General features: G+C 43.9%; 4 protein-coding genes across 4 annotated transcripts; 2 read left to right on the forward strand and 2 right to left on the reverse strand.

Annotated features, from left to right (window-relative positions):
- The first annotated feature begins 14427 nt into the window (after nucleotides 1-14427).
- LOC6599330 (poly(ADP-ribose) glycohydrolase) lies at nucleotides 14428-17957 on the forward strand. The gene is made up of 3 exons (XM_002024537.2): nucleotides 14428-14770; nucleotides 14831-15539; nucleotides 15613-17957. Exons 1-3 carry the CDS (start codon nucleotides 14638-14640, stop codon nucleotides 16961-16963), a joined length of 2193 nt encoding a protein of 730 aa, XP_002024573.1. The 5' UTR covers nucleotides 14428-14637; the 3' UTR covers nucleotides 16964-17957.
- LOC6599329 (probable insulin-like peptide 7) lies at nucleotides 17935-19453 on the reverse strand. The gene is made up of 2 exons (XM_026991332.1): nucleotides 19311-19453; nucleotides 17935-18491 (listed from the first exon to the last, which is right to left on the reverse strand). The coding sequence occupies exons 1-2, from the start codon at nucleotides 19451-19453 to the stop codon at nucleotides 17954-17956; spliced, it is 681 nt and encodes a 226-aa protein (XP_026847133.1). The 3' UTR covers nucleotides 17935-17953.
- A 3061-nt stretch (nucleotides 19454-22514) lies between these two features.
- On the forward strand, nucleotides 22515-23096 carry LOC6599328. Its single transcript, XM_002024535.2, has 2 exons — nucleotides 22515-22712; nucleotides 22768-23096. The coding sequence occupies exons 1-2, from the start codon at nucleotides 22536-22538 to the stop codon at nucleotides 23056-23058; spliced, it is 468 nt and encodes a 155-aa protein (XP_002024571.1). The 5' UTR covers nucleotides 22515-22535; the 3' UTR covers nucleotides 23059-23096.
- Nucleotides 23097-25419: 2323 nt separating this feature from the next.
- LOC6599327 (allatostatin-A receptor) lies at nucleotides 25420-48993 on the reverse strand. Its single transcript, XM_026991355.1, has 9 exons — nucleotides 48684-48993; nucleotides 36534-36723; nucleotides 36360-36455; nucleotides 35585-35735; nucleotides 29067-29185; nucleotides 27154-27229; nucleotides 26054-26209; nucleotides 25868-25976; nucleotides 25420-25523 (listed from the first exon to the last, which is right to left on the reverse strand). Exons 1-8 carry the CDS (start codon nucleotides 48991-48993, stop codon nucleotides 25872-25874), a joined length of 1203 nt encoding a protein of 400 aa, XP_026847156.1. The 3' UTR covers nucleotides 25420-25523; nucleotides 25868-25871.
- Nucleotides 48994-71564: the final 22571 nt, after the last annotated feature.

Below are 71564 nucleotides of genomic sequence, written 5' to 3' on the forward strand. Positions count from 1 at the left end.
ATTTTCCAAGGAACGAATTTGAGGAACGATTTTAGTCGTCAAGCTTAATGAAATCCATTCACACAAAGCGTTTGTCAATTTGGATGACATTGTGGCAATATTTCTCTGATATTTTGTTGTATTTTTGACCCACTGTGAGTGGAAAGGAATCTTTACTTTACAAATTCTTTAGTTTAAATGATTCTTAGTCCATTTTGTGTGAACATTGAACACGTATAAGATCTCTGAAGCATTTAGCTGCAGCATCGTGCACACGCCATGTATGTTGTTCTAGCCATTCTCGTGCATCCCGAGTCGAGCATCATTCTCCAATCTGCAGTGCTCTCCATTGTTATATTCCGCACGGAATAATCCCGATGGCAGCCCACTGTGCTGCCCAGGCGTTCAGTCGGCCTTTCCGCCATTTGCATTGTGTTTTGTCGTTGCGGCTGCGTTTTCCATATACATTGCGCACACAGACGCGCACACAGAATGCAATCAGCCTATGTCTATGCGTGTGTGTGTGTGTGTGTGTGCGTGTGTGTGTGTGTGTGTGTTTGGGGCATGTTTGTTGCATATAGAGAGAAACCAGCCAGCAATAACCAAAACGTAGACGTCAACTTTCATGCCACTTTTCATGCATAATATTCGTTTCGTTTCGTTTCGGTTTTTGCAACGCACACCAACCAGCCATCCCCTTAGCCCCTCTTTTCAGGCCCCTCCCCCCCCCCCCCAACACCCAACCCCCAACCCCCACCGCACTGAAAAAGTCTGGGCACCGAGTTTTAACATTGAAAACGAACGTTGACATAAATGCAATCAGCACGCGCTCAAAGCAGACAGACAGATGTAAAGACGGATAGGCAGTCAAAAGAGAGAGATAGCAAGAGAGTGCGAGTGAGAGAGAAAGAGAAAGAGAAATATAGGAAAAGAGAGATACATTGAGAGAGAGAGAGAACTGCAACTGCAACGTCTCCTCGATGACGTGTTTGCTGCGGATTTGGCAAGAAAAATGTTGTGATATGATTTGCATAATCATCGATAATTAAATCGATTTCAATGGTTAGAAGTTTTCAAAATATCATTAAGCAATGGCTCCATATGTCTATCCGTATTAAACAGATTAATATAGCTTTATTTCGTTTACTGTTTGACATTTCAATTACTGCTGCTTTCTGGTATCGATAGCTGGAACAGGCTATCGATTACGCATGGCTTAACAAGGAGTATGTCAGACGCTGCCACAAACGAACCCTTTGATACCCTTCAATATCCAACTATTTATAGATTGTAGCCCAAAAGGTTTATTCGTTTAAGAATAGACCTTAAACTCTACTCATTCTCATTCTTATCATTCTTGTGACGATATTTATATGGTAAACGATTTTTTCAGGGTGACATAAATGATTCGATCTTGACTGTTCTGTTGTTCTCCTTGGCGTTAGACCCTCTCCAAAGGGGTATAGCAACCAGAGGTCATATCTGCTGCACCGGCCCCTCTCTCCCCCTCTCTGCTGCTGCTGTGGGCATCCTGCTGACAATGGCTCCCTCCTGCTGATTCAACGCATTGGCCCCCCTGCTGGGTGTTGCTCTTTGCTTCTCCAACGTCAGCTGATGGTTCCCCCCCTCGCTCTGTCTCTCCCTCTTATTGCTATGTGCCCGTTAGCATGCATAAATCAATCAGGTTGAGTGTTTGCTCATAAAATTGCAACAACAAAAAATTGAAACCAACACGCTACGCTTCTCTCTCTCTCTTTTGGGTCTCTACCTCTCTCATTCTCTTTGCACTCTAACCCCGAATGACTAAGGCGCTCAAGTGTCAAATGCACCAGCGCTGACATCGACATCGACGCTGACTTCGACGTAGCTTGCTGACGCAGGATTGATGATGATGCTGTTTACAGTTGGAACAAACATGAGTGGGCGGTGGGCGGTGGGTGGTGAAGACTCTCCCTCTGTCTTGAAGGTAACTTCTCAACTTTCTTGGAATCTTGGAATGAAGTACTGCAGAAAATGCTAAATTTTCCCCCCTTTGACAAAGTGACTGCATGGACAGTGTCTAGAAGATGCCCCAGAAGGCGGGGTATATGCTTATCGTATATGGATCTAGGCTACCCAAATGTTTCCATTAGAGTCCTGCACAAACAGGCAACCGAATCGATTCGATGGGACTCGTTATTCAGCGTCTCAGCTTTTCCATTCCACCAAACGCTAGCCCCGATATGTTCCGAAATTTCGAATTTTTTTCGCGCTCACTATTTCTATTTTCTCATGTTTCCATGTCATTCTTATCAGAATTTGTAGATACTCTATGTGGAAGATTGAAAATGTCTCAAAAAGAGTTTTAAATGTTGTAAAAAGTCATCGTCATCAGAAAACTGATTTTACTTCCATCATGGATACAAAATTAATGAATATTGTGGGTCCAAACTTAGGGATCTCCAATAAGTCGAATAAAAGGTCTTTGCAAGAACTTTATTTTGTTATTTTTTGCTTTTGTTCTAGGTTTTTTCAAAGTGGCTTCAAGTGTGATTGAAATCAAAAGGCTTTTATCATATTTATCGCATATAAAGTAAGATAGCCTTTCTTTCTGGTTATAGATAACAGAATCAAGCCTATAATGTATGTACATAATAAATATGATATTCAACTGCCGTAGAAACAATTGATTGATAATCGAGCTCTGAATAAATACACAGAAATACAAAGAAGTCACATTTGGAAGCCACTGTAGGGTATTTCAAGCTTCGTTTCGACTCTTTTTGCACTGCTTTTGCTATGTGATTTTTCTGCCATCTTTTGCTCTCCCGCTCTCTCCCGCTCTCTCTCTCTCTCCCACTCTCTATGCTGGTTATCAGCAGCACTGCCGCCTGCATGGCTGTCGTCTCAATCGCATTCGAGCATTCGGCAAGGTGTGCCCCTACCGCTTTAAATGTGTGTCTGTCTGTCTCTGTAATCAGTGTGGCAGCACTCTAATTAGCAGCAAACAAATTTCCAAAGTGCCAAAGAGAGACTCACAGAGAGAGAGAGGGAGGGAGAGATGGCTTGCACTTTGTGCTGTTTGAACTTTTCACTTTCAACATTCTGCTGCCACTGTGTGCTGCTCTCCACAGCAATCATCGCACGTCCATCAGCTACATGGCTCGTCAATCATTTGTGAAGAGAGACAGGGCCTCTTAGGGTATTTGCCAAGTCGACACACACGCCCATAACGAAACAAAAGCGAATGCAAAACACTTATCAAGTACAGAAGGCGAGTATGGTGGGAGGGGAGGGGAGGGGAGAAGAGATAAAGAGAGCAGGGCTAAATGAGGGCGGCCGCCTCTTGTGGGCGTACGTTTCGTTTTTACTTGATTTTTCTTTGTACACCCCACCCCTCGTCCTCTTCTACTGCAACGGAAGCATAATCAGCAAAAAAAAAAACAAAAACAAATGAGAAATGTGCATGCTGGTTCTTGTTCTTGTTGTTGTTGTTTTTGCACTGATAAGAGTGCGAGCAGCCCGCCTGCGGAGCGAACGAGCAGCAGCCGCAGCAGCAGAACACAAAGCAGACACTTGTCGGCAAGGTATATTCCACACAGAGGGTGAGGTCAGGCAGTCCCAGGATGCTGGCATGGATGCTGCAAGAGCCGGGAGAGAGTGGGTATAAAAAAATATGTATGTATATACAGTCGAACTTCCATATAGCGAATCTCAAGGGGATTTCATTTTTGCAGAATTTATTTATTTAAATAAATACATTTTTGCAAAATTTATTAAAAATATGTATTACAAAGAATTTATTAAATAAAATTAAAAAAAAAAAAAAATTAAAGAAAATATATAGTAAATACTAAGAGGATTATCGCACGATTCCTTGAGGCAATGATTCTCTGGCAATGTGCGATAATTTCGAGTGATATCGAATATACTATATACATATTTAGGAGGGTCTGCCCATTCACCTTCCATGGTACATATGTATATGCCTTGGATTTGGTCGGTAAGGCCATTGAGTAAAATGGTCTCAAGCTGATTGCTGACTGCTCTCTGGGCTCTGGGCTCTGGCTCTGGCTTTTGTTTTCTGTTTCCTTCTTCCTTCTGTTTCTGCCGTCGCCTGGTGGACGTTTCACGGCCATGGCAGAGAAGCAGAGAAGCAGAAGCAGAGAACCAAATAGAAGCTGTGCCAGCAAAAGCAGAAGCAAAGCTTAGCAAAAGTTGGCAAACAAAAACAAAAGGGCAAAAAAAAACACCATACGACTGAAGAGGAACAACAACAAAATAAGTGCGAAAATAAGAACAAGAAGGAGAAAAGAAGAAGAAAGAGGAGGACAGGGATAGACAAGGAGTATTAAGCTTTTGGGATACGATACCCTTGAAAATATCCTTCATTCAATCGAACTTTGGACAACCAGTCGAAACGTTTTTGTCGAGGCACATGTCTATGAAGGCTTTTTGGAAATTTGTTGATCCTACCCTCCATACAAATCCACCCTGAGCAAGGGGCTATGGCAGTGGAGGCAGGAAGGGGGCCATGGCGAGTGGTAAGGACAGTTGGGAGCCCCTCAAGTGCCCCAACTAATTGGAATTTGGCACGTTCAACCAGTTTGCCACTTTCCTGAGTTCATTTTGTTTTTGTTTCTCTTCTCTGCATCGCATCTTTTGGCTGTTTTTCTTGTTTGCTTTGACTGCAGTTGGTCCACTAAGATGGAATAAGAACAAGAAACAACAAGAACCAACAAGATTGAATGGGAATCGAGGGTTCTTTCAAGATTGTATGTTCTACGATCTATAACAAAGATCCCTAGAAAATCCCCCTATTAACAAATATCAATAGTTCTTAAAAGAAACAAAGAAAACGTTCTTATGGAAACACAAGCAATGGTCGTTAAGGCCACTATCAGTTGAATGCCTTTTGGCTAAGTGGACAGGAAATGCAGTTCTTTGTTTGGGTTTTCTAGGGGCAGCGACTCGCGGGACTCGGGATAAGCTACTGATAAGATATTGAAAAATCTAGGTAAATGGAAACCCCAGAAAATCGCAAAATTAAACAAAACAATAGGAAGGGGGAGGGGTGGGGGTGGGGGTGGGGTTGGGGAAGACAAGAGGCAACGAAAGATAGGCATTGACAATGATCAAGCGGAAAAAGAAAATGAATTAACTCGTAAAAGAAAGAAAGAAACAATTAAGAGTGTAGACTCTCTTTTGCCAAGTCTCTCTCTCTCTCTCTCCCTCCCTCTCTCTGTCTCTCTGTATCATTGCGCATACGTCACGTTTTCCGATTGTCTCCCTCTGTGATGCTCTTCTCTTACTTACTTCTGGCTGGTTTCAAACTCAAATCATCGTCGAAAAAAAGAGTCAGAAACTGCATCAGAGAGAGATAGAGAGAGAGAGGCAGAGTGTTTTAATATAGGGTAGGGCTTTCGATCCGCCTGTTTGTTTTTGTGACAAAGAGAGCCAGCTTTGTCCTCACCTTGGAGAGCCAAGGGTATAACAAATGTTTTTCCAAACAAAACAAAAGTCCGACTCTCACACAAAGAGAAAGAGAGAGAGAGTGGGAGGGAGAGAGCCATACATAGCTGTGATTATGACAGCAACAGCAGTTTTAGCAAACGGAAAACCGAGGGCAGAGCAAAAGCCGTTTCGTTGGACTTCCTCGACCCACAGCAAATACCCTACTGCTGCGGTGGGGAGGCTGCTGCGTAGTAGGGGTGGAGGCTTGATCCAGACTAAATGTTGCATAAGATACGAGCAAGTGTGGACAAATAATGGTGGCACAATTGTTATTAGTGTATTGAAAAACTGTTTAAGATAAGCCCACGCCCTAAAAACACGGCAGGCCACCACCCCACCCAGCAGTTTCCTTTTTTGTGGCCCAATTTTGTATTACTTGAATGTTTTAAATACCTTTTAGCTAGCCGCCACCCGCCCCGCCATTGATGTCTCATCATTCACTTTGTGAGTGATTCATCAATCTCCTTTCCGTTCTGGCGCTGCTGTTCAGAAGTCGCCTAAGGCCGAGAGGTAGCGCATTCAATGCAGCCACGTAGCCACACACATTCTCTCTCGCTCTCCGCCGCTGGACTGAGAGCGTTAGAGTGCAGTCATGTGAATGCATTTATGACCTACAATAATAAGGTGACACACACACACACACACACACGCAGACAGTCATCGAGCGAGAGAGCTAAAGAGAACGAAAGAGGGAGCGAACCTGTGTGTGCGTTATCTTTTGTCTCGAGTTCGTTCGGGCTCCCCTTTACCGCTATTTGGGTTGCAATCACGCGACACGACGCGACGCGACGGACGGGCACAATAACATTTCATCAACAAAGGCTGAGAGTGAGAGCGAGAGCGTGTCTTTTGGGGTGTTGTCATTGCAAATGCAAACAGCTCTGTCTCCCTCGCACACGGCTTTTGGCTCACTGAGCGCAACTTGTTTGCTCCCTCTCTCTCTGTCTCTGTTTTTCAGAGCAACTTGTTTGCTTGTGCTCTCCCTCTCCCTCTCGGAGTCTTTGGAAAAGCTCACGTGTCAGCATTCAGTTTGCTGCCACGCAAACTACTCACACACTCTCTCTATCTCTCTCACTCTCCCCCTCCTCGACCGCTCCGTCACTGTCTTTGCAAGCCATCAATCATCATGTGAGGCTCTATTCCATTCTTCTTCCTCTCTTCTCTTCACCCCCACACAACGCTTAAAGCCGTCTCTTCCAACCAAACGTCATTCATTGCACTCTCTTCGTCGAATTCCGGTCCGCTCTCTTCATCTGATGACGCTCTGGTCAGCCGGTTTTCCTGCGGTCTGCCGCTCTTCGACTTGTCTCTCTTTGGGCTCCCTTTCCCCTGCTGTGGATCCAACCCTCTTGGGCTCTAGTTCTCTTTTTGCGGCTGACGTGTTTACTGGTTTGCTGATGCTTGCTTTTGTTGCCGTTTCTTTCTTATTATTTTTTTTTCTTTCGCTTTTGGGGCGCACGTTGCTTTGTTATTGTTGTCGCTGATGTCAGACACGGACACAAACACACACACACATACACATTCATAGACATACCAACCATGTGCGCTGTTGCCGCAAAACACCTCTGCCGCTGCCGATGCCGCTGCCGCTGCCTCTGCTGACGCCGACAATGTGCAATGTTCCCTCCCACCCACCGTTTCTCTCCGCGAAACAGCACACAATGGATACGACACGCACACAAATGCATGAAAATAATTGTATAATAAATTGAAAAACTTAAGCAACAAACAGAAAGAAAAACACCTACCAAAAAAAATTTCCTACCAAAATATTTTTGGTTTTGCTTTTTTTTTGTGACGCAAATTGAACAAAAAACCCGAAAAACAAATTAAAAGTGCAGCAAAAACAAATAGGAAAGATATTAACACACATAACGACTATGAGATACCCTCTAATACATGGCAGTAGATCTTCTCCTACAAAGGAGGTGCAAAAGAGATAGTTTTTGGCCGTATTTCTGGGCGATAAAAAAATACGCTTACAACATAGAATTATGTTGGAAAATACCCAAAAATATATACATAATATTTTACTAAAATACCAGTTTCCGTTACATACCTTCACAAGAATAAAGTATACCCCTTTGTTGAGTACACCACGAGTAACGGGGTACGAAAATCGAAGCAAAAAAAATGTTCACTGGCGGGGGACAAAATGAAAATTTATGAAAACGTTGACATTGAAAATGTGACAAGAATAATTATATATATATTTTTTTTTGTATTTAATTTTTTTGTATACAAAAGTGGGGAAAATTTTCAGAATTGTTTTTGATTTATTTTTTTTGGTAATATTTCCAAGGGAAATCCCAAAGTTCAATTCCACGAAAATTAATTATTTTAGGCTTTGCAGAATCTTGAGACTTGAGAGTAAAGCCCTCTCCCTGCTTCTAGCATATTGTCCTGTCTTTGATTTCCTTTCTTTACCGTTACAATTGCTGCATACGTTCTTTTTTTTCAGGCTGACGTCACATGAACGACCGCCTCTTACAGCAGACTTTCGCGTGGCCCTCTCTTTATGTCGTGGACGGTGGCGGGGCAGGCTGGGGGTGGGCGGAATTAGTCACTTAGTGCCAGCCACAGACTGAATGGCACTTGTTGTTCCCGCCCGCCAGCCACCACCCACCAGGGTTAGAGGGGTGTCTGTTGACTGACTAAAAGTAAGACTAACTGATAAGCCCCAAAGTGAGTAATAATCAGAGACAGAGAGACAGAGAGACACACACTCATGTGTCGTGTCGTCGGACGATGAAGGTGGTTGGGGGTGGGGGGGTGTGATCAAAAAACAAGTTGGCAGCACCTTCATGGGCAATTGTATTTGCAAAAAAAAAATACTGGGTCTCATCCAAAGGTCGTACAATGACTTTGACACTGAGACTCTGACGGGCACAAGATCAATAGAAAGAGGGGGAGACACGAGACACTTGTTCTGAGAGAAAGAGATAGAAATACAAGGGTTTAGCTAGAAAAAAAGATCGCTTTGGAGATCTCCTCAGACATATGTGGACTAAAGGAAGGAACTTCTCAGAGACTATAGAAAATTATCGTAGAAAGAATCCACCATTCAGGGTCAAAAGATACGCCAAATAAATAAAGTATCCCTAAGATCTCTACAGATCTCTAACAGATGCGACTATCTTTGGGGAAGCTACAAAGGTGGATGGATCTAAAGCGACACCAAGTCGGCAGTGGAGCGCTGCCGCATGACGCGCGGCCCATACCGTAAATGATAGATCTTCGAGCTTTCTGTACCGTTACTCTCTCCCGAGGTTACCCAATCGTATGGGTTCAAGAGAACAGCATACCAAGAGGCTGTTCCCTGTCACTAGCCGTTAGTTGGCAATGCAAAATGGCTGACACCATCCGCTTGCAACAACATTCACGAAAAAGTTCAAAAGAAATTTGTTATTAATTTTTAATTGTTTTGTTTTTTTTTTTGCTCACGCCCCCATTTTGACAACAAACAAAAACGAAGCAAAAGAGAAATCGCTTTTTGCATTTTGCACGTTTTCAAAAATAAATAAATATATAGACACAGATACAGATACAGATACATATATCACAAGATGAATAAAATGTGTGTGCAAAAATAAATATGCAAGAAAGTAAAAACAACAACAGGAGGTAAAATAGCAAAATAGCAAAAAAACAAAAAAAAAAGAGGTGATGGCAAGTCAAGAAGGCCTTAACCTCAATATATGTGTAAAGACAATTAAAAAGCAGCAAAACAAAAACAAAAACCATTGCAAAAATAAGACCAATAAAAACAAAAAAAAACACGCACACAAAATAAAAGAAAACAAATAACCGAAACATTAGATACCCTAACCATAAAAATTATGAGAGAAATTTGAAGATCTCCCATAGATACAGCAGATACAGATACATATAGCACCATACTCTCTAAAGGTTTCAATGGTTTATCGGCTATAAGATAAATCCATAATCCATCTATAATTTTGGTGGAGAGATTAGCTTTTCATTAAATAATTTATTTTTAAGATTTCTCCAAGTCATTTTTTTTTCCTATCCTGCTTCACTAAAAATACATTTAGATCCTGTATCTTTAGGCTAAAAATTATTATTATCTTCCCCTGAAAAAACATCACCACTGGCAGGGTATCCCCCTGTGCCGTTATGCGGGAGTGGCGGCGTTTTGGGGCATGGGGCAGTGCACACATGTGGGTGGACTTCGAGAGTGAAATTCAAAAGACAAGATCACGCCAACAGATGGCGCCAATCAGTGATAAAAAAATAATTGTAACAGATTATATAATCAAAAAAAAAAAAGAAGCAACCTTGATACGAAACAAATACACACTCAAAAAACGCAAAAAGCAAAAAACCACTACAATTATTTGCACATTAAAAGTAATTTTGTTGTTGCAAAAATTAATTCGTTTTTAATGTGTGGTGTCTCTCTCTCTCTCTCTGTCTCTATCGCTCTCTTTCCCTTGAATGTTTGTCTCTACTCGATTTTCGCGGATTCTCGTACGGCCCCCAGGAAGTTGATAATAAAGTGAGCAAGACTCGATAAATGGCCATGCATACATATATGGTATTTACCATTCCGTATAGTACATATATCTATGGCCAAAGCACAATAAAACAAGTGATAATGCCTATTAAGTGTCGCCGGGTGTCTGTTCTTTAATCGATTGAGAGGCTTGAGGCTAACACCAGTCTGTCTTTGGGATGGTTTACAAAATATCTATCTTCATTCAGGGCTGCCTCCAAGGTCGTCAAGAGAGCTTTCAATGTGTCTATCCATCCCCCCCTAGCCCAATACATTATACAGTTTTATCTACATTCTACATTCTTCCTCTTTGTCGTTAAACAGGGGTATGATGATCCTCAACGACCTCATAAAGTCTAGAGTCTGATCTGCTCGTTTCCCCTTTTTGGTCCTATCTGAATAATCATGGGAAAGATCGTCTAATAAATTTCATTTGTTTTTCTTTTTCAAATTTCATAATTCAAATCTCATCAATGGGTATCAACAGCTGCGGTACCAAAAATCGTTTTTGTTTTTTTCATTTTATTCCGCACTGCAATCGATGCCGCTGCCTGCGTCAGCGTCAGCGTCTGCGCCAGCGTCAGCTTCAGCGTAGCAGTCAGATGTTTTTGCTTCTTATAGAAAATTTCAAGGTCATGCGCGCAGGCAAAAAAGTTTGTTGTTTTTCCTGTGGCTATACTTTTTTGTAGTTTTTGTTTTTTGCAAAATAAAAATGGATAGGCAGCAGAAGCAGGGTGGCACAGAGAGAGAGAGAGAGCGAGAAAGAGAGATGCAGTGGGATATGAGGCGACGGGTTAGCGACCCGCCCTATCAACACGTGGTCAAAGCTCACGCACACGCACACACACACACACTTTCGGAGAAGTTTGCTAAACGGGATACCCTATGACAAAATGGAAAGATATGTATGTACAGAGATCAAGCTTTATCCTCTCTGATGACTCTGTCAAATGTCAAACACTTGATCGGACCCAGCATACCCTAAGCTCTGCCCCGAGGGTATAATAATTAATTGCACACTCTTGTTCTCCTTTTGCGGGTGTGCTTTGCCTTCATCTTCTTTGTTTCGCGCATTGCCAACGTGAGCCAAGTCGCGTTGACAAAAGCAAAACCAAAAGCAAAAAGCCAAAAACAATTTCCATTTATCGTTTTGTTGTTGCCCTGCCCGTATTTATTGCACACAATTGAACACAAAAGCACAAAAGTCAGAAGAGCAAGAGGAAGAGGAAGATAACTGTGCACAGCAGAGTGCGGACAATGAGGAGAGCAGAGCAGAGCGGGAGCAGAGAGCGTTTAATAGTGCAGAGTGCATAACAGAGGAACAGTGGAACATCGGAACAGTGGAACAGAGCGGGGGCTGATCCATCAAGCGGCTATAAATAGTTGTTCATCTTTTTTTAAGAGGCATCCATGGATCCCTATCGGGACTACGGCTTTTGAACACCCCCTAAGCGCACTACTCGTCCAGCAACATATGGAGATCACATAATCTCCGCCAACAACAAACACTCCCATCAACAATTCAAAACAAGTGAGAAGTCGTACGACTATCATAATGTACATACAACTAAAGGCAATCTTTCTTAATCATACCCTATTGGATACCCTAGAAAACGAGAAATTCTAAAATTGATTCATGGGAAGGCAGCAACGCAAAAGTGCAGTCGCAGTCACTGCTGACGTTGGCGCTGCTGCTGATGCTGCTTTTGCTCTCTGCCGTTGCCGTTGCCGTTGCCACTGCCACTGATTGCCGTTGATTAAGTATTAGTTCATACTTGAGGGGTGACCTTGAATAAGTTTACTAACATTTCGCATTTTCGGGGCGGGTCGGTTTTCTTTCGCTGCTTTCTATATCTATGGCATGCACAGCCCCTCACCATTGCCCTCGCCCTCACACTACCCCTCCTCTACCTGTTTTTGGCAGCTGTCGCAAAAGGCTTTCAGAAAGAGAGAGAGAGAGAGAGAGACAGAGAGAGAACGAACGCTTTAGTGTATTTCTAGGTTATGGTCAAGGCAACGAATACGCAGATTTGAAGGCTAAAAAGTCAAAGAGAGTGTGTGTGAGTGTGAGAGAGAGGGGCACACTCACCCTGGCACACATACTAATTTGCAGAATTCTTTGAGTGATAACTGTTTCTGCTGCCCCTTTTGCTGCTTTCATTTGTTTACGCGTCATGCCACAGGTAAGCAAAACGCGAGAGTGAGAAACAGGGGAGCGCAGCAGCAGAGGCGGACGTAAGGTATATTAAATATAAGGTGCGAAGAGAAGCACTGGCAGGGTCCAGTAGGGACTAGTTTTGGTTTGCCCGAACACACACTTTTTTTCTCTCTCTCACTGCAATGCAGCTGAGGCAGGTTTTACTTTCCTGTTGCCACTCTACCAGACAGCCTCCCCTGCTATTGAATGTACCTTGGGTAGAACTAGAGGGAGAAGCAGCAGAAATGGTAGAATATTAGTAAGAGGGAGAGGAGGAGAACTGCGCAACTGCTGATTAGAACATTAGCTTGTGACAGATAAAAGTCTGTTGAACTTTTGGAAAAGTACATTCAATAAATTATTTTTTATTTTGATTTTGTTGTTTTGCAGTATTTTGTTTTTGAGCAGCAGCAGCGACGCGCCGCTAATTTTAGAGCTGCTTTCAAAACAAACAAACAAGTCTCTCTCCCACGCTCGCTCTCTCAAACTCGCTCTCTATCTCGCGGCAGCTCCAGTGCAAGGTGTATGTGATCAGGTGAGGTAATGATACTACTATGACAGGAGTGACATATGTATATTTAAAAATATTATTAAATATATCCGGTAGCTTGCAAATATTCAAGGACTTTCACTTCAATTTTGATGGATGCAACTCGACTCCCGCTCGGCGCTCTTTGAACGCCCCACCTTATGGAAAAACACTTTGTCTGGCCGCGGTCGCTCTTCCAGATTGCACATGTATGCGATAATAAGAGAGCGGCCACCACCGCTTACACGTAAGCTCCAGCGCTTAAGAATGGTCTACTAGAAGCTAGCCGAGGGGCGGGAGGGAGAGGTGAATGACAGACAGACGAAGAGCATAAGAGGGCGGTTGTGGTGGTGGCGGTGGTGGGAGAGGGAAGTAAATAAAGCGGCGTTTCTGCCGCCACTGACGTCAACAAATGGGGAGATGTGGCAAGCTTTTTGGAAAACTCTTCAGTTCACATAAATCCATGCAATTATCCATAATACCCAAAAACTTACCTGCTTTTGGAGCTCAAATTGTATATTGAGTACGCACACACATATGCACCTAGGGATACACCAACACACACATCTAATTATGCACTTTTCAGTAATTTACTCCTTTTAACTTAAACACCGCAAAAATAAAAACATTATTTTGTAAGGCTGATTAATTAACACATACTTATCGACTTGGGAATTTATTCTGATTTTTTGATTTTCGTCGAGATTTTTGGTTTTGGGAAAAGTAAAAAAAAAACAAGAAAATAATTGTTTTTGTTACTTCTGACGGGCTACTAAGCTTACTGTTAATTTGCCATTCAGCCTGGGATAAGCAGTGTGTACACAGCCCCAGTGGTGACTATAGTGATGCGCAATCGTTACGCGCCAAAGCTATTTTTAAAATTTAAAATCATTTGATTTCACTAAAATTTATATTAATCGTAGTAGCGCAATCGTTTAATTGATTAAATTTTAAATTTAAATAATTCCCAAGGATCTTTCTGAATATAATAGCACAAATAACGAATGGGCAAATGGACTACACTACGCGTCAATTGCTCCACATAACCAAGTGCAGTGCTACAATGTACAAACAGTATTATTTTTCGCGGTTTAACTCAAAATGTTCAAATAGGGGGGTTAAGTGGGCAAAATAGGTTTTTATCGGTATGTTTACTGTTTAATTCAAAAGTGAGACGGTATATTTTTGTAAATTTCTGAGGGTCGGACGGTATAGCCACACACTTTGCATATTTTAATACTTGTCATTGTAATTGAGTATTTTCTAGTATTTTTCAGTATTGTTTTTAGACGCTTTATTGAGTCACCTCTTGACCAAAGCACTAATGTAAAAATCGTGTAGAAATGCCATTAAGAGTCAGTATTTTTTTGACGGTCGGAAGGTATATGGTATCGATAAGTCCGATAAGACACCACGTCAATCTCATATAGCTGTGCAGCTAAAAGAATTTTGAGTATTTTCTAGTACTTTCAAAATCTTTTCCAGTATTTTTCCAACAATCGTCAGGTGTGTCTGGATAATTACGTAAATATGTAGTTAATATGTAGAAAATGTGTACTTATCGTGGAGTTACCATGTATTTACCGTATTTGTTAAAACCATGTTTTATAAGCAATCAAATAAAACAGAGAGTACTTAAAATTATCCTGTCTTGTAGAAAATTGATTTATCTATCGGAAAAAATAAGTTGTTCAGGGCTGAGAGCCCCATGTATCTAGTGATATTGAACCGAATGTCAAAATCGTGGGATACGATGATTCCATGATGATTCATGACAGCAAATAATTCTCATCGCTACTTAAACAAAACACAAAACAACCGCAGCCCGGCAAAATTTTACGAACATTTAATAAATTATTTCTGCAGTCTGCACTCAACTGCAGGGGCATAGCGGCGTTGACGGTGCGTTTGGGCGACGTCGAAATGGACTCGGACATGGAGGAGGTTGTCGGCAGCCCCGAGGCGGAGGCCAAAACCGGCATGACAGCAGAAGCAGCCGGCAAATCGCTGCTTAAACTGGAGAAAGCGAAGAAAGTTCAGAAAGAGTGTGCAAATGGTGAGACGCAAGCGAAACACAGGTCAGACACATGGCTAATGCATATTCTGATTCCCAAAGGTACAGGCTCGGGCTCGGGCTTGGGGTCGGGTTCGGGTTCGGGCTCAGGCCCACCCTCACCGGATCAGAGCTGGCGTGGCGTACCCATCGAGGATATACATCGGGGACTGCCTCTGTTTCAGCTGGAGCATATGGGACCCGTATCGCCCAGTTCCTTGCACCGCGTGATGCACAAGCATCCCATACGCGAGTCAATCGATGTGCCGCCGCGCCCGTTCAAGGGGGCCGGCAAGTGGGACTCGGACCATGTGCGTCTGCCCTGCGCACCGGAGAGCAAATATCCACGCGACAATGGCGACGGGACCACAACGATCGGTTCGCGCTGGGAGATGATCGAGCGGGCACTGCTGCAGCCGATTTCCAGCAGCAAACAGCTCCAGGATGCGATACTCTCCTACAACACAACGTACAAGGGCAAGTGGAACTTCCGCGCGCTGCACCAGCTGCTCGAGGAGGAGCTGGACGAAAGCGAGAAAAAGGTGTTCTTCGAGGACCTTCTGCCCCGCATCATTCGTCTGGCCCTACGTCTGCCCGATATCATTCAGGCCTCCCTACCCCTGCTCAAGCAGCATACGAACAGCATGATAACACTCACCCAACAACAGATCTCGTGCCTGCTGGCCAATGCCTTTCTCTGTACCTATCCGCGCCGCAACACGCTCAAGCTCAAATCGGAGTACAGCAGCTTCCCGGATATCAATTTCAATAGGTGAGCGGAGAGGACAGGCCTTACCCATCACCCAGTGCTTATCCCACGATTTGTCCCCCCTTCCCCCACACAGGCTCTACCAATCGTCGGGTTCTGCAGTAATGGAGAAGCTCAAGTGCATTATGCACTATTTCCGGCGCATCTGTCCCACAGAACGGGGTGACGGCAATGTGTCCACCGGATGTGTGACATTTTTTCGGCGCAGCGTCAAGCCGGATCGAACGACGATTTGGAATGAGGTAACGGAGTCGCTAGGCGACGTACCGCTACATGTGAATTCGGCCGGAACGATCGAGGACCAGGGCCTGGGCCTGCTGCAGGTGGACTTTGCCAACAAGTATCTGGGCGGCGGCGTGCTCGGTCACGGCTGTGTACAGGAGGAGATCCGCTTTGTGATTTGTCCGGAACTGATGGTGAGCAAACTCTTCACGGAGTCCCTCCGCCCCACCGAGGCGCTGATGGTACTCGGTGCGGAGCGGTATAGCAATTACACCGGCTATGCCGGCAGCTTCACTTGGTCCGGCAACCACGAGGATTTGACGCCGCGGGACAGTTCGCGACGCCGCCAGACGGCGATTGTGGCCATCGATGCGCTTCAGTTTGCCAATGCCACACATCAGTATCGCGAAGATTTGGTGGAGCGGGAGCTGAACAAGGCCCACACCGGCTTCATGCACGCGCTGTCTAGCGAGCCGCCGGGCGTGGCCACTGGCAATTGGGGCTGCGGTGCCTTTGGGGGCGATGCCCGTCTCAAGTCGCTGCTGCAGCTGATGGTCTGCGCCACATTACACCGTCCGTTGGCCTACTACACCTTCGGCAACATCCGGCTGCGCGACGAGCTGCATGAGATGTGGCAGCTGTTCCGCAGCCAGGGCACCACCGTGCGGCAGCTCTGGACCGTGCTGCGTCGCTTCGACTACAGTCTGCGCTCCAACCCATCGCAATCGAGCCAGCCGGCCGCCAAGCCGAATCTCTATGACCATATACGCGATGAACTGATGAAGAAGAAAACGCCGCCATCATCAACGTGCTCCACACCGCAGTCGATCAAGAAGCTGCCGGCCAGTAATGAACAGAGTCCAGACTTGTTTGCCTCGCAGGACGATTCGACAAGCTCTCCGGCCGTTCTCCTGCTCTCCGACGATGAAGAGGCCAATGCCATGATGATGGCCGCCAGCCTGGAGGCCACGCCCAGCGAGAGCAGTCAGGCAGGAGCAGCTGCATCAGCAGCAGGAGGAGACTCACCACCGAAGGTAGCTGCTCCTAACCTGCGACAGCTGTCGCTTCTGGATATGCTAGACGGCCACTACGATCAGGGCCAGGCCTCGAAGCGTCCGCGTCCCCCCCACAGCGGACCCACGGGCCAAGGGCCGGCCAAGAGTCGCAAGGAAAATGATGACGATGGGGAGGCCCCACCACGTTAAAGGGCCACGTTTGCTAGGGTAGGCGGTGGGGGATTTTGACTAAGTGATATTATTCTAAAAGGTTTTTAAACACATAAACACATCGAGAGAGAGAAAAAGAGAGAGAGAGAGAAAGGAACACGACTTCTTAAAAACCTATATTTGCAAACATGAAACTGGTGGACATTCTCGTTTCTGTTTCCAATAAAGCTATTTGCTTTTATAAGTTGAGAAACGTTTCTCGCCCTCATAGCATATACACAGATTATTCGTTCGGTTCTTGTAATTGAGCAAAGGCCTACTACACCACGCAACACGCTACTCGTACAGAAGAAGACCTTCTTCTGCTCCTCCTCCATTGTGGCTCGCCTTCAGTCTCAAAGACGATCGGCGCAAGCATAATGATTCATGAGTTGAAGAAAGTACAAGCTAGAACAGGTTCTTGCAGGTGCACCGAATCGTTGAAGACATCTCGTCGATCCGAAGATGCTCTCGCTGTGTGTGTGTCTCGTCGGGTTCATCATCGTAGCTCACTCACAACGCGGATATCTTTTCTTCTGTTATAGTAATTACATTTGCATTTAGTAGATATTTTTCGTAAAGAAAACTTTACGGAAAGGCCATCTCCACCTATCTAATTATACTTTCATGCTCCCTCTCCCTCTCTCTTTCTCTCTCTCTCTCTCTACCCAAAATATATAGTTTAGAAAATAGTCAACAACTATACTGATATACGGCACATACATACATACCATATGTACTCGTAGAATGTATAGAAATCTAGATGAACTTAGTACAAGTGTTTTTTTTTGTTTTTTTTGTGAACCCCAAGAACTTTGACGATCCATAAACTTTATTCATTGAGCCCCACACTGATGCACACACACACCCAAACGACAATGACACCAACACCAACACCAACACCAACAACAAGAACAACAGCTAAAACAAAATGCATATATAGTATATAACCACATGTATCTGTAGAAAAAATCAAAGAACAAAGGGAAATCAATAATGATTGCGTCGCTTGTTGGAAGGACAGTATTCGGCATATTCCTCCCAGGTACAGCCAGCCTTGGTGCAGCACTCGTTGGTGATCGATGGAGCGTTGGAGCGACGAGTCCTCAGGAACATGTTGGCGTAGTTCACGTGCAGCCAAGTTGACGGGGGCGTACCAGCTGAAAGGATTTTGCAGATGCACATATACATGACAGGTGCAGGAGGATCATCATCTGAAGACTCACGTTTCGAGGAGGAGGAGCTCTGCTTGATCCAGGCCTCGTCGTTGCCCGTCCGCTTGCGGTTGCGTCGCGTCAGGCGGTAAATGTCCTTCTCGCAGGCCCAGTATAACTGGCGGATGAGCTTGTCCCGGCACCGGGAATGGGTCTCCTGATGCCACACATTCTCCCAGTCCGACTGTGAGCTGAAAATATACACACGATATATACATACATATTTGCATAAGCGATTTGCACTGTTCTCTCGGTTGCTATTACTCTTCGGATTTGTTGAATAAATTGAAAATTTCTTGTTAAATTTTTGGTTACTGTTGGCAGAAGCTAAATACAATCCAAAGATCATACAAATTTCATGGAACATTAAGCTAACCTAATCGTAGCGCGATTCGAATCAAAAAAAGTTTGAAATTTAAGTTTCAGAAATAATTCGATTGGAAGTCGTATATGACATCGAAAAACCTCCCTGTTATAGACTATTTTCTTTGTTCCACTAAAGATTCTTTCAGAATTTACAACAATTAGAACTCCTCCTAAATTTAATTGGTATGGTTATAGAAACCAAATATATTTGGATTGGAAATATTCAGCCTCAAATGTTAATAATTTCCTATTAGATGTTGATTACAAAACTTGTGCAGCTGTAGGACCACTTTGGACACCCCCTATCAGAAAAAAACCCACATAACTCTCGTAACTCGCAGTCGATTTGAGACCAAGAAGTTTTTAATGGTTTGAAAGGGTTCAATAAACCAATTTTTCCAAATTTGGTCTCAAATTTAAGCATTTACCTATCAAATCTTTACTTTTAATAGAATATATCTTCATCTCGTTGTATATTTATAAGAAAAACACCAACAAAATCAATTTTATAGCATTATCTGCATTTTGGACTCCCCCTATAAGAAAAAAAATTCACTTAACTCCTCAAAATGGAAACCGATTCGCCACCACTATGTTTTAAACTTCCTATTAATTTGTGATTTGGAAAATACGAAAAACACTAACCACAGTACCACTTCATTCTGGACTATCCCCATTAGAAAGAAACCCATGTAAGGCCCAAGAAGCTCAATCGATTTAACATCAAGAGGCTATCAGTGAATAAAAACCATTCAATGTTCACTCACCGTTCACGAAAGAGCAACTCGAGTCCCTCCTCGGTGTGATGCAGTGCATCGGAGGTCTGGAATAACTGCAGAATGAACAGCAGAACGGCTCCGCAGAGGGTCCAGCTCCTGGGACCGACACCAGTAGTCGATGGTTGGCCCATGATGATGGGGAAAATGATGGTGCAGCTCCTGCTGCTGCAAGATCCTTGGATGTCCCTGGTGTGTGCGGCTCACACAATGGCCGCGTGGCGACTGAACAGTTGGGCCGGTGTGCGGTCCGGTTTTGAAATATAACCGGAGACGGTCGCGGTCGCGGCAGCGCGTACACGGTCAAGGCGGCGGCCAACTGTCGGGCGTCTGCATAATTAAATGGGCTGACACCGCGGATGCTATCCGAGCTTATTTGAAGTAATGAGCACGTAGAGGGCTGCCACACCACACAGGTCTCCTATGTATGGGAGGGATAATGAAGAGCAACGGCAGCAATTGCCTGTGGCCTGGGCCGCTTATTGCCTTGTTTATTTGTGGTCCGGTACGGACCGGACCGGCCCGTCGCCATCCCCTGTGCCCCTGGCCTGCTCCTGTTACCTGTTGCCGCTTCTCCCGACGTTCCTGCACCGGACACTGACACCGACACCGACACTGCTGATGCTGCTGGGGTTAACAAAACAACATAAAATCGAACAACTTACGCTTGTTCCTCTTTTTGTTTGCCTCGTAAAAATCGGTGTTGCCACTCGCCCAGAGTGTTCTCAGTGTGTTCTCATTTCGAAGATCGCATAAATTGTCCAATATTTGCACGAATTTCAATAACCAGCCACCCACACACGCTTCAGGAACAGTGGGCGCAGTGGAACAATTTACTCTTCATTTACCCAATTCTATATGCCTGTCATCGCTTTCCTTTGGCCATCGTATTGCAGTATTTTCATTCCCTGCGAGCCTTGAATCTGGCGACAACCACTGTTCTTAGAGGCGTTGCGCCCACACACAGACAGACAGAGAGCGACAAATACTTAGCTAAATAATGTCACTGTTTACACATGTTGTCCCAATTTATGCAGCACTAGACCTGCCTGCTGGCTGCTGGCTGCTCCTTCTACCCACATATACAGCCATTTGTACCTTTCACACCTTCATTTACTCGGCGGCTCAGTTCTTGCTTGACTTTGCCAGTGGCTGGTTGGTGGCGACATTTGGAGCAGACTCTTCTTTTTGGAATCTTTTGTTTTTGTGTGTGTTTTGAAGGCTGGAAGAATCTAGAAGGTTTGCCTAGGCCTGGATATTCTGGTTTTGATTTCTAAAGCGCTTTCTAACGATCCATGGCCGTTCCATATAGAATATACAATTAAACATACTAATTATCAATGATATCTAACGGGCTAGCCAGTGATATAGAGTCTGTGATGTTACTTTGCCCAGCCGGACCCAAAGTCAGAGCGCGAGGAACGGTAGCAGGCCAAGCTGCAGGACTGATAGGGGTATTAATAATAGTCAAAACATATCCCCATCTGCTGAAGTAGCAGCCGTTGGGCTCCAAGTACGGAGAGGAGCACGAAACCCTGGCCGGAGCAGCCCCTCCATTTGGTTCTTGCCCGTGCCTAGGCACAAGGGTCCTTGTCCGTCGGATTCGGCTCGTCATCGTTGGGGTCTGCTTTGTAGTTCTTACGTGGCAGACTGCGTAACTCACGCCTCACCAAAGTTGTGGGGTCTGCCAGAGGGGCAGCGAGCTCTGTGGTCACATCCGCATCGATACCTTCTTCCTGGGCGGACTCCTTGCGTCCTCGTAGTGCTCGGACATCCCTCGTCTTGGTTGTCAGCTTGCGCCCAAATGCTTTGCTATGCTATGCTTTTCTTTGCATGTTTTCGCTTTCATTTATTGCATCATCTGTTCACTCTGTTTTGCCACAATTCTATCGCTGGCGCCTTGGCCACCTTCTGCCAGTGCTGCCCATGGGCTTCGCTTTTTGTGATTCGCTTCTGTTTTATTACCGAGTTACCGAGTTCTACCTTGGGTATCTATGTTCTTCTTACCCATCAACGAAGCCAACCTCCTCCTAAAACCACAAATACTCTTTTCAGGATACACTGAACTTGTATTAAATGTTAATATTAGGAGAATGGTACATTAGGAGAATGTACATTGATGGGCTTTATTTGGGATGCTTATATTCTGATCAAGAAATGGAAAACCAATAAAGAACCTCCATTTTCCATTTTGATTCCATTTTTCTTTGCAGATTTTCCAATTAAATGCTGCGCGTGCTTTCATAGAATAAACGAAGATATTTAAATGAAAACTCCGAGCACTCAGTGCTCGGTGCAAGAAGATAAAGAGGGGGGAGCTGGCCATCATTGAAAGTGTCAAGAGACAGAGTGACTGAACAATTGACAAACTTTTGTCTCCTGTCCCTTGTCTCTCCATTGTCCCCAGCTCCTAGTCCCTTGGTCGTGGGGTCTCTCCGCACAATTCACTCAATAAAATTCATGACTTGACAGGGAGGGGGGAAGAGATAGTGGCTGGAGTGGGAAAGAGTGAACGATGAAGAGAGGTATAAAATATTTTGCAACTTGCATCTTTGCCCTTCCATGCCACAAAACTTCAATGAAAATTGGAACGAAAGCTATGAAAAAAATATGTGACCAGAGGACATGAAATTTATATGCATTTGCACCGCCACTCGTACTTTTATTTGCATGCCACCTCCGCCCACCCTCTTCGTGGGGGGCACTGACGTGACACTGCATTAAGGATAATGTTGATCATCAATTTTTTTGGAGCTGATGCCGGTAATGAGTCAGCGAGCCGAGCGACTGATGGCCTTATTGCATGCCTGCTGCTTGGGTGCGAAAAATTGAATTTTTTTAACGAAAAAATATGAATCTAACGAGTTCCGGATGGATGGGGCAGCGTAGGGTAATGTCGAGATGATGAGATTTTTTCATATGCCGCAAAAGCGCATTTTGCATACATTTGTATTTTTCGAGTGGTTTTCTTGTGTTAAGATGACATTTAATTGAAAAGTGTTTTGATCTTTTACGTTTTTCTGTACCTGTCCCACACGACGAGTATCCGTTTAACAACGAAAAGGAGGCCGTTTGTTTCGAATCGTTGTGTTACTTATTGTTATTCCTATTCTCATTCATTTCATTGTACTAACTGCTTACAACAACATCGAAATTTACGGAGATTCAAGTCGAATTTTGTAGATCAATTTATTTTCTTGTGATTTTTTATTGACGATGGGGGCCATCGCCAACCATACTTTGAGTTTGGTTAGCAATAGCGCCCACTTAAACTTTATTCAGGACTTTCGCGAAGCCTTTGGCAATGATGGCATGTATGCATTCGAATTGATAAACAAGGCCGCCGACGCCTGGCAGGGGCTAACTCCCGCGGAGAAGCTGCAGTTCGAGAGGGTACAGTATATTCGAGCAGTGAATTTTGTTGGCTTATCGCGTGTCCTCCCCTTAGGAGCAGTACCTGGCGGCTCGTACCGCTGACCTGGAGCGTGTGAAGCGCGGGGAGTCTGCGGGTCTGCTGTGGGCCCAGCAGAAGAAAGCCTTCCGCAAGCTGGCAAAGCGCGGACAGGCCAAGTACAAGGCCGAGTTCAAGGTGGAAGGCATGCAATGGGGACGCTTCGAGGAAAACGAGCCCCAGCTCAAGCGGGACGACGCCCCATCGCTCAAAAATAGATCCTGTTTTTTCAGCGTGTTGGGCATTATCCTGGACAAGTGCCGTCCCAAGCGTCATGACGCGAAATAAAATAATTTTAATAAAATAATGGATAAAAAACCTTTTTGGTGAACAAGTTGAAACAGGTCTTCTTCATGTAGCTTCTGGAAACTTTGGTTCATAGAAGCGAACGGCCAAAGATCCAGCTAGAACCAACAAAAAGTCATCAAAATTCATTAAAACGGAAAACTTTCCGACCCCCAAAGACCCTCAAAGAGTACAGATACTGGATCAGGATGCCCCAAGCCGATCCGAGACGAGTAGTGTACACAGATCCATCAATTTTATTTAACACAATGAACAAATTTTATTGTACATATACATTCATATACGAATACAATATCTTTTGCTGATCTTCTTTTTCTTATATTAGCTAATTATTTTTATTTTTATTTTTGTTTGCAGAACGTAAGAAAATAATAAAGACATTGTCTGTATTATTTTTTTCTCTAGTTTTACATGTACACATTTGTTTGTTTGTGTGGCTAGGCGGCTAGTAAATACCCTACAGTCAAGCGGGCACATACGCACATACATATATAAATAAATGACAAAAAAAAAAGAAAAAAAAAAACAAAAAAGAATAACACTCCTTGGAATTACTTGCTTAAGATCTAGTATATTTTAATTCATTTTCATTGAGTTAATTTTGGTTTTAAATTTATGTCAAAAATTTGGTTTGCTCCGTTTTTTTTGTTCTAAATTCAAATATTTTTCAATTCCACAACTGTGCTAGGAATGCAGTAGGACATATATATACACATACATATACATATATGCAAGTATGTATACAGTATATGCATTTAACAGACACACATGCATACATGCTATATATGGTAGATATCTCTATGAATAAATACACGAGTTGCTGTTCATCGAATTTCCCATAAATAAGTGTGCTTATGTTACATTTTTTAATTCGGCAAGGCCGAAGCAACGCAAAATAAATTAAGAATTTAACAAAAAAATTATATTCACTTTTCCCTCTGCATCGATTTAGTTTATTTAATAGTCAAATACATACACACATACCCGCATGTACATACATACATATGTATAAATATTGTTGTATACAATTAATAATCTATAATTTACATGATTAACTAATGGCGTAACAAAAACATGGCCAAACATGTCATGGCCTCATGAGATATTTTTTTCCAGCTTTTTGGGGGCAAGGTATCGACTGGATGGGTACTCTTTGGGTACTCGAAATATCTGTGAGACGTACCTCAATGAGTTCTTTATTAATGCAACACCAATTGGTGTCTTTTTAGGTCTTTAAGCACAACATATCCATGAACTTAAGCCTCATATGCCCTGTTCTCCACTCAATTGGCGAGTGAAATTCGCATTAAACGTTTCATTATGAAATTGAATGGTAATCCCCGGTGGAGATACCACGGATGAACGATTTAATTAGCATAAAGAGATTTGATGAAAGGATTATACACACATTCATTTATGCGTTTCATATGCAATTGAGCTTTGAGAGTATTAGAAATTCAATTAGGACTTGTACGAGTATCTACTCGTTTAATGCTTTAATCAAACAATTCATGCACGTATGCAGGTATTATCTAAGTATCCATATAGGTTTCATCTTAATTACGAGTAATTTCAGTAATTTTTGTGCTACTTTATAAATGTAATATGTTGTAATTGTATACCAAACATAATCCAAAAACAATTAGGTGTCAAAAGTGTTGGGTTTAATATAAATTTCAACTGCCATTCGAGTAAATCTGTATCCATCTCGGGTCCTCCTCTGGTCATAACATTTCGTGTATGTTGTAATGTTGTGAGTGGAGTTTTGTTAATTATAAATTTCCGCTATTAAACGCTTAATGGCTAAACGACACTCATACAAAACCAACGATTTACATTTGGTTACAGGAATTTTCCATTAACATGGCCCTGCACTTACATTTATTTGGTTTTGTCATCTCCTCTTTGACCCCCCCCATTAATCATCGAGCATCAATTTTTCTGCAAATTGAAACTCTCTTCATTTTTGTGTAAATTTCATTTCATACAATTGAATTGTAAGTTTCTTGCTATCAAATATTTTCTTTTCTTTGCTTATTTCTCTAAAAGTTGAAAAAAATTTTACACAGCATCTTAATTAATGATACAATTAATATTATCAATTTTTGAAAAACACACAACTTAGCAACCAATTGGAACTGATCAAACCTTAAGAACATATTCACAGAACTCATGTTGAAAAATCTGCCAAATTAATCACTATTTAAGACTGTGAGTAAGTAAATAAAAAGGACAATTATATTCTCCTCTTGGACATAAATCGGTTAATATACATACACACATACATATGTATATTTATAGTTAACTATAGTGCGCCGTGTTCTCAGAAAAAAAATTGTATTTCTTATTAATTTGTATTTTTGTTAAGTTTAAATTCAAATTTCCATTTCCTCGGTTGACCCATCCATCTCTCCTCATCGACCATCAATGCATTTCATTCTTCAGAGCTGCAAAAAGGAGTAGAGCAAAATCAACTGAATTGAAATATTTTTGAAAGCCACTTAGTTGCAATTACTCGAATTTCTCTTAATTCCTTAACTATGTAAATATATTACGAATTTGCCCAAAGGCTCTTCAACTTTAATACCATTATTCATTGATTTACTGTTGCAGAAACTGTGACAAAAACAATTATGCAACTAAAATACAACAGTTTATGGTACGAGTATATGAAAAAAGTTTTACGTCCGGCTTTTATACAAATTAAAATTGACTATTGTAGGATTTGCTCTAGGGCACAAATGTTTTTATTTGTCCAACAGAATTCAGTTAACTTTTTTAAAACACTTACCCGCTTAGAGCATTTCAATATTGGACGTTCCGTTGCCGGTTGCAGTGCGCGTGGTCTTGGTCACCTGCGGATTGGTCAAAAGCGGCGGTGGGCTACAGCACCAGACCACCTTGAAGAGGAGCAAAGGAAAAATACATGTTTATGTGGCCATAATCAATCAGTAAGAATCAATAGTCATGCTCTCACCTTGCGGAATGCCTTGCGGAAGTTGTCGGAGAGAAAGGCATAGAGTATCGGATTGATGCAGGAGTTGGTATAGGCCACCACATGCGATATGATCTGGATGATTACCGACAAGTGACTGCCGCCGTACAGATTGAGTGCCTTCAAAACCAGTATGACCTTTTGTTTTTTAAAGACATGCACAAAAGGAAGTAATCAGTATTTAGTCACAGGCCATATGCTGTCACGGCATTGATAAATGCAATTTGTGTCTCTCGGATTGTGTGTGTGTGTATGTAATTTGTAATTTCATTTGTAATTTGTGAGCACATTGATTTTGTGCAAACACTTTGAATGCTTTGAATGTCTGTTAATGGTTGCCAGCAGCCAGCAGCCATCAGCCAACAACAGCTGCCGCCAGCTCTGCCCCTGGCTTATTAAACATTTCAGCAAATAAATTGTTCTCGAGGATGCTGGGATGGGCAGGGGCTGAATCACAAATGTCAATTTATCGCAACTATCCGAGTATCTTGGTTACTGTTTGCCAGCAGCTGTTGCTGCTCAAAATTTTAAGTGCTTCGCATCTAATAAAGAGCTTAAAGTGCTTAAATTCGACAAGATTCTATATTTCTCTTATTTGTGTTACAAAGGTACGTTTCATGGGAGCATGAGGGCGGATATACTCGTACTAGCCCCCTTCCATACCGCCTATTTAATCAGTGGTTAGCAGATCTGCCCACGGGGAATCGTATCCGCTGAACATGTACATGCATTTGCTAGTACATCCTTCAATTATCAGTTCAAGGCCACTCGTCAATCGAATTCGAACACAGCCTACCGAACAAAATTGACATTAATCAGTTTGTTCATAATTTTCGCTCCCTACTGTTTTGCTGGAAAATTGCGATGATTGTGCGTGGGTGTTTTCGTTGCATACGAATATGCGGTATTCGTGGAAAGATGGTATGTTGTTTACATGAAAGACTATGTACAAGGCAGTGGCATCTATATTTTGAAAGTATTTGTCTTCTTCGGTGAGAACCGATCTACAATATGTATCGGAATAAAGCTATAAGGTGTGCAAATGTGTGAGTGTGCATCTGAATGGGTGTTTGAGTACTTACATGGATGGGCAGCCAGCAAATGGCGAATGCCAATACGACAACAACTACCATTCGTGTGACGCGTCGCTTGCCCTTGCTGCAAGTGGACAAGAGGCAGTAGAGTTAATCGATAGAAGGGTGAAGATACACAGATATTGGTTATAAATTATGGCATTTGAATTTCACATTGCATGCTGCTCTATGATTTATGAATTTTCCGTTTTGTAGCTTCCATTTTGGCTCAGCAAAATCTCTTTATTTGATATGACTACTGCAATTTTCTCTTGAATTTGAATAAGCTTTTTCTTCACACTGTACGTGACTTCTTGCTGGTCTCTCTGTTAAATAATTAAGTTATTGTTTTATGCTGGAACTTTTCTGTTTGGCCGTCACTTAACATTATTTCATTTATGATAAAAACAAACTTTGTAAAGTATTTGCCAAGTTGCGGCCATGGTCTTGTCCAGTTCGTGTCCAACTGAAGTTTTCAGCTTGAACTACTAGTTGGGGAATTGAATAAAGTTTTGCTGGAAATTGATCACGTTGCATGCATTTGTGGCAATGTTTAATTTCTCCACAAAGTCTGCATCAGTATTCATTCTTTAAATTTAAAGTTATAATTCGAAAATACCTATTGTCGAATGATAACCTTTCCATTTGCTTGTAGAACTAACTATTTGAGTCATTGTTTTGCGTGGCTTTATTTTATCCGGAATTTTGGTGACCCCGATGGTGTCCCTTTTGGTCTGTGATCACTGAGCAAACATCTTTAATATTTAGAATTCATTTGACAACAATTTTCCCAAAATAAACATCAAATATTTTCACAGAAGAATTGGTGACCCCGATGGTGTCCTTTTTGGTCTGTGATCACTGAGCAAAGATTTTTAATATTTAGAATTCATTTGACAACAACGAATATACCTATTGTCGAATGATAATCTTTCCATTTGCTTGTAGAACTAACTATTTGAGTCATTGTTTTGCGTGGCTTTAATTTATTCGGAATTTTGGTGACACCATCGGGGTGGTGTCCCTTTTGGTCTGTGATCACTGAGCAAACATCTTTAATATTTAGAATTCATTTGACAACAATTTTCCCAAAATAAACATCAAATATTTTCACAGAAGAATTGGTGACCCCGATGGTATCCTTTTTGGTCTGTGATCACTGAGCAAACATTTGTAATATTTAGAATTCATTTGACAACAACGAAAATACCTATTGTCGAATTATAACCTTTCCATTTGTTTGTAAAACTAACTATTTGAGTCATTGTTTTGCGTGGCTTTAATTTATTCGAAATTTTGGTGACCCCGATGGTGTCCTTTTTGGTCTGTGATCACTGAGCAAACATTTTTAATATTAAGAAATCATTTGACATCAACGAATATACCTATTGTCGAATGATAACCTTTCCATTTGCATGTAGAACTAACTATTTGAGTCATTGTTTTGCGTGGCTTTAATTTATTCGGAATTTTGGTGACCCCTTTTGGTCAGTGATCACTGAGCAAACATCTTTAATATTTAGAATTCATTTGACAACAATTTTCCCAAAATAAACATCAAATATTTTCACAGAAGCACCACGGCCTTGCCCTCAGCCTCAATGCTTTTCCTTTTGCGTTTTTCTATTGTACTTATATTTATTACATGGAGTTGGGCACTCATTCCTCCATTTGGGCGCTGTCTTCTCTGGGGAAGTATCGCTCATGCGGAGCCGGCTTACGTTCCGTTGACCCCGCAGTGCAGGGCGCTTAAAAATGTATGAGGCAAAAGCTCACGAGAGCCCCCACCTCCCAGCCTAATAGAAAGGCATTCATCACGGTCCGCAGCCGTGGTCGCAGGTGCCCCTCCGTCTTGTCTGATGATGTCCGTGTAGATGGTATTTCTGTTTGTGGTTTTCTTTGCGGGGGCAGAGTGTACTCACCGTGACTCGGCGGATGGCTTGCAGCCTGGAGCACTCTTCCACAGACGCGCCAACATTCCCATGTAGAGGAAGCAAATCAGCGTCAAGGGTGCCACATACGATGATAAGAAGAAGGAGACCTGCAACGACAGCGGAGTAGTAAATAGTTGGCTGGCTGTGTGGGAAAAGGCAAAGTCATACTGGTCTTCCTGGAACTCGACACAGATTTGGCATTAGTTTTAATTGCATTGTGGCACACAGCCGAAATGCGGTCAACAATGGTCAAAGTTTTCTGGCTGGCCACTGAACACAATTAGGGCTGCTCCTGGGCATAAATGTTGGCCACATTTTCATGGCCAGCAGATGGACCAAGGGATGGAATAGGATGGGTTGGGTTGGGGTAAATTCTTGTGTTCAAGTGGTTCAAGAGATTTGTGGTAGGAGTCGAGCTAGCGCTGACTTTGGCAATTGGTTGACGGCTGGTCCTTAAGGATGAATGTGCCGGCAATTGATTTTCATTTAAATTGTATTTATTACTAATTTGGACGCCGTTGGATATCCGTTTAATGGTCGATTAGGTATGAGATTCATGGCAGATTATGGCCCGCATTTGATTGACTTAAATGTTTGAAGGGATAGTAACTAGTTTTTATCATAGTCTATTGATATTGCCCTGGCACTAGAGTATGTTGTTTGATAACTTTTTTGGACCTCCCACGACCCATAAATATATGTATATTTGAACCAGTCCTGACGCTGCCTGTAGAAAATTCATTGAAAATATTCATATTCATCAAGCTATCGTGTTTATCATTTTGTTTGGTTTTTTGTTCCTTGAGAAATGTCCGTTTTGTGGGTTTTTGTTTGGCTGTTCATATACATATATTTTTTTTGGGTTTTTTGTTCGTGTCTGTTTTTGGTCGAAGGTTCTTGCCGACTACCATCTGCCGTCCTGTCAGCGGCTTTTGTTTTTGCATTGGGAATTGTCAAAAGCGCTGACCCGTAATGCTGCCCAGATACCAGAAATGAGTACCAGACACATTTCCACTCGCCCGGCCACTCCCTGCCCCTCCCTGCCAATCCCTGCCACCAGCTGGCAACGCTTAGCCGCCGTTGCAACAGACACAAACAAAAAAGAAGGAAGATACATGTCTGTATATTTGTATAGTGGGGCGTGAAAAACTGGCCAAAGAAAAAACAACAACAACAAAAAAAACTACGAGTTTGCTGGACTGTCAGTGAATGGATGTGTTGAAAGGACGAATCCAATAATGTTGAAGGAAATTTCAACGGATATCAATTCAGACAGCTAATGGCGCACACGAGTTGTCTGTGAATCAATGAATCGGGCAATGAATCGTTATGAATACCGCATAAAAGTATAATAACTCTGTTACGATCGGCAGTGAATCCTTAATGGATCTTTAACGATACGGTTGTTAATCAGCCATGAGTTGAATACTCGTACATTTGAGCAATAAATTGACTGTGAATCAGGTTTTGAAGTGGCCATAAATCAATAAATCAAATGAGTATGGGACATGAAACAGAGATAAAGGAACTATGTATCAGAAAATCTCTTAAGAAATGGGATAGCCCGGCTACCAGGGCCAAACTTTATCGAATTTTAAGCCTTACTTAACTTTTTCATGCCCCAAATAGTGGCCAAGAGCGTTGGTATTCAAAATTGGCCACGGCTCGGTTCAGTTCTGTGCAGCCGTGAACGATATCCAATCGGCAGCTGCAGGCATCGCGGCTTCTTTCGGATGAGCTACGCTGATCCGGGGGGCTTAACCGCGCGGCATTAAATTCATTTGGAGGCGCCTCAAGTTTTCAAGTGGTGGCTGGGCCGGGCCGATGGTTCGACTGCTTTCAGCCGAGTGTGAATGATTTAAGGGGCCAGCCAATGAATACAATAAAACACACTCTACCCCCGGAGAATATGCACAAAGGTGCAAGTCGAAAATAAAATATATATCCACGAAATGAAACCGAATTCGGTGCAGGAGCCGCGGCAGCAGCAGGAGGCGGTAGGTAATGAAACGGAAAACGAACAGCAGAACAGCAGAAACAGAAACAGCAGAAAGGAGTCTGAGTCGGAGATGGGGCTGGAGATGGGGCTGGGGCTGGGGCTGGGGCTGGGGCTGGGGCTGGGGCTGGGGGGGGAACAGATGAAATCGCGCATGCCGCAATTGTTAATAATCGCTGCCACGTTGCTACACTCCACACCATCACCTTGTGTGGATCCGAGTCCTTCTCGGGATACGGACGCATTCATTCATATTCAGAGAGGACGGCGGACGGAGCAGCAGAGGAGCAGAGGAAATGCCTGACAGCTATGGAATCGAAATCACTTTGTTGGCCATGGCCAATGAACATGTCGTTTGTTATCGACAACGGCAACAAGGCCATTCCGAGGACTGACATAATCCCCACTGACACATCTGGCTTGGAGCCCGGATCTGGATACCGGTCTGGGTTTAATGATGCCCCACGATTCTTACTGCTTCCGTCAGTCAGTTGTTGTTGTTGTTGCTGTTTTTTTGGGGACTGGTGTTACTGATGCATTAATTAAAGTGTAAATTGCAAAGGAAATTGTTTGTAATGCCAGTCAGGTCGGGACAATAATGTTAATGAGATCTGGCCGGGGGGGAGGCTTCGCATCTGTCGCTGACGCAGCCCCGCAAATGCTGCAATTTATGACACATTCATATCCTAGACAATGGGATTTATGCCTCCCCCCCCCCCCCTCCCTCCACATCCACCAACGCGTGATTAAACATTCTGTGTCCCTGCCGTTAGCTCTGTTATCCTGCGGCTTCATATTGTTCGCTGGTCGAGCGGCGATAAGTGTGGAAAGCTGATTGCTGTGACAGCTTATGTGCCACTGATTGGCCTTTGGGGCCTCTCAATTGTGGGGCGTTGTCATTGGATCTTCTGTTCGGCTGAATGATGCGAGACAAGGCCATGATCTTGTATCTCGCGGCAGAGGTTGGAGCCCAAAAGGACTCCCTGAATGTGGGACTGCTTAGACCAACCTGCCATCTTAACTCCATACTTTATCAATCTATTTCGTCTGCTCTTTAAACTTTTAAAGTGGATAACTTTGCACCCGAAACGATCTCAGTTGCGCTCAGTTAAATCGTCATTTGAAAACAAAACAAAAGAGAAAGTCATTGCCGGAGAAAATCATTAGGAAACACATTTCCAAATTGTTTTTCTTTTAAAAGAACTCCAGACACTTGGAGTGTCAATGGACCGAGACAAGGAAGATGGATATATCTGTTCACATCTGATGGATGTTGAGGAGTTGAGGAGCCCATAAACTTTGACAAGCTGTGCATAAAACTTCATTTCATGGCCGGCCACTTACGACATAGACAGAGATACAAAGATGAGCCTCTACAGATACGCAGATACCACTTGAAGCGATAGATACACGCTATGAAATTTTACAACACAATCGCAAAACGGGGGCCCGGCTATGGGGCCAGTAAATAAAAGTTACCAAACTTTGAAAAGAAACTTTTTGTTTTTGTCTGTCGGTGCGGCCTTTAAACTTTATGCGAGTCCCAATAAAAAGACATAAACTAAAGTGTGTGCCATATGATAAATGGTTATGGCCGGGGGCAGCTCTCATACTCATAACTTCCTTATATTTTAGCATAGCCCCAGAAATTGCGCCTGGGATTTCATCCATAAACGCTACTGCGGCGCCTCCGCAGGCACTCTGCGAAATTAATCAACTTGCCACGAGCTCCCCCTCCATGGGTGTGTGTGCGCTATGCCCAAATGAGACATTAAAAGAAAAGGGGGAAAAATGAAGGAGAAACCGACTAACAGACAGAGGCCGATCAAGCAGGCCCAGATCCCAGATCCCTTAGAGGGTCAGAGCTTTAGACTCCGTTTACGGTGTGACTATCGTGTGTGTGCAACTTTGATGACAATGTGATGGCGATGAGGTCCTGCCATTGCCGCAAGACAGAAAGGAGTCCAAGGAGCAACTATTCGCAACTAATGCTGGGCGAATGTGTGAAACAATCTAACAATGTAACCGAGAGCTGTAAAACCAAAGACAATAGACAAAGTGAGATGAGTAACGGCCATACTTTTCGTTGGTAGGGTGGCTCCAGGCTCTAGCCACAAGAAGGCGCTCAAAAGACGACCCAGATCGGCAGGTCTCTCGTGTGAGTATTGCGGCAACCAACTGATATTTGATATGGCCGTCGAAACATATCCATAACTTTAGTATTATGACACTTTTTGAAGCCCCTTTGCATATCATATAGCATACACGACTCTAATGAACGGATATTGTCTGCTGCTTAAATTCTTAAATTGTGTTGACTCTAGTAATTACTCGCAAGTTTTGAGTCAAAACTTGTCCCAGCCGTTTTGTAGATAGTTTATTCTACTTTCAATTTGATTGGGCACAAAATTTAAAAATAAAAATGTAAATCGTAACTTTTTCAAAAGATTTCGCTTCAATCAATTCAAGATTCAGAGATTGACACTTCAAAAGTTCGTCTTTGGCCAACTTTTGGGGGGGTCAAGCCCTCAATTTTGTTTTTTTCGGCAGAGTTGCAGAAAGATAAACACTTCTGTTGCCCCCGCCTTTTCCATGACCTATTCCCATTTCGTGTTCTCTGTTTTGCTGCCATTCATATTCGCCTTTCCCCTCCTCCAAAGTCCTATTTGTTCTATTTTTATAGGTCCTTTACGATGACAACAATTTGGTCGTTAGTTTCGTTGTTCGTTGTTTTCTTTTCCGCTTTTACTTTTCGTACTGTACGTATTCGTGACGTATGACGGATGTCTTGCACAAGTTTGATCCATTTTTATTTTATTGCCAGACAAGGTCTGAGCCAGCAACACGCACACATAAACAAACAAACCTCCACACACAGCCAGAAATATAGAGAGAGCGATTTCGCCTTGACCCTGACAATGAGAGGGGGAAAAATATCTAATTCGAAGCAAAGTCGGCGGTCATTTGCAGTTGCACTTTCCACTCTCTAATCGCCCCGATGAATTTCTCCACATAACATCCAAAGGTAGCTACCCATTGCGATCTATATGCACAGTCAGGGGGGGGGGGGGGGAATCCTTATCCGTAACTCTAACCGTACCCGGTATTCGTGACAGTGCCAGGAAAATGAGTCGGTGCAAACTGTGCAATTTGCTGTGCCAGGTAGATGTTTGGTGGGAGGGGAGCGGTGACATTAGGACGAGTGTCAACGGCCACCAAACAGGAGCTTGACGAGTGCATATTAGCTGAAGGAGGAGCGGAGTGAGGAGCGGCTGAGCTGCCAGTCGGTTGGGGAGTCAGTGAATCAGCCGCCTCGTGGCTCAGTCCGTCATCCAGTCAGTCGGTCTGTGAATGGGAATAGACGACAAAGCCCATTCATCGCCCTCACTCTGGGCTCTCGGTGCTGCTCCCCGACAACTGCGGCTTCCTGTGTAACATCCTTCCGGCATGAAATTGCTCTGACACGCTGACGCTGACACGCCAGCCAAGCCAGAAAAGCACAGGGGCGTACCCTTGAAGGGGCGAATTATGGAGGAGTTTTCAGGGGGAGCGGGACTGAGAGAGTGCTGAATTGATTAATAGACACAAGTTCGGGTAATAAACATAGCAAACTGAAATGAAACCCCCCGCCCAGCAACCAACAAAAAATATGACCAAATCAGCCAAACGGAAAAACCATTTCGGATAACGCTGATCTATGCGTGTGTGGGTCTGGCATAATGATGATGAAATCGTACTTGGACCCATCCCCCCAAAACGAATCCCCCAATAGCTGGGCCAAATAATTGCAAAATACGACTCTGAACTCCCTCTCTCTCCCTCTCTTGCTCCAGTGTGGCCATATCTAGTTGAGCATTCTGGGCCATTGTCTGGCCAGGGACCTACACACACACACACACACACATCACGGAGGGGACACCTGATTGAGGGGATGCCATATTTTTGCCAGAAATACTCCAACTAGAGTGCACTGTGAGCACAGATATGTGGAGGAAGAACGCCTTATCGGCTTTGCCAAATGAGGCAAATTCCTTCTGGTAATTTCTAAGCCAACCCCCGGCTCACTCGCTTTGCACGCGCAAATATGTATGAGTAAAATATTGGATAATAGCTCAACAAATGTTGATATTATAGAGAGATATGTTTTATCTTTTTGTGCGAAAGAGAGCTTCTTTTTTTCCTTGGGCACACTTTTCTACAGCTCCGACTCCACTGTACCGACGAACTGAAGGCATGTTCAGCCATGTGCCCTGGTTCTTTGGTTGTACTGATAGTATGTCACACGCCCTGACAAGCTGTCGCTCCTAGTGGAAAGTGGAAGGTGGTGTAGCTGTGAGTTAAGTAGCAAATATATTGCAGTCTTGCCGGGCAAGGACTGGAAAATATGACTTGATTTCAACAATAAGCGATCTCCTTCAATTTCACTCAAGCCTCTTCGCCGGGATGGGTATCCCTCTAGACACCACCCACGAAAAAGGGTTCCATTTCATTAGGATGGAAGTTCACTTACCTGGAAGCCAACCAGACTCCAAACCTCCTCCTCAGTGGAGAAGACGCAGGCAGTGCCGGCGTTGCCACGATACTGATAGATGCGCACCGAGTGCGATAGAGCGACGGGAATCGCTGTTGTCACAATCGTTATCCAGGCACACATGATGGCTCTAAAGAGGAACAGAACAGAACAGTATAGAACAAGGTAAGAGTTTAGGATAGGATATCAATAAATAAGAGAGAATGCGGCCAGTATATCACCTAGAATTCTAAAGAGAGTTCCTCTTAGAGATAGAGAAATACATTCCAAGTATTCAGTAGTTGAGAGATGATGGGCGAGGTATGCCTGAGGACTGCAAGAATGCACCTGTCAATAAGCATATTGCTTTAAGAGCATCAGGCTCCTTCCAGCAGATGGTGAAAGTTGAATGTTAAAGGTCTGAGCATTGTGCCTTTTAAAAATGGCAGGTGTATGTGACACAGTTGAACGATTCGAGTCCCTGCCTATGGGGCCATATTCATGTAACAATGAATGACAATGGGGCAAAGGCAGGCAGGTACTGCCGCAAAGGTTAGAGGCCAAGGCACATCAAGAATATGGACCAGGGAGTAGGCAACAGGGAGCAGGGAGCAGCGCTGGAATGTAGGCAAAGCAAGCTAATTACGGGGCCACAACAAATTGATGCAATTACTCTAGATGATATGGCTGGAGTACGCGGAGGTGGACCGTACAGAGGACGAGTACGAGATGGTGGAGGATGTGGAGAGCAGATAGATGGCGGATGGGAACTTACAGCGTGGCATTTCGCTCGGTGCGCAGCGACATGCTCGTCACTGGATGTACAACGGCCAGGAAGCGATCAAAGGACATCAGCACCAGCGTGTAAACACTGCAATGGTAACAACGAGTTAGACATAGTCAGGTATGGGGCTATAAGGGCTATAAGGGCTATAAGGGAGTACCATACCTGCAGTGGCACGTAACCACAATCATGTACTGGACAAACTTGCACCACATATTACCAAACGGCCACTCGGGCAGCACGTAGTCGGTGGCCGTGAACGGCACGCAGAAGATGACGAATAGGATGTCCGAGACGGCCAGGTTGATAATCAGCAGGTTGGTGGTCGAGCGCATCTGTTGGTTGGCAACCACAACTGAAAGAGGAGGCAGATCAGAGGTTACAGAGGCACATCAATGGTTCAGTTGTCTGATTAATTGGTTGCTGGGAATGTCCCGGCTAAAAGACAATGGCTCTGAAATGGCTATGCAATGGGCTGAAAACCCAAAGACTCAAATACTTAATAGTTACTTTAAATATAAAAAAAAATATTTCGAATCTGCTTTAAATTGAAATACACCCACCAGAAATTAACAATGTTCTCAAAAATCAGAAATTTGTACCCAAAATGATGGCTTAGAATGTGAAGAGTCACCCTGCCATGGCAACTGTCCATCGTTTATCCGTTCTTTTCACAATCTTTTGCCCTGCTTTGCCCTCGGAATTTTTCTTTTCGACCAATTACGCGGACAAAAGGCAGCAAACAGAGCCAAACCCTCCCTCCCTCCCTACTCCATGGGTATGCCGATGTGTGTGCGGTAGGGGGGTGAAAGCTGTGTAAGGATTGTGGGAGTCAGTGGGGAAAATAAGATCCTGGCATTGCCACTATTTTGTTGATGTTTTTTTTTAGTCGTTTTTTCGTTTTTCTTTTTTATAACCGGTACGCGGAGGGTACTAAAAGGGTGTATTATGTTCTTGGAAATGTATGAATTTTTTTTTTTTTTTCTGGAAGACTAAATATTAAAGATTTTTTGGACGGACTTGGATGAATTATTGTGCGTAAATCTATCTTTAAGATAGAAAGATATATTGTCTTTTTTTGTATACATAATATCTACCGATAGACGAAGATTTGTTTGCGATCGGCTAATCATCACAGTAATAACGAAGAGAGCCATGAGGGATCATATTTTCTGCATGTGCCAAAAATGTATCGGAATAGCCGGTATCTTCTAGTCGGAATATCGACCAAAGCGTTGATTCTTGTTAGTCGCTTGTTCTGCGACTTTCTCTTGCTATATTTCGCCCTCTCCATGCCTTTGCTCTCTCGTTTCATCTTTGTGTTTTCCTCTCGTGTACGTACATATGTATGTACGAGTATGTACGTACTTCTGCTTGGCCAAGGAGCCACTTGCAATTAGCTAGCAATTTATGTTTCTCCCTGGCTGGTACAAAAGAAGCGTGACAAAGGCGGCATCAGGAGACGGCCAAAAGAGAGCACTAGAGCTAGACGGGAAGACAGAAGACAGAAGACTGAACACAGAAGAGGGTCAACGGCGTTGAACCGTAACAAAATTTTTTGGCCCTCGCGCACAGCAGTGCAGTAAAAAGGCAGATGGCGATGAGAAGAGATGGCGCCGATGGATTGATGTGGGACACGCTGCCATCCAGCAGCACCAACAGCCCAAACGACAGGAGAGTAAAGTCAAAAGGGCAACAATCAACCGAGGGCCAAAAGGTCGAAGACAAGCTGGGGCTCTGGGAACAGGGAAACGGGAAATGTCGCGATGCGAACGCTTTTGACCGCAAATCAATTTCCTTTTCAGATATATATTTAGCGCAGGATGTGCCAAGGTATACAATAACCAAAAAACGAAAGAAAAGAAAAACCCCAGCAGGTAGGAAGAAAGGCGATGAAGCAATAGGGCCTTAGGAATAGCAAAGTGAATGGGAATCAATAGTAATGACAACAAAGGAAAAGCCAAGAACCAGGCCAGGAAAAGCAACCACACAAAAACAATAAATACACCGGCAGAAAAGAAAAACAGTACATATTTGGGTTACACAGGGCGTATGTGCGCGTAATTGTACGTATGTACTTGTATGTATATAAGGCGGGAGCAGATGTGTGCCAGGGTCCGCAAAGCCATCCTCTGAGGCCCCGTTCTAATGCTGATTTAGTCCTTCCCTCATTGTTTATTGCCCGGTGGGCCAGACTGTGTGTGCCTGCTTCCAAGTAGTTTTGGCACTTGACTTTGCCTCTAAAGATGCGTATTTGATGGCACACGAATTTGCATCTGTGCCATGGCCCTGAGATTAATAGAAGGAGAATCAAAGAGAGATATTTTTCAAGTATGAAAGCTATGAAAAGGTGGAACCCCACTTGAGGAAGTACAATATCCTACCTGAAACAGGGCTTGTGTGTCGATGTCTATTGTATTAGATAGCTGCACATAAGATGGCAATCCCTAGAGCTGCATTTGGGAATGAATCTCCAGCATACTTTACACCCTTTTCCAACACTTCCAATTTACATTTTTGTTATGGCCTTGACCATTAGCCAGCTTCTGGCTTGGGCATTATCAATTAACAGAAGGCGACACAAGTACAAGCACACAGCCACAGCCGCACCCACACCCACACCCACACCCACACCCACACACACACACGGATACACTGTGTAACCCTTGTGGCTAACCAATTTTTTGCGGCCGCGATGTTGACACACAACAGCAGCAGCAGTAGCAGCAGCAGCAGCAGTGCCAGAAGCAGCAGCAAAGTGGAGCAAAAAAGGTCTTTGCCGGCGTCCGGTTACGAGTCTGGGATCTATGTTTGGGGCATTAACTTTTTCCCCGCCATTAAAGGAAAAAATTCTGCCATTTTTTGCCGCTCGTTTTGGGGGGCTCAGGGGTTCGTTCTTCTCTTCTCTTCACCTCTCTTCTGTTCTGTTCTGTTCTTCTTGTCTGGCTGGCATTTTACAAAATAATAAAGTGTAGCATAATTTATGGGGCCACGCAAGAACCAAGGCTACAAAAGTTTTTCAAGCGCAAAAAACGCTTGTTATTTAATGCCAAGGGGAAGTGCAAAAAAAAGACGTATAAGAATGTATGTATGAGCCCTGGATACGAATAAGCAAATAATCAGGCAGCACTCAGGCAACGCGAGTGTGTGTGTCCTAGACAGGATTTCCTACTCACTCGCATCTGGGAATATAAATTCACTTTTGTTGAACTTTAATGTCAGTCTAATGCCTGCCCCGACTACCCATCGACGCGACGATTCGAGTATCGGGCTTGTTATTGATGCACTTCAAGTGTGTGCCGCAGGCCCCACCCTGGCAGCCCCGTCGTATACGCAATGTGTGCTTTGATTTAGTATGCAAATGTGTGAAAGTTTATACTGTTTTCCCCCACACAAATAGTACATGTATCTAACTTTACTTGAAGTTATAGAGAGTATGTACCTGTTGGCAAAAGTTCTAAATGGTTTTGGATTATCATTAAATGGAATTTTTTCCATCCAATCTACGGCTAATGGAAAGTTATTACGACACGAAGCCATAATTCATAATTCAATGTTTTCATTCGGATTAATAGTCATAAATTCTCAAATTATTATTGAACATTTCACAGCTAATTTTTGAGAACATTCCAGTTGGACGTTAGGTTGAATAGTTCTCCGCGTCAACAAGTGATTTTTTTTCTTAGTATACTTTCATTTTATTCATTATCTTTTCATTGGATTGTTGGATTGTTGACTATGGTGTTCTGCTGGTCGCTGGTGAGTTGTGGATTCAAATTTGGGATTCGGAAAGAGTACTCGTTGAAACGTGCGCACAAAAGTATGCTATGAAAACGGCATTTAAGCAGCATATGGCCACCATGTGAGTATTCGAGTGTGTGTGTGTGTGTGGGTGCGTGTGTGTGTTGGGCAAATTTACACACAAATCCACAAGGCGTACAAATTTATTATCCTGCGTTGATAGTGATAAAATTTACAACCAGCATTGAGTACATCGCCTAAAAGCAGGCAATACAAACAGAGAAGCACACCCAGACAGAGAAGGACTCCAAACAATACCCAAATGGGCCACACACACACACACACACATACACACACAGGCAATTGTGCGTGGGTCTCTGTCTCTTGTCCCCGCTCCCTGTACATTCGTCATATTTATGCTTTTTTATGGGCCATGTACATTTTTATTGTTTTACTTTTCAATGCAATGTCTGTCGGGGCCTGTCGCACAGACACCCACACAGACACACACTGGTGAGCACCCGCAGAATACATGTGTAGAACATACCAACCCACCTCGAGCCGGCTGAGAGGGCCCAGAATCTACGACTCGGAGGAAGAACAAAGGCTGTCAAACAGGTATAAAATGCCAGACAACATTCGAGCTCAAGCTCCATGTTATGCACTCCCCTGATGATGATATTCCCAAAAAGGATTTCAGCCAAGTTTCAAACGGAAAGGAACTTCTGGAAGCGCCACCGATTCATGACCAGCCCAGCATTCACTCTAGGGTATGCACCTCTGCCATCGAGAGTTGGCCCTTCCATTGCCGCAAGACAGCGCCCAGTGGACCTTGAACATAATGTGGAAATGCACAGCTCTACTACGAATAAAATTTCACCCAAAAGCAATGGAATTTCCAAAAAAATTCTATAGTTCGAAGCTTCAGATCTGCATTGAGCTTCAGGAACTATGGAATACGCGTACAAATATTAATATGAAAGTAACTCCATGGCAATCCCACTCTTTGATAAAATGATTTAGCGCTTTCACTGGGATTACCCATTTGGGAAAATCTTTTTATTTGCCGACTCTTTTGTGTGCGCTTCTCCTGCCCCTCCTTGTCTTCACCGTCTGCACACACTTGTGGCACACTCTTGTCAACACATCTGCGTCCATGATGGCCATATGGCATCGCTTGCCGCCTGCCTCCTGCCTTCATGGCCAGGTATCCATCCTCTTTCCCTCTTTCTCCTTCACGAGCTGAGGCACATGCTTGGTTTGGCCTTGGTTTCGGGGTCCCAACTGGCAAGTGGCCGTAGATTTTTTTTTGTTCGTCAGCTGCTCGATGCAAATCCCATCAATAATCCAACAATGCAATGGAGCTCACGACAAGAAGGCAACACATTTCCAGAGAAAGTTTCTTCTACTTTTTTTGTGGCTGAATCTGCCCTTCCAAGGAATTCTGCTCTTTCGCTAGGCGAATGCCTGTCTGATTGATTGATTCAAATTTGTTTCTCAATGATAATGATGTCTATGCTGAATACTGTATTATGACGTGGACGTTGATGTTGATGTTGACGGCAATGTTTGAATACTTTGGCTGTTGATTTTGATGTTGATCTTGTGGCAAATGCAAGGCTTGATTGTCATTGTAAAAAATAGCTAGAAAAGCATTGGTAGCCAGCACTGTGCCGCATTGATTGCTTCTTGATAATAACTAGTAATCAAGACAGTTGTTGTGCTGTTGAGCCAACATTAAGACGGAACAACAGTCCAGTTCTAAGGCTGCCAGCCCTCAAAATTATGCGACTTTCGAATTGGGGTTGCATAAATTAATATAAATGCATAAATCGAACAGCAATATATCCGAACTAATGTGTTGTCAGAGGAAGGAGCTCTCATAAATTTCAGATGCCAGCAGGGCCTGTCAGTCCTCTCGTAAACTTCAAATGCGAAAAGGCAAAACTGCTCAATACCTGCCAGCTAATGGTCTTGTCTAACTTCTAAGCCCGCTAGTGGCACTTTTTTTGAGGGTCGAAATGCTAATGGTAGACCAAGGAAAAGGTTCAGCTAGAGGCGACAGGACAAGGATCATTGAAACCATGGAGTACCGGCGCTCCTATTCCGCGGCCTGTTTATCAAATCATCAAATTTCTGATGAGCGTGATCGTGTAGAGGCAAGTGCATCTGAGCCCAATCGATCTGTTCGTCAGTGCCTGGCAACAATATTTAACTACCATCATAAATATCGTATTTTTTTGTTGTTTTCATCGTAGACTTTAACCACAGAAGAGCAAACAATTCGTTCTCTTATTTTGTAATATTGCGCCTTCAGCTAATGGTCCCAAATAAATTCTTTTGTGCTTTTCCATTTGGCTCAGCTTTGGTTCTCTTCTTTTCCGTTTTTCGTCGTGTTTCCATTTCCGTTGGCTGTTGTTTTTGCTGGCATTAAAAATTTATTTGTATAGGATGGCAAATGAAGCGACCAGCCCGACCCCGAAACGATGATGGTTGGATAACAGCGCATCATTGTCCGGTTCTTAAAACTCTCGAGATTGCAGGGGACGACCCAAGAAAAGGGACAGGCAGACAAAGGCGGGTCTTCTTGTTCTATTTGTAACCGGATATTCATGTGACAAAACAGGATGTCTCTTCCTCTCTCTCTCTCTCTCTCTCTTTGTCTCGGTCTATGTGTGTCTCTCTCTTTATCTGTCTCTCTGCGTGTGTTTCCTTAGGAAAATTTGAATTAATTGCCTCAGTTAGGGAGCGACAACTGTACTTGTTTCCCTTGGCGGGTGCAGGCCCAAAATATTCCTGCATATCCTGCGCTCTGGCCCCATCATTTATGCACTTAATGGTCCTGGCCTAAGCAGCCAAGGCTTAAGCACCGCAGGCTCAATGGAAAGCTCACAAACACACATACAGACTTTAATTGGATCATAAAACAAAGGCCCTGCCGAAGATAACAGAACTTCAAGAGTTCGTTACTCGCAAAATTTTAATTGGGAATAAATTTCGATGCAATTAAAATGTTGAAATCGCAAAAAGAGCGGAGCAGAGCAGCGAAGAGCAGAGCAGCGAAGAGCAGAGCAGCGAAGAGCAGAGCAGCGAAGAGCAGAGCAGGGGAGCTTCTTAATGAGTCGTGTCCAAATAATCGGACTGTGTGATTTCATTATGCAGTACAACCACCCACTCGAAGAGGCTTTAAATCTCGAAATTACTTCACTTATTTTGAGTGCCCCACGGAGCCAGGAGGCCGGCCCCCAGCCCATCAACAATAGAATATTCGATTGGCTTGCAGGAATTTTTGCAGCAATGTCGAGGCTCTTGTTGTAATTAAATCAACACTCACTTGAGGGACCTAATTTCCCGAATTACCCTTTGATTGATTTGATTTCGAGTTGAGACCGCAATCTGTGAACAAAACATTTTGCCAACTACATTTTGAGAGCCCCGAATCTATCATATACCCAAGGGATTTCTGAACATTGATTGAGGGAGACTTCCAAATTTATCAATCTGAAGTCGCACAACAACCCGTGTCTGATCCATGGGATCCATGATTGAGAAGGAGGCACCAGCTTTTGGAGCACTCTCTACAATAGCTGTGGGATGTGCCTCCTGGCGCCACACAGAGCACATCCACGTCACGTCCGTACAATGGAACGAGGGCGGCACTCTGCTGGCTAGTGTCCTCTACAAGAGGCCACCGTTTGTGTTTTATATGGCCAAGCACACGAAATCCCGGATTTTGCTTTGAGCATACATTCATTGCGATGATGATCAGGCTCGGCTCTCCGCACAAATGTCTATCCCACATGCATGTCTTTCGGTCGTGCCAAGGATGGGCTTCGAAACCTGACAACTGGCTGGAATTCGGGGCACTTTTAGTTGACGATCCTCAAAGAAGTGGACGATAACCGATGGTGAGCATTGCCAGGTGTGCCTCCAATTAATTCCAATGATATTCCGCTTCTATATACATTCATTCGATCTCTATTCACTCTATTTTCCACACTCCCCATCATTTAAAAGGCAACATTTTATGGTTCAAGATACATGTTTTCTGCTATGGAGGCGAATCAAGAGAGAAAGTTTGATATGAATGTGATACATGTACGACGATGGGGGATAAGAGAAGTAACAAAGGGAACACCTATTGAATCGATGTTAGATCGATACGAGTACGAGAACCAGAGGTTCTTCTGGTTGGACAATGGGACACAGAGTCCCTTGCCATAAAACGAATTAATGTTGGTGTTTGCCGATCAGCTCAACAATTGAAGAATAGATAAGGCCGGAGCTCAATAGTAAAGAAATGAAAAGCTCTATGACGATCCCCTGAAATTCTGAAAAATTTAGCGAACAAGCACTGAATGCCACAGAATCAGAAACGTGGCCACGAAACACTTCCCAAAGCCACTTGTTATGCGACAAATAATGCCATTTCGATTTATAATCATGCACAGGACCGCGAGACAATATGTTTACATCTAGCCAGTCGGAAAATGGGCCCTCGGCTATGTTTGCGTACACGCGAATGGGAGTGCAGATAGCAGACTGCAGACTGCAGACTGCAGACTGGTGGCTGGTGGCTGGTGGAGGCTGAAGCGGAAACAGGGGATATGCATTTTCCAGCGAATCGCCATAATAACAATAACAAAAGTGCACACAATTTACGGCTCGTGTCAATGCCATGGCCTTCAAAAGCGGGTTCGAATCGGTGGCAAAAACACAGGTGTGAATGCTGTGTGCACCATCGCCATCGCCATCGCCATCGCCATGCCCATGGCTATGGCTGTGGCTGTGGCTGTGGCTATGGAATTCTCTATCGTTCTGCCCGAACCAAATTGTATTACCTACACTTTCATTTAAGTTGATTTTGCGGCTGCCATCTGTCCATCCGTTGAATCAAAAGGAGAGAAGAGACCAAAGCGAAACAAAAAGCAGAGAGCTGTGTCGAATGTGAAACATGTTTTCGGTTAGGGTTTTGCTTCTTCCTTCCTTTTTATTTTTTTTTTTTGTTGTTGTTCGCCACCGTCCAAATCAAATTTGTCAGCCTTGTCGGAGGAGCAGGACAGGACAGGACAGGACACGAAAGCACAGTATGACACACAGAAAAACTAAAAGTATAAAAAAAAAAAAATGAGAGGAGAGAGGGGATAGGGGAGAAAGGATTAAGCCTGGGGACAGAGTCACGTTCGTGCTCGTCGGGCCAATTACAATTTTATAACAGAATTTTCTGATGCTCCCCAGCTGCTCCCCTGCGGCTCCCCTAATGCCCGGCTAGTCTCCTTTGCTGCTCCAAAATACTGCTATCCATTCGCTGTCAAGCGAACTGTACCGCCCTGTGCTCCCCTCTGCTCTCCTTTACTTTCTTCTGCTGTGCTGTGCTGTGCTGTTGACAAAGGCTAATGCAAATTGAAGTGACAATGTGGTCCGACTATTCTCGCCTCGTGTTCGGAAAGCATAAATTATAATTAATCGTACACCCCCGCAGGAGAGCGAGTATCGGTCTCTGATTTCGCTCTCTCTCTCTCTCTCTCACTCTCTCTCTCTGTGGGTGTTTCTGTGTATGTTCTGCGGTTGTTGCTTCTCCTAAATTTACACAAATTGCTGTTGACAGTTGTGTCATAGTTGTGTCATAGTTGTGTCAGTTGTGGGCCAGGCCCGGGCCCTGGCTTCGGCAGGACTTATGCATACATTTTGGCAAATATGTACGGGTAGGATACTCGTGTATTGTTTGCTCCATTCGCCCCGTTCGCTCTGCTCTCTGTTTGAGTTTCGGTGAATTGCCTGTCAGATTACCAAATGCGATTCATATCACAATTCACAATCCACAATTCACAATAGTTTTCGGCCTAAGGGTATCGTATTCCCCTGTGGCACACCGAATGCCAAAAATAATATTTAAATTTGCAAATTTAATACTTTTGAACTTCATACAGACCCTCAAGGTGTCAGCAGGGTGGGCTCTCCATCTATCAAGATTTTCGAGAGCGTGTGTGTGGCTAGCATATTAAAATTGACTTATCTGCCATAAAATGCAGATGAAATGCACAGCTACTGAAGCAGCCCTTGAGTACACCTCACTGATAATGATGCTCAGCTGATGCTGATGCCGATGCTGATGATGTTCGCTGACTCTTTCAGCCATCGCTGGTCGTGCGTAATGGCATTTTGACAAATTATCTTTCCATAAGCCATAAATACACACTCTACACTTGCACTCTACACACACGCACACACACACATACGCACACACACACAGACAGTGAAGGCAGCTAAATCTTGTGGTGCCATTGCGGAAGTACGACTAAGGGTGTGTTGGTTTATGGGCTCTGTCTGGTGTAGGTAGCATAAAGCATACATGGATCTCACACACATACGATATGAATGATGCCAAAAAGAGCTTCGATGTTGCTTGCGTTGAGTGCACTATGATGCGTTGCGTTTGCTTTTGTGAAGTACCCATCAAGTTATTCACGATATTTTCATATATATTTCATCAGTTTAATATCGAAAAGATCGCTGTTGTCTGGCTTTCACAGGAGGTACATCTGTTTATTAGTATATAGTTTATTAGATAGTTATTTTCCACAAAACATTTGCTAGAGTATCCAGACACGTCGTGACCTCTCCTCGAGAGCTCGACTAAGAAGTTTGCTTTCGCGTAGTGCCGTAGTTGCCTCAGTGAAGTGTCTCTAATTTTTGCTTTCATAATTTGCCATAAAATCCACACGTTCATTTACAAATCATTTATCATAATGCCGACAACGCCGCTGACAAAGTGGCTTTCCACACAGCAGTATCCAAAGAGAATATATATAGATATGCAGAAAGTGTGAGCAAGAGACAGAGAGAGAGAGAGAGAGAGAGATGGTGGGTGGAAGGCGGCAAATAAGATACCACTTGCGACTTTAATAAAACTTTTACCCCGGCCGCCTGGCCACTGGCATGGGAGGGTGGAGCACACACTTTTTTTTTTTGTTGTTTTGCAGTTCGTTACCCGCACCTAAGTGGGCGTGTGGCCTGGTGGCTGGTTATCCTATCCCTATACCTGAACATCTCTTGCACTTTAGCGAAAACTTGCTCGTCGACCTCCCACTCCTACTCGCACTGCTCGTCCTTCAGCTTTCATTTTCTTATTGGCCTCTCGACTAGCCATGGCGAAGGCCGGCCGTCTTGGCTGGCTTCTTTAAAGCCATGAAACGCACTGTATCTATTAAGCATTCCTGAAAGACCAAATTAAATTCGCTTTTGTTTTAAATATTTGTTCAAGTTTCCCATTGCCTCGGATTCACTTAATTTCCCCCTTTGTGATGAGCCTTAAAGGGGGCGGCGGCCGGTGAGGTGGAGAGGTGTCAGTGCTTGACGTCATGGGTTGTACTTGCAGCTGCTGACTTTTGATACCCCCTAAACGTAGAGCACAAGGGTATGTTGTATATCGTATATTGTATTCGGGAAAAGGTATTCACAATTTAGGAGACTGTTTGTCTAACTTTATTTATAAATATTTACTATGTATAGATTGTAGAGTATAGTACTACTCTATTGTAGCCCAAATCAAGTCTATACCGCGCTCGGTGCCTTATTTTTAGCTTCTCGTATTGCTTTTTGAGCTTGTTTCCCTTTTTACCATTTTTTTGTGCCTTTGTTGTTGAGGCTTGGCAAAAAGCGAACCGGAGAGTGCCAATGTGGGTGTGGCGCACAGACACGGACACGGACACACTCATTCAAGCTAAGGTGAGATGGTGTCTGAGATTCTTACACCAAGGTTGCATCACGAGAGAGAACAAAAAAACACAAAAACACAAAATTGCATGCAAAATGAGTTCGCCTGTTGAGATTTAGTGATAGAGCACACACACACACACACACACGCACAGAGATGCTCAAGTGCTTGAGGTAAGAGCCTCCTCCTCTCTCCACCCACCTCGCTTACGCCTTAACTAAGCCTCATTTGAGTGGCCGCTTCCGAAAGCCATGTATAAGATTTTCCATTGCCTACTTTTTGGGGCAGGAAAATCGTACATTCAATCCCATTTTTAGTCCTGACTAAATAATGTTGTAGAGAGCTTATATTTTCGATTTAGAATATTGGATATTGCACATTCGAATTTCATACATATTAGGTAAATATTCCTTCTGAAACGCCCTCTAATGGGTATACAAGTATATGCCTTTGTTTGCCTTGTAAACTTTTTCAATATTTGCAGAATTGCAATCTTAATGATCGCATCAGGGCACCAGACAATGTTTTCTTTGCCCTGGTGTTTGCACACTCTGCAGGATATAAAAAATCAATTAGCTTTCGCTCGAATGCGCAACTTTTGCAGGCATTTTTATGGCTTTTCCCCCCAGCTTCTCCTGCAGCTTCGCTTTGCCAGGCAGGCTCCATTTTCATTTGCAATTATTACGCATAATTTGCCAGTGGGCCAGCACCGGAGGTCGCTAATGAAACAATTGTTGGTGGTTCCTGTTCTTGTTGCTGTGATGCTGATGCTGATGGTGATGGTGATGCTGATGGTGAGTATGGTGGCTGTGAGTGGCTATTTTACGATTCGCACGAGTATGGTTAGCGAGACTTACCCAGTATGACCAGGCCATTGCCGAGGAGTCCGGCGAAACCAATAATGCCAAAAAAGACGGGCACTATGGTGGATACGATGCGCTCCAAGGGCCAGCTATCCGGATCGTAGTCCATCGAATCATTCGCATGTTGGTCGGTTGTGAATGGATAATTACTGGAATTGTTGCCATAATTGTTGTTGCTGTTGATTGTGTTGTTTTCGTAGTTGTTCATGTTGTTCATATTGTTGCTCGTAGCCCCCTCACTGGCCAGAGGCCAACTGCTAATTAGGGCGGCCAACAATATGACCATGGCCAGGCTCTTGCCCATATTTAACGCCTCTTTTACTATATCTATCACGAGTATATATATATATATATATATATAATATCTCCTAGACTCTTTCTCAATCGAGAAAGTTGTGTGCTGCTTTTTGTAGTGATTTTTAATTGGTTTTCTCTACTGTCTGTTTGTTTCGTTCAACATTGGAATTGTGTTTTTTCCGGGAACATATATTTCATCTTGTTTTTGTTTCATTTTACAGTTGTAGTGCGCCCACAGCCACGCCTACCTCGTGACTGGAGCGTTTGCTGGTGGCGGCGGCACCCACAGCACCGGGATGTATGTATGTCCTCCTGAAAGATACAAAATGAGAGTCGTATAATAAATACGTATATATCGGACACGGATATCTGCATAAAGCTCTATCTATCTCTAGCTGCGGGCCACCAGTCAGTTAATGGATGGACAGTCAAGGTCGCCAACTAAATGAAAGTAAAGTGTGGCCTACCATGGGACAAAAAATGGTAAAAAGCCCGCAGTTTTTATGTCGCTGATTCGCTAATTGAGTGACGAATGGACAATGAATGAATTCAATTGGCAAATCGATGGGTTTTTTTGTAGAACAAAAAGTGTAAAGTCGGTAGCAAGTGCTTCTTGTATATACATATAACGATAGATCGATTGGGAACAAGTCTCACCATTAATTCATTAAGCAGACAATGGAAAAAAGAGTGTTTGCTCTGCCTCACTTTCATACCACTGTTCACTGTTTCATACCATCTGCATAGTCATGTACAAAATATGCAAAAAATAATTTAATTCCATTATACGAATGGGCTGGCAAATTCGGGAAATAATCGGCACAGGGAGAGAATGGAACTTGGGGTTTCATCATCACATTTGCATACTTTAATAAATAAAATTTATGTCGAAATCAGGCTCAGTGCGCCAAAAAAAGAACACACACAGATATAGACATTACGCCACGTGCTCGTGCTGTGCCTCAATTAGCCACATCCGATACATATTGTACGAGTTGTATCCACCTCATGCTATCCTCCTCCCATTTCTCCCATCTTTCTCGAACTGCTGCAGGGCCTGCTGTGAACCGGATCGGACGGACAGTCGGACTAATCGAGGAGACATATGTATGTGCTGTCATGTCGTGTCCGAAATGGCACGCTCCAAGGGCCGACAGTTGGCTTAAGCTGTCAATTAACATATTATTAGGCGAGTAGCACACAAACAAAAAAAAAGGAAGGAATATATTTGGGGCTGATGGAGAACGCAATGATTCGATGGAGATTCCATGACAAACGATGACGACACGAAAGAAGACCGCACAAAGACTTGGGACGAATCTCTAGAACTGTTTTCATACAATTTCCCTGAAAAACACACAAAGGGAAGTTCGAAAACCAAAAAGATAGTATGTAAAAAATGAGTACATTTCTGGGCCCTACAAATGGCATAAATATGAAAGCACAATGAAAACAGACGATAGACGATTCAGCACAGACGAAATTGGCATTTGCAGCACAGAATTGAAGGCGTGATTCGGCCCCGTCTGTATGCATAACAATTGGCAGCTCGCACCACACCACAGACAGGACAGACAGCCAGGACAGACAGACAGACAGACAGACAGACAGGACAGACAGCCAGGACAGACAGCCAGGACAGACAGATAGACAGACACACATAAATTATGCAGATGATATCTGAGCCGAGGCTCGAATTTGTATCATTTCTGTTTGCGCTCTAACAAATTGGCGTTTTCTGGCCGGGTGACAAGCTGAATTATTTCTTTATGGGACTTTTAATTAAATCAGGCCGCAGCAATTATTTCGCAATGTTTTCCCGCCACTGTTTGATGCTGTTCATTCATAATATATGTATTTATTTGCTTAACGCTAGCTCAAGTTAGAATTATGGAGTAGTGAACGCGATTTAATGGTTAAGTCTTTTGAGTCAAGCCCCGGTATGGCATGGAGCAGAGGGAGTGAGTGAGGATTTATGTTGAGCATTTTAAGCTGTTTTGATTTACGGCTTCTCGGGCCAAATTCGCTCTGCGGCAAACTGTTTATGGATTAAGAGGCGAATAAAAGAGCTCCGTTTTGAGCGCCAGAAGAGCGTCCTCCGTCCATCCGCAATGCTCGTTTCAGTGGCTCTTCCTGTGGCTATGGCTGTGGCTGTGGCTCTCTGTCTGTGCGGCAGTATCACGAGGGAAAACGGCCATGAAATTGAATTTGTTAGTTTCACAGCTCGACGAAAGGCCGAAGTAAAAAGTGTCCGTTGTGCTTCACAACAATGTCGGCTAGGAAGAGGCAACCAGGCCCTTTTTAGGAGCAATCAAAAAAGAAAAACGATTATCTGATTCGTAGATAAAAAGTGTGGAAAGTTCCAGATATATTTGACAAACGGATTCCACTCTACAAGTGTATTCAAGACCACTGAAAATGGAATGATTAATAACAAAGGAACCTCATTAAACATTTCATCGAAAGCCTTTAAAGGCTTTATTCGAAAGTTTCGAAATTGTTTCCTAATCGATTCAAGACCATTACAAGTCTATAACTGATTTATGATCTGTATCTCGTCTGCTTCCAGCGACAAGCCCACCGTCAATTAGTCGTCCAGTTTTTATCCGATGTCCAATACCCGATGCAGACTTTGAGTCCAGATGGAAATGCACAGCTAATCCGATTCGAGGCACAACCGAATTGGGATGGATATCGCGCTGGTTATTGGTGATTGGTGTTTGGTGAGTTGACAGAAAATCCACTCAATGCCCATCACTTCGAATGGGTATGCATCCTTCAATTATGGGCTTCGAGTCTAGTCATGACAGCTTAAGCTTTGCAGCGGCAGTTGCTGTTGTGCGGCAGAAAACCCCATCATTCACTGCACTTCAATGCCACTCCACGCCACTCCGTGGGGCGCACACACTAACCCAATCAGACAGTCAATCAGTCAGTCAGATGGCGTGATTACGTATACGCAGCATGGTGCGGCCGAAAAGAGCTTCGTCCCGACACTCCTCTGTGCAACTCCTCTGCTCTTTGCCACAACGAGATGCAGCACATGCAACACAATGGCCAGAGTACCACAAATGAAAATTCCCTCTAGGCATCAGAATTTCTCGCTCGCATTTCCTAAGGCAATTCCACTCAGAGCATCTCCCTCCGCCCATCCACCCATCCACCCATCCACCCCTCAATCAATCAATTGTGGGCCATGACAACCCTATTGTTGCCATCGGTGAGCTGATTATTTCATTTACTTCAATTAGAAGTGGGCTTGCTTTTAGCGCGCAGGAGTCTGGGGGTGCCCATGCCCATGCCCGTGCTCGACTTTGCCGCTTATGTGGCTTTTATGAGAACGCTGCCGTTCAATCTAATTGCGTTTTTATGGCCTGAGTGCGAATCATAAAAGCAGCAGAGCAGAAGCACAGCCCAGACCATGCGGCACACCAAGATGAACTGATGCCAGTCCCAAGGCTGTTACCGGCAACCGGCAACAGGCAACAGGCAAAAGGCAACAAGCAGCAGAAAGAGCCAAAGGCAACATAGCAACTGAAACAACAGCAAAAACAACAAATTCCATCATAAAATTAGATGCCTAGCCGAAGCCGAAGCCGCCAATAAACAGGCAACATCTGTTCTAAATTAAATATTAATAATTAATTAACTCAAAAGAAAAAAAACAAAAAACAGAAGAGCAAAACGGTAGCAGCCAGCAGAAGCGAAGCGAAACGAAACGAAACGAAATATTGAAAAATAAATAACAAACAGCAAAACGAAACGAAACCAGAAGGAAAATGTGGCCGCCAGGGTCGTAGCACTAGATACCCTTAAAGATCGATTATTGCCATGGCAGATTATCGTTCTCTGATCGATCAGATGTATGGGTATAGTTGCTTGTTCAGAGAAGTGTCTGTGCAGCCATAGAATTGCTTTTGTTCTCTATGTTCCCATGTGCTTTGCGAAATCGTTTTACCCTCTGTTGTCAGGGTACAACCGGAACAAGAGCCAGCATGTCTTTAAAGTTGCTGTCGCTGGCGTACGCGGCGTATGAGCAACGCACAAAACTTTTCCCTGCTCTATGGAGGATGTACATATGTGTATGTGTATGTGTGTGTGTGTGTGTGTGCGTGTGTGCGTGGGTGATTGTGGGAGTACGAGTGAGTATTTGCTGATGGCAAATGTGGTTAGTCCATTTGAGAGTGGAATGCTAACTGGATGCAATAGAGAACATGCATGAAACCCTTTGATTATAGCATGGGAATATTCCCAGCGGAATATCGACTGAAACGGTTGGATGGGAAACAAGTTTGTGGAACACAGCGCACGAATGTAACACAATGAGCATGAATCTTGTAAAATTCCCATTACACTACACTGGAAAAAGGGAAATGAATTATAATTTTTATAAATGCTGCGAGCGTGCGCTGCCTTCAAATTGTGAGAGTAATTGTCCAATTAGTTGCTCAAGAATCAATGCCATAAATCGATTATTTCTCGCTGATCAACTGAGCAACCAGAAGCCAGTGATTGTACAGGGAAGTCTCCCCATTCGAGTGCATGTAGACGAAACATTCCGCATCTGTCCTCCTCCCACAGCCATAAGAGCGAATGCAGCGCAAAGCAACGCCTTCTGCCTTTGTACAAAATGAATATGCCATTGAAATATTTGCATAGCTGGCAGAGGCAAACAGGCAAACCAGGAAAGCGCACACAAAGGACACCACAGCGGTGTAGGTGGATGGGCCATCATGGCGGATGCTTAATATTGATATTATGGGTCGTATTTAATTGGAAGCGGAACCCATCCATCCATCCGTCCCACACAAACTGCACATTTGAATGACGCTTTATTTTCCATTTGCCAGTCGACTGTCCACAGGGTCCTTCAAACAAATTGCCTCCGAAATGGACAACTCAACGCAAAAAGCCACAAAAATGTAATTACAAATTAAAGTCCGGGCCATTGATAGGTGAAATGAGAGAGTGTCATAGGTAAATTCATTAATATGTGAATAAATTCTATAAAATCACATGAACAATCACAATTCTGGTTGAAAATATTTACATTTCCTCATTTATAAATCAAATTTTGTTTGGGTTTCCCTCATTTATTGATTGATTGGCTGAACCAGTCGAATTATCTGGATCTGCTGTCGACAGTTGATGGCCCAAACCATCCTAAATGAAAAGTTCCACCTTTTTTTTTAGCAATTAGCAATTACAAATCTGAAATACATCGTTCTTTGTTTGATGGAGGGAGTACATATTTTTTCTGCCAATTAATCGCCTGAAAGGTGGGCCAGCTCTCCAAATTTCAAGGCCATTTTAAAATCAGCAAAAGATGGAAAATGGAAAACCTAAATCAAAACCCAATCAACCGACGAAGGAAACCAGCAACCGACGGGCTGACTGGCTGACGACCGTCGAGAGTCGACCGTTTGGCAATTTGTTGCCATAACCAAAGCGGATTAAGTTTTTTAATTAATTCTCTCTAGTCGAGCAGGAACAGTGTCGGGTGCAAGGTCTCGGCTTGGTTTTGTGGCAGGAACAGTGGCGGCACAGAGCGCCGGGGAGGTGCGGCAGCAGTAGTCGCCTTTAAAGTCAATTAGTTTCATAAATCCGCGTTGACACATATTTGATTAAAAAGTTGTGCCCCACCACCGCCCAAAATCCCAGATCCAGACCCAGATGGCGCAAGACAGTAAGGATATGTTTACGAAATTTGCTTTTAATTACAGTTAGCCGAAAGTTTTTGCCTTTTTTGAAAATTAATTCACTGATAAACTACAATTTTTTGGGATAGAGAAAGATCTTGTGAGAGTTTTAGCAAAAAGAATTTGAAGGCATTTTTAAAAGTTTTATTTGGGTTCTCCATTGAACGATTATTCCATTTGTTTAAGCCACAAATAGAGAATTTTTGCAAATTATTGTCATTATTTGAAGCTGCCACAAATCTCTTTTCCTCTCTCATGCTCGTGCTCGCTGGGATTGAGGATAGTTTAAGTATTCGTTTTGGGTTTTCTCTGTTTCTGCGCTCCCCCTCCATTTTGAAATGTTTTGAAAAGTTTGAAGCGATTTTATTGATTTTAGCCAGTTACTGAACGTCGAGGGTCCTGGGGAGGTCCGAGGACCCAACATGTCTAATGATCGCTGCCAGAAATGGCTAAACTTTAAGCTCGAGGCCCCCTCGCACTCTGCTTTGTTGTGTGATTTTCCCTTCCAGTGAAAACGGGCAAAAGTTCGTATTTGTATTTGTTTTGCTGTTCTGCTCCCGTTCTGCCCGTTTTGTGGCAAACACTTTACACAAGTAATTTCCTAATTGGTTAAAGCGCAGCACAAACCCCAACTAACCAAAGCTCATCCTCCACAGTCCATCGAGCCAGTCCATCATAATGGCAGCCATATGAGCTAACAGCCAAGAGCCAACAGCCAAGAGCCAAGAGCCACCATGGGCGATAGCCCCCATTAAAGTGTACAAATTTGCAAAGCACTTTGCCTAATTGTTATGATAAAGAGTCGTTGAAGCTGTAAACTTGGTGTCCATCTATCGCCGGGTCTCTCCGGGGCACGAGTAAAAGTGACAGATATTTGTTAGAATATGACGTCTGTTCGGAGTGTTCGCCATAAACGACACGTCAGCAATTAAGGATCAACTTGATGACTTGATGTTTATGATGGAGCATAACTTGGGGGCGGCTTGGTTAGGCAGGACACTGAGAAGAGGTAAAGTTTTTGGGTAAAAATCAAAGATACAAGCACATTTACATGTTTTCTTAGAAGAAAACACGGCTTTAGTGGAGGAAAAGAAGTGGCGTCAAGGATTAGAAGTAATATAGAATAAGCAATGTAAAACACCCATTGTAGGCACTGAGAACGCCTTGGCCATTGCCCAGCCACAATCAATCCACACTGTGGCTCTGTCTAGCTCTGTTCAATCAGCAGAAGTTGAAACTGTGGCGCAGACGGGCTGTTGCCATTCGGTTGTTGCTTGTATCAGCCAAGTTAAGCACTTGATGTTGTCCAAAAAGTTGGCCACGATGGGTACGTGTCCCCGTGTCCCCAACGGCCAAGCCGAGGACTCGAGGAAAAGTCACTTTCACTGGCCAACACCACCCGAAAAGTTGTTTTTCGCAAAAGGATCGTGATCGGGGGAATGGGTGAACGGGGGAGCAGTAGCTGGCGGCGCGGACAGAAATCAAAGTTTCTGTTAGAGTTGCCCTCATTCTGGTGGATGGTGGATGGTCTCGTGGCTGGCTATCGTGTGTGCTCAGTCGTGCGTGTGTGGAAGGATGAATGGTTATGGAAGAGCTCCCGGGCGCTGCGGGTGGAGACTTGATTTTCAGAGATTTTTCGTTCTTGCACTTATGGCTTGGTCAGCCAAAGGCGGGCGGGCAATCTTCTCCCTGCCCTTTTCATTGGGCTTATTCGTATTGAGTGGCGGAGGGGCCATAACGAGAGCTTGCAGCCTGGGCTGCATTTCAATTGGATGCATTTCGGTTAAACGAACGCCCCGAACGCCAAGATGCTGCCAATTCGATGGAGTTTTTAAGTTGAAAAATGCTTTATTGTTGAATATTTTCAGCTTTATTTCGAGTGGCACTTAGCTTGAGGGAAAATTTAATCAAACACACATATTTGTGGCCGTATGTTTAATATTCTATACGGGCGATATTTTGTGTGAATTATCATTGAATTATGAATGAAATTTCCAAAATCAAGCCCCGCTTTGGCATTGTTTGGATGTGTCGCGGCGATAGTTTCAAATCAAATTCGTTTAAAACCAATGTTTATCCAAAAATATTTACCCACATTTTATGTGTACAAACTACTAGTAGGTGCTTCTACCCTGGGTATGGGTACTCGTACGAGTTTGTGTGCTTGCCATTTACCGAATCAATTTTTAGCTCTTTCGCTGACTGGACTGGTTCGTATTAGGCAAGGCCTTACTCCACTGTGCAATGGGGCACTCCTCGTACGAGTATCTGCATCGGTCAATAAAAGTGTGGGGCTTTCGTGGCCTGTTTTAATGCATTTCAAAGTGCAATCGAAAGCTTGTTTGATTTTGTATGCTGACTGCTCTGGCTGCCGCCTGTTCAACAACTGCGTCATCGCCATCTCAATTCTCCCATGGAGTGTCCTGTCTAGCTGTCTGTCTCCTTGCTTTTTTTTTTTCTTCTGCCGTCTGGCATTTGCCAGGCATGTCCTGCATGGCATCCCATGCAGCTTAGGTTTTGGCTTGCATTTTAATTTGGCTTTCTCTCTATTTCTCCCTGCTTCTCTTGCTCCTCTGCATTGCTTCAGGCCAAACAATGGACCACGAAAAGCAAAGATCAGAGCGACCAAAAAACAGGGAAAAAAGGCGAGAGAGAAGGCGAGGCGACGGCAAAGTCGAAATGTGTGTCCAAAAGGCGAAAACGTGCAAAGAGTTTTGATTATAAAATTCCATCACAGCACAGATTGCTCAAGGCCCAATGAATTCTCTAATCTTTCCCCCCAGAGTATTCATTCTCCTGAGGGGCAGGTGAAGGCACCAGCGGTCCGAATGATTTAAACATTTTTCACAATTTTGTGAGTAATTTCCAAGAAAAATATATACAGCTTATTTTCCAGTTAGAGCTGGGCAAATGCCCATACCATAGCAGGCAAAAATTCTAAGAAATTAAGAAATCTAAGAAATGTAGATTGAAATTGTCCATCAATTATTTTCCTTAATTTTATAGACTATAGAAGTAGAGCCTCGAGCCTTGCTGTGGCTCACAGTTTTGTGTAGATGTGTTTTAGACCCAATAAAGTATATATATTCCTGATCGGCTTCAACATCAGCAGCGTCCGGTCTATCTGTCTGCTCATCCGTCTTGATGAGCGCCTAGATCTCAGAATATGAAACGTGTCTGCTGTCATCGACGTAATTATTCGATTATCGACGTCTCCTGCACTCAATTCGATTCGATTCGAATCCATAGTCCATTCCATTTTATTTTTTTGCCATCTGTCAGCCAAACTGTGAAAAACAAAAAAACGCCAAAACAAAATGAAATCCAAACCAAAGAAAAAACACACACACAAAATTGAGAATCAGCAGAAGTTCGCCCACATCGATGTTGGACCGTCCCGACCATCGGCTATTGACTTTGAGTTAAACGCTAGATGGCGCTCTAAACACTCAATCAATTGCGGACGGGGCCGATGGGGAACAACACGAAAAAACTTTATACGACAACTAAGTGGGGGCGGAAATGTCCAAAATGGCGTGGGTTACAAAAGTTTTATGGCTACTGACAGTTTTGCGGTTACCTGTTGACGGCTGCGGGGGCACAAGGCACAAGGCACAAGGCAGAAGGGTAGGAGGGTGGTAGGAAAGTCTGCGGTGTGTGCGGGTCATCCATTGTGGGGCTATATATTGGAAAAGTTCGCTTTATAAAGGGCACTTTGGTGGGTAGATAGCGTATGGAATTTATGAGAGAAGAGGTTTCAGTTTCCTGGATTTATATATGGACGATGGTTACGACATAAGTCGGGCAAAAATCCATATAGTATCAGCACAGTGCCACATCTCTTGGGTAGCTTCCAAATGAAGGGTATCTCAGAGTCGAAGTGCCAGCTATACGGTTCTTATTTGTTTTTTTCTTTCTAGTGCCTGCCCACTTGAATGTTTGTTGCAAATCAAATGGCAACTAAACGAGAAATGACCAAAGTCTTTGGCAAGTGCAGCCAGAGTGGGTTCTGTAGGCGGCTGTAGGTGTGTGTTCGTAGCAGCCTTCTTCGTGGTCCATCCTTCTGCCAGCTTGCTGCTTCGTGCTTCCTGCCTTTTCCGCCATATCCTTTTCGTCCCCTGTGGATTTCTCTGTTCTGCTCCAACCATTATGGTTCTTGTGCTTTTCCCTCAGACGTTTCATATTCTTGCAATGCAATTTCTGGTTTTTGGTCTGGGGTTTTCTTTTTTCTTGGAGGTCTTTGACTCTGGCGCCACAACAGTTTTGTGGCCACATTGATGTCGCCCACGAAATGGAAAAGTTTTGGCTAGCCCCCCCCACCCAGACCACGCTCCTCCCATGCGGCTGTCGTGCTATCAGCATTTAGCAGCTTTAAAAACTTTTCAGCTCGATGCATATTAATATTAAGCATACGCAATGGGGTACATACGACTTGTTCGTAGTTCACAAGCTTAGACCGAGATGGAAATGGAGATAGTGGCAAAAGAGTGGCTAAAAGTGTGCTAAAATAGGTAATCTGCAATCAAGTCGATTTCACTTATGATTACATGCTGAAGTAGGTCAAAGTGCCGACAACTTTTCGGTTTGCACAACTTTCCCTCGAAATTTTCAATCTCATTTGATATTATTATCCCTCCCTCGCTCTGTTGCCTTGCCACTCCCCTGTGAGTCCGCCCTGCGACCCTCGTTTGCCATGTAGCTTGATTTGAACTTGAAAATATGTGAAATATGAAACCGAAAACTATTTGCCAAGTCCCAGTTCCCTTTTCAGCAGATTCTGATTGTCCTTGCGCTGTGGCTGCGCTTTCGATGTGCGTGTTAGTGTGCTTGTGAGGCTCCATGGGGTGTGGCACACTTCTGCTACGTGATTAGGCCCAACAGGGAGTGGAGGCGCACAGCAGGGGCTGGCTGCCTCCAGCTGAGTGCCTTCTCACCTCAGTTCCGTGGGCCTCGTGCTCTCAACTTGTCAACGCACATAAATTTTCCAGCACGCTAGAAGAGCGACCATTGCGGACGAGGGCGGTAGGGGAGAGGGCTGGGCAGCGAGGCCAGCTAGTGTGTGGAGAAGTAGGGGACACACACACTCACACAGAGAGCAGCTGTAAAAACACAAGTCAAAAGTCGGCCAGGGGCGTCCTTCTCTTGGCAACCCCGGGAACAATGCGTATCCTGCCCCCAACTGCTGGTCTCCAGCCTCCCCCCCTCCCTCTTAAAGCCACACTCTTCAGTATCGGTCGGTACCTCTCAGGCTCATCTGTCTTTTCGGTTCAGTGTTGCCCCCAGCACAGTGGTTAACAAAAATAAAAATATTACAGAAAAAACCTTTTTTAGCATTCGCAAATGAAATTTGTATTATTCGTTTTCTATTGGATATATATGGTCAACTGATTTGATCTTTTGATTGTACTTTCCTTAGAGCCATTCAAGTTTTTCCCACAATTACTTGGTATTCGATCGATCACTCGAATGGCAGCCAATTCGATCCTTCAATTTCAGATCCTTTATATGGTGTCTGGTGGAATCCCTCAATCGAGGAGTACAGGGGTCGCATTAAATTCTTTCAGGCACTATGTATCATGGGCTTAAGGGACCTTTGATTCAGAATAAAGAACCATTCAGAAGAATCTTTATGAATAATAGACATATTTTTTTTGTTTTGTTCAAAATAATCGATATATTTAGAGATGTTCCAATACATTGCAGGGGTATTGTAACTATCTTTTCCTACGTCTGCATAACAAATATTATATTATATATAGAAAAAATGATTCCATTTAGAGGCTTTCACAGTACCTACCTACATATATTTCTAATGATTCAATATTGTATTCTGCAAAGGGTTCTAAAAGTGTTCAAAAAGTAATCTGAAATAAATTCAGAGAAAAATGTACAGCAGAATAGCAATGTATTTTTAGCCACTGTGCCGTGTGGAAGTAGGGAGAGGGGAAGAAGGGAAGAGGGGGTGGAGGCATTGTTGGGCTGTGTGTTTGTTTTCAATTTCAATTTTACAATAACCGAAGCGAGGTAAGCCGAGACGAGGACCAGAAACGAGCCGCGTTCGCAGACTAGGCCAGCTCTATGGATGTATGTGTATATACTATATACATAAGTATACATTTATATATATATATATATGTAGTACATGTACAGATTATATATGTAATGAATAACGGCACAATTTCACACTTCCTTTCATTGGAAAATTACAGGAGAACAAGCATTCAGAGCCACATCCACCTTCAACCTTTCGCCTTTCGCCTTTCGCCTGCCACCTTCAACCATCATCGACATCCGACAACGTTTGGCTTTCTTTTGTTTTTGGGGTTCGGCTGAAAGCTTTTTAATAAGCCACGAAAGGCGGCGGCAGCCAAACGCCATCCATCCATACATACACATTCGTACAATATATATATGTGTGTGTGTGTGTGTGTGTGTGTGTGCATTACATCTTTATACTCGTATGTACTCGTATTTTTGTGTATTTTTTTTATAGATCAATTGGATTTGTGGTTTTATTTGCTGTTGCCTTCTTTGGCCGTATCTTATTTCCGACTTTTCTTGGCTTGCGCATTTAATGTTTAATTTTTTTTCCCCTTGTTTCCACTTCCGACTCCCCGAGTGGGGGGCCCTGAGTGTCGATGTGTGGGTCACAGGACACGTTATCATTATGGCCTTGCAATGACCAACAGCTATGGCCGGCCACAAAAAACCATTCCGCTCGGATCGAAAAACTTCAGTGAGATAACACGGAGCGAGAGGCGCATGAAACCAATGACCCATTTGTGTCATCAATAAAAAGAACCAAACGAATCGGAGGCTGGTGGGAATACTCCCCCCCCCCCCCCCCCCCACACCATACGAAGAGTTTCCGAAACGTTTATTTACTTTGATTTTTGTTTGTTTGTTTGTTAAAGTTGAGCAACTACAGGAACGAAAAAACACAAGCGATTGGGTCACATTTCCCTTTAAAAGGGAAAAAGTAAGAAAATTCTGTAGACGACATTTTGAATGATTCATCAATGAAGCCCTTCCCTTGCCTCTGAGTTCAAAATTGATGGTAGGCAGACCAGATGCATTGCCACAAGACGATGATTCCTCTTCGTCTGCCATAAAAAAAGAACTATGAGTAGATGTACATAGGGGGGGGGGAAATGGCCTTGAACATATTTATCTATTTACCATAAACAGCCGTGAAAAGAGAACGAAACTTAAATAATATATGAATGAAAATTGTATTCGAGAAGAGAGTGGAAATAACTAGGGAAGGGGGGAGGGGGAATGATTGAAAAGAAAATCTGCATGGGGGAAAAAGGGGGAAATGGAAAATGCGAATTTCAAAGAGATTCCGCGAGCTTTGACCAGGCAAATCAGAAGGCAAATAATTTCCGTTTCTCGAATGCGACACAAGTAGGACACAAATGTCCAGGCACAGACCCCAGGACCCCCAGGTCCTAGAGCAGCCCCCCCCCCCCCCCTGGACAGACCGGACGGCATGGGACAGAACAGTTTCCGTTTTCCGTTTCCTGTGCAAATAGATGTGAGCTAGTAGGCGGGGAAAAGGGGAGAAAGGATTGCAAAACAAGGAGGAAGAACACAAACCAGCGACCGAAGATCTAAGCACCCTTGCAGGACCCTGTTGTCCCGATCTTGAGAAAACTCTTTAGAATTTCAATTAGACATTTGAGCGCTCGGCTTAATGGACTATCATGAGCTAAGCCTTGTTATTATTGAGTGATAGAGCCAAGCCACTTGCCAGCAATGGAATAACCTCTGAAAGGGTATGCCCATACTCTCCCCTCCCCCCCCAACACACACACCCATGTCGTGGTGGCCTAAGTTGACATGATTTGAGCCGGGTTCGTTTACGGTACCGGTTCTTAGTCCGTCTCTGTGTGTGTGTGTGTGTCTGTGTCTGTGTCTGGGCGGGGGTACGGGTCTGATTCAGTTTCTGTTTCTTTGTGCTGTGCCGTAGGCCGCTTATTGGTCAGACATGGGGGAGCTTCATGCCGATAATGTTCCTTGTTCGAGTGTCTGTCTGCATATTTTCCATCTGTCCGTCCGTCCGCCCGTCCGCCCGTCCGTCTGTCTGTGTGCGGGTTAAGGCGATTTTTTGTTGTTCAAAGAACCCCGGCCATGACCGGTGCCAGGTCCTTTCCTCTATTCAATGACAGACGCCCTCTCTTTTGGGTAAACATTTAAAAGCGGGAAATCTGTTTTCGGTTATGTTTTATTTGAGATGCGATTGGATTGTGGGTTGGTAAGTCGCTTTCAATCTTCTCTGTGGCACGTCATGTGCAATGATGTGTGAGAAATCCATGTAAAAGAGAATTGAACAGATATGTTCTGTATTTATGTATTTATTAGGTGGTTTTTCAATGATCTAGATCGAAGATAACATGGGCTTATTAGCGACGTTTCTTCCTGGATCTGGATCTAAAATACCATCAATTGGATTCAGAGACGATCATCAGAGACAATTATAAGTGAAAAACACTTCGTAGTGGCGGAGAGCGTCAGTCGCTAGGAAATATCAGAGCCAGAACGGCTATGGGGACCATCACCGATTGCATCAAGGCTCTTCAATAATCGCGAATGAATCAACGAAAATCCGACATTATCAAAAAAAGATGCCCGCTGCCATCGTTAACAGTGGGGACTATCGAGCCATCTACCTATACTTCAGAGAAACGGAGTCCATGCCACACATTTCCAAAGTTTAGGGTATTCAATGCCTTGGTTTCGCCTTAGGATTTCCACCCACTTTTCTTTGGCATTCCTATCGTCGCTGGGGGGTTTTTTTTTATGGCATCGTAAACAGCACATAACACTAAAGAGCCTGGGCGAGGGTGTGCCAGAAGAAGGAGAAGAGCAGGGCAAACTTGTCTTCCAGGAAGTGGGCGGGCGCACGGGATGGAATGTTTGGGTCCTGTGTAGGCGCTTGTCTCGTGTGAATAATAAAATAGTTTCGAGTATCCATTTGCATATTTAAAAGCAGGAACTAAATGTTTACCTCCTCTTCCTGTCCGCCCAAGCGCCAACTCTTTACATATCCTCTCCCTGCTAATGGTTTTCCGCTAGCCCCATTCCGCAGCCTACCTCCTGCCGCCACTTCGCCTCCATCCTCCATTGCCAAGCATTTTTATTTAATTTTTCATGCGCTTTCATTAAATAATAATAACAAACGAACGTGAAAATGGTCAACGGCAAGACAGGAACGACTCGTACTCGTGCTCGTGCTCGTGCTCGTAGCTGCAACAGCTGTTGTTACACTCGTAGCATCCACCTCCTGGGAGGACACAGCCACGCCCCACTGGTGGGGCTGGGGTCCATCCGTTTTGGTGCTCAAGTTTATTTTGGTTTTGGCGAAAATTCTTTTATCTGAAATCCAGAGAGAGAACGTTTTTGGTTTTGATTGGGGAATTCAAGCAACGCAGATATGTACAAATTCCATAAACCCCTGCCCCCTGCCCCCTCCCCCTCCCACTCCCACTCTTGAGGAATGTATATACATACGCGATATAGACTGGTGTACCCGGAATTGAGTTTTTAATTAAGCGCAAATGTCGACACGACAGCATGGAATTTCTGCGAACACAAAACAGTGGCAGTGTCCGCCTCCGCTTAGTTTATTTTTGTATCCGCGGAATTATGCAGTGCACAAATCTGTGCAGAAAGTCGGGGGAGTGTTCTCAGGAGTGTTCTGCGGGGCAGGCAGTTTCGCAAAGAAGCCACAGAGATCCTCCCTTCAGATGACCGGAAGCAAGGGTCTTCTTCATTTGAGTGGCATATCGGCGAGGTATGTCGATTGATTCAAAACCAGCTGGGTGGGTGTGCCACAGGGGGGGGGGGGGGGGGGGGGGGGGGGGGGGGGGTCACTTTGAAATGCATAGAATCGTGTTCAAACAAGCAGCTTAAATTCACTGTAATCGCATTAGAAAGCGTAATCGTGCCGAGTGCCAGAACAAGCAGCTTTGGAGCATGCCATGCCGCCCGCATATCATTTGAACTTTGGCCTCTGCCCTTCGTCCTTGCCCACCTATAAATATCTGTGCTGTGCCCTGCTCTGCTCTGCTCATCTTTCTGCATTTATTCCCCGCCCCCGCCTGTTCTATTTCTATCCTGTAATCCGAGACTGACAAGCTCGGGCCTGGATGGGCCATTGGATTTATTGTGTGCCTGGACACGGTGTAGGTGTAAGTGCAGATGGATGGACGCGGGTGTAACCCCGAGAGACTCCGCTTCTCTAAATACGTTCTGCAGCTTACAAGACCCCCCCCCCCCCCCCCCCCCCCCCCCCCCCCCCCCTCAACAATGTATGCAGTAATGAGTGGACGAGTCAAGGGTAAACGTATGTTCCAGGACTCTTACATGGTGCTCGTGCCGGCAACATAATATTTGATTATTGTTATGTTCTGCATGGGATCAAGAGCTCGAGTTACAGAAATCCGCACTTTATTTTCGCAAACTTTATAGTTATTTAATTGTTGAAATTTATTTTGGAATTCTGTCTGTTTGTGCGGGATTTTGCGGTGAATTCGAATGTAATTTCGGCTTTAATGCTGACATTAATGTGGCAACATTGTGGTAGTTCCTCCTGCTGCTGTTGCTGCTGTGGCAAGGCTCCAGTGCTCGTTGAACTGCCGCACTATTTGAACGATTTTTGGCGTGTTCCTCTCGCCGACTGCCGCATTCAGTGGGAAAATATGAAAAACCGAGGGTCAAACAACCACTGAAAATTGTGGCAATTTGTTGACTCCCCTCTGAGATGGGATTGAGTGCTTTTTGGTAACCATTTTATATATTCAATACCTGTGTTGATTGCCATTTTTGTGCCTGGCGGTGCATGGTAGTTGGTTTCTCTTTGAGGGGTTTTTCGTGGGAATTTGCCCATTTCGCATTTGTCAAACTTGATTGATAAATGATTCTAGTTATAAATCGATCAAATCTTGTCAATCTACTGTCTAAACTGGTTTTGTTAGTCACGATTTTTAGCCCTTTAATAGCAGCCCTCCCCAGGCGATTTGCCCTTAATTTCCATTCAATCTCAGCACCCCCTTTGACCTTGACCCCTTCGTGGGTGGGTCAACGCCATTGGAGCATGATTAAATAGAAATATCTGCTTACACTTGGGTCTGCGCTGAAGGCGGCAGCCATGCAGCCATGCGAGGGGGGCCGATGGGGCATGGGGGATATGTGTGTGAGTAGGGTCTGGCTTGGCCATTGTCATTTATTGTGATTATATGGTGCACATGGTGTCCTGTGCCGCCCCGCCGGCTAATGATGCCACCATGCGGCGTCTGTTTTTCACTCGCACTCGCTGTCGCCGTCGCTGTCGCTGTCGCTGTCGCCGTCACTGCTGCTCCCAGGTCGCAGGTGTCAATGGCCCCTTTGGCCAATCCCCTACCCCTGCCCCATGCTTCGAGGTACAATTACAACAAGCTTGAGAGGGATTAAAGTTTGCGTACTTTTATGATATTTTTCATGGGCCCCCATTGTCGCTTTATTAGCCAAGACGGAATGGTGTCAGTTGTACGGGGCCTACTCGCACCATCCCCCCTTGCCGGGGGGGCACATTAATTTAATCGGCATGTCATTTCATGTTCAAAGTTTTACACCTTTCCGAAGGGGGCCGCCATACTCGTAAAAGGCCTGTAGGAATTTTGCCAACCCCCAAACCCACTGTTAATCTCAGAAACCTGTGACAAAGGCCGCCATCGTTCTCTTGTCTGAAGTAACAATGGAAATGGAAATTTATCTGACGGCTTGAACACGGCAGCTGCACTTTTCCTGGGAAATGAGTTTAGTTTGCTGCTTACCTCTGAATCTCGAATGTGAAATTCCAATTTAGAACCGTTGCTCGCTCCCCAGTGCGCAATCTGTAATCAAACATCAAACAATTTTCAAAAATTATGAATAAATGAGGGATTTTTGAGAGCTTTACTAGATCGCTGATGAATTGGCAATTCGGTGGAAAATTAATAACCATTTAATTGCAGCGAACAAGCGCCAATCAGAGTTGATGGCTTTGCTAAAAACCCACCAACCGCAGTGGCCGAACGGGGCCAGGGGGTAGGGTTCAGAGGGCGGTGCCGAAGGGCCCCAATTATGGGACTCTGAATGAATAATGGCTCTGGTGGCCGACCATTATGAATCCAATTGAATGAAAATAAGTTTGGCAAATTGCTGGGGCCTAATAGATCCATAAAATATGCTGATAATGTAATAAAAATATACTGAAAACATACTCGAATAAATGTGAAAAATTCAATAGTAGAGCAGAGAGGTAGGCCTGAATTAGGCCTCTTGTTATAGGCAAAGACCTTAACTTAAGTGGTTTGTTGTATTGCAGAAAGCTAGTTCAAAAGTAAAGACACACAGTGGATACCCTGTGGAAGGAAACCTCGTACTCTGTCTCTTTCTTTGCGACGCATTACCCTGAGAATTGCAACAGTTGAAGGATACTTTGGGTTCGCAATTAACTAGCGAATTTTATATTAGATATTGTTCTTTTTTACGAGTATTATTCGGGATATTCGGCATAAAACTCTGGCCCTCCCTTCGGCTTATCTCCATTCTTCTTCCTGTTCCCGGTCTGGTTCTTGTCTTTGTATCCATTCAAATTTCTCTGCTTTTGTACTCGGTCTTTGTTTGTCTTTTTATGTTTCTCCTTTGCCCCAAGTACATGGTTTTTTCTTCTTGTCTTATGGTTTATGTTGTTTATTGCTTATGGTTTTATTGACAGTTATGACAGCCCATCATCTGCGCTGTTTGTGAATGCAGTTTGGTCCGGTATCCCTTGGATCTTTGGATCTGCTTTACATTTCTCAAATGAACATAAAGAAACGAATAAACGAAAAATCTAAATAGATCATTGAACATAGCGTAGATTGTCCAATGGGTATGTGATTGGGAGTCTCTATGCATTATATTTCCCAGGAGATTTCTCGGGCTCGATTGGCTAGATATAGACATTTCTTAAGCTACATTTACAAACGTTACTGATAGCCTTTTGGACGCAGAATAGGCACTCTCTGTGGCAGACACAGGTCATAGGAATAGTGTCTGATTTGTGCGTTTGACGACCAGAAAAACAACAAAAATTTTGTAAATCAACAAAATTATGGGAAACAACAAGAAAATTAACGAAAGCTGCCTTATGCTCATATTTATTTTTTTTCAGAAAACTCCTTGTAGAGTTTTTGGGAGCTCTTTCCCACACCATGAAAACCATCGATGCATTCGTAGCAGTGTCTATATGGTCTTATCTAATGATCGAATTAATTGAAAGTATTTTCATTAAGAATTAAATGTGAATATGTTATTTTTGTTGCTGTTATTATATCAAATATTTCATCAAGCCCCAATGCTTATCCAATCTAAATGCATCGCGATACGATCAAATCTGTTTTAAATAAATTTAGAATATGAATTTCGATTGAGCAAGAGGAACAAATAAAAGAGGCACCTGTATGTGGGTATGTCTATATTCTACAAATATATACATAGAGCACTTAAAAATAGGAATATACTACCTTATAATTTACAGCGTTATTCTGAGTGGGGGTATAATCATTTGCTCTGAGTATAATCAGAGACTTTACCCACAACTTCCACAGATAATTGGCTGTCTTCGAGTGGAACCATTCGTGGAAAATGATTAAAAACTCTCCGGCCAGAAGCTGGTAATAGTTTTTGCTCGGCAGTCGGCAGTCGGCAGTCATGTGTGTGCGCTGTGCTTGTGGTTATGCCCATTAAAACGGTGCAATAATAATAACAAATAACACAAATATTGTTATGAAATGCGAAAAGGCTTTTGCAGCACTCGGTGGGAGAGTGGCTGGCTGTTTTGGGTATGGCAGCGAGAGAGAGAGAGAGTGCTTCAAGTGTTGCCAACTCAAAAGATTGTGAGAGAATTAAGCGCAACTAAGCCACAATTAACTGTTGTTGTGGTCCTGACGATGGTGCCGGCTGCGTGGGTGGGCGGTTGGGCGGTTGGGCGGTTGGGCGGTTGGGCGGATGGGTGGCAACAATCTTGGCCGGCCCTAGCAGTCGGGCACATTTTGTGGCCGTGGCAACGCTTGTGCAGCTCATTAGAATAGACGACGGGCGACTCCGAGGGTGAGAAGGCAACAAAGTAGTTGGATGCAACCGCAAAATGCCATCAACAGATGCAAATGAAATGGCAATTTGCCATGTGCGCCATGGGCGTGCCAGTGGGCGTCACCGTGGGTGTGGCTGGTAGGTAGTTACTTCAATTAGGCGGCAAATTCATAATGTAACCCCTTTGATCACCGCCGCACACACCATTCGCTGGCCCCAAGAGCACCTCTCAAACAAAGCGAAACGAAACGAAACGAAACGAGATGGGAAAAGTTTCCTATGGCCTAGAACAAATATCCGGAAAACTTGCTAAAATGTTACCGAAAAAGATGCGTGTACGAGCACCACCACCAGGATGATGTGCACTTTCCACTCGGACACAGGACACAGGACACAGGCATACATGTCCTATTTGGGAGGATATATTATACCCTTGCTGATGCTGAGCATTAGGAATCCTTAAAAGCGTACAGCCGCCAACTTATTAGGCCCGGTTGTGATGAGAAGATTTCCAGGGGAAAGCATATATTTTTCAAGGAAAAGCAGGCACTAGATGTCTGGGAAAGATGTCTTGAATAAGCCAGCAGGGTATTCATGGATTCGCTTTTTGGAACTGTTCTCATTTCTTATTGTTGGAATAAAATGTGGCAGCTGTGTGAAATATGAGGACACGTACGAGTACGTAGACGGTGCCAGAGCAGAAGCAGGACAATATAATGAATGCCACATGATTGAGGCAGCTACAATGCAGGGGCGTGGCAGCTGCCACACACACACACACACAGACACACACGCACGCACACACATACTCGGACACCCACTCGCATCCACTCGAATATATGCATATTCCCACCCAAAAGTTTTATGCCAGTCAGCGTCACGTTCCCCTCCCTCCATCCAGCTCCTGTCTCCTGGCTCCTTGCCCGGACTTTATTAAAATTGCCCTGGCTCTGTTTGCTCACTTGGAAGTTGCTCCTATAGATATCGCTTTTAGACCCTGCCGCACCTCCCTTCTTGTATCGTCGTAACACCCACCCCCTTCTCAAACACTTTACCCATTTCGTGGATGGTGGATGGTGGTTGGAGAGGGGGGGGGCGAGGTCTATTGAAAGAGGACATTTTCATGGCTGCTTTCAATATATTTAACAAAATATTTGCGACTGACGAAAGTGACAAAATGCAATTGGGTATACAAATAAACAGGAAACTGTTCAAAGGAATCCTCGGGCCCTTACAATTTGACAATCACTACATCGGTGTCGGGTCTCGACCTCGGGTTGAGGTGCTGGTTAGTTAGTTGACCACCCGATCAATTCGGTTTTCTCCAAGGCCGGTTAACAGGCCAAACACAGGACTGTTTCGACTATGCCATCAGCTGTTTAAGCTTTGTTTACTTTCGTTTGGAAAATAAGTTCTTTACTCAGCATTGAAATCCCTCGAGAGACTTCTTTAACCCCTCGAGAGGTGAAGGAAATCTCCTGCCTGCACAAGAATTTTGTCTTAGAATTCTTAGGAGCCAGGGCAGAAGCCCTTGAGCAGACCTTGAGCAACCCTTGAACGTTCTGATTTATGCTAGCCCGAAGTCGAGAAGCTTCCCCTAGTACTACAAATCTATCTCTGTATACGGATTCGTTGTTCACACTCAATTCTAGAGGTAAATCACACGCCAACAAACTACCACTAACGCGATGGCCGTTACTGCTAAGCCACACTGGGAGAGAGCGAGAGACAGCTCACGAACGTATAAATATATACGGATTTTATGCAAAGGTTTACAGAACTGATATTTATGCAAAAAAATAAACAAAAATTTCTAAAATGACCATAATTACTTCTTAAACTGAGGAAAAAGCTGGGAGACATACCTTTTCAACCTGTTTTGACCCACAAAAAGTAAGCCTTTAAGCGGCTCATCAGGCACTTGACCGAAAAGAATTGCTGATGGGGAATCCTGAACAATCCTCATACAAAAATTGGCCTAGACAATCCCCCGCAGTCTGGGCCCCCATCATTTTTGTGCTGAAGTCATCGGTAAGGCAGATGGAACGTCATCCACGCCATCCCCCTCTTACTCCTTCTTTCATTATTTTTTATGCTCTCACATTTCGCCCAGAGTCCGGACTAATCGAATCAGTCGAATGTCTATATACTTTACATATACTACATATATACTATATATGTGTATATTGGAATAATCAAGCGGAATTCTTTGGCAGGGCTGGCCTTCGCTTAGATAGGGTCATGAGACTGAGGGGGAGAGCTGGGGCAGCTGGAAATGGCCAAAAATTGTGTCGTAGAGGGGTTCTAGTCGCATGTGTCACTGTCGCCCCGTCTCCGTTAAGTGGACGCCACACAGCCCCTTCCCTGGTTCGAGCCACCATTCTGATCCACTCTCATTTCATTTCGATTCGCCTTTTTTGCTTCAAGTGCCACTTGAGCCACTCAACGAGAGACGGGTAGGGTACGAAAGCGGACGGGCACGCAGACGGGAAGTGTGTGAATAAATGAGTTGGAGCAGACTCGCAGAGTCCCCAAGAGTTAGACGAACCCCCGGGAAAGTCCCCACAGCCTCTCTCTCTCTCTCTCTCTCTCTCTCTGTGATAGAAGCAGGGAAGTGCGAAAATCCGGGCCAAAGGCAAATGAGCAAACGATTGGGGAAAAGGGCTTCAATTGAATATGAATCGACTGTGGGATTAATAACGCTCACCCCAGCAACCCAGCCACCCACTGAGCTTAATTTGTCGCCGAACAAACTAAACGAAAATGAAATGTAAATTGC

Source organism: Drosophila persimilis, unplaced genomic scaffold, assembly GCF_003286085.1.
Source record: "Drosophila persimilis strain 14011-0111.01,24,50 unplaced genomic scaffold, DperRS2 tig00000663-arrow-arrow-pilon, whole genome shotgun sequence".
Classification (NCBI taxonomy): Eukaryota; Metazoa; Arthropoda; class Insecta; order Diptera; family Drosophilidae; genus Drosophila; species Drosophila persimilis.

What these genes read in the sequence shown, in the direction of transcription:
- LOC6599327 (XM_026991355.1), bottom strand. Translation starts at nt 48,993, where the DNA reads ATGGGCAAGAGCCTGGCCATGGTCATATTGTTGGCCGCCCTAATTAGC. An exon ending in GGAGTCTGGTTGGCTTCCAG is followed by an intron (nt 29,186 to 35,584) that starts GTAAGTGAACTT and finishes CTGTCGTTGCAG; the next exon opens with GTCTCCTTCTTCTTATCATC. An exon ending in TCCGCAAGGCATTCCGCAAG is followed by an intron (nt 25,977 to 26,053) that starts GTGAGAGCATGA and finishes CTCCTCTTCAAG; the next exon opens with GTGGTCTGGTGCTGTAGCCC.
- LOC6599328 (XM_002024535.2), top strand. Translation starts at nt 22,536, where the DNA reads ATGGGGGCCATCGCCAACCATACTTTGAGTTTGGTTAGCAATAGCGCC. An exon ending in AGAAGCTGCAGTTCGAGAGG is followed by an intron (nt 22,713 to 22,767) that starts GTACAGTATATT and finishes TCCTCCCCTTAG; the next exon opens with GAGCAGTACCTGGCGGCTCG.
- LOC6599329 (XM_026991332.1), bottom strand. Translation starts at nt 19,453, where the DNA reads ATGGGCCAACCATCGACTACTGGTGTCGGTCCCAGGAGCTGGACCCTC. An exon ending in GAGTTGCTCTTTCGTGAACG is followed by an intron (nt 18,492 to 19,310) that starts GTGAGTGAACAT and finishes TTCTGCCAACAG; the next exon opens with TAACCAAAAATTTAACAAGA.
- LOC6599330 (XM_002024537.2), top strand. Translation starts at nt 14,638, where the DNA reads ATGGACTCGGACATGGAGGAGGTTGTCGGCAGCCCCGAGGCGGAGGCC. An exon ending in TCAGAAAGAGTGTGCAAATG is followed by an intron (nt 14,771 to 14,830) that starts GTGAGACGCAAG and finishes TGATTCCCAAAG; the next exon opens with GTACAGGCTCGGGCTCGGGC. An exon ending in CCGGATATCAATTTCAATAG is followed by an intron (nt 15,540 to 15,612) that starts GTGAGCGGAGAG and finishes TCCCCCACACAG; the next exon opens with GCTCTACCAATCGTCGGGTT.